The sequence below is a fragment of the Cryptomeria japonica genome, chromosome 10 (assembly GCF_030272615.1).
Source record: "Cryptomeria japonica chromosome 10, Sugi_1.0, whole genome shotgun sequence".
Lineage (NCBI taxonomy): Eukaryota > Viridiplantae > Streptophyta > Pinopsida > Cupressales > Cupressaceae > Cryptomeria > Cryptomeria japonica.
Window position 1 is genome coordinate 13,910,156 of NC_081414.1, and position 72,089 is coordinate 13,982,244.

General features: G+C 36.0%; 1 protein-coding gene across 1 annotated transcript; it reads right to left on the reverse strand.

Annotated features, from left to right (window-relative positions):
- Positions 1–24,882: 24,882 nt before the first annotated feature.
- LOC131076708 (CSC1-like protein At3g21620) lies at positions 24,883–53,677 on the reverse strand. Its single transcript, XM_058014010.2, has 11 exons — positions 53,078–53,677; positions 49,113–49,265; positions 46,144–46,279; positions 43,080–43,181; positions 42,696–42,815; positions 42,393–42,473; positions 36,471–36,811; positions 34,643–34,888; positions 30,147–30,471; positions 29,676–29,909; positions 24,883–25,419 (listed from the first exon to the last, which is right to left on the reverse strand). Exons 1-11 carry the CDS (start codon positions 53,392–53,394, stop codon positions 25,159–25,161), a joined length of 2,316 nt encoding a protein of 771 aa, XP_057869993.2. The 5' UTR covers positions 53,395–53,677; the 3' UTR covers positions 24,883–25,158.
- Between the last annotated feature and the right edge of the window lie 18,412 nt (positions 53,678–72,089).

The following is a 72,089-nucleotide window of genomic DNA, read 5'->3' on the forward strand; positions in this document are numbered from 1 at the left end:
TCAGAGTGGTCATAGGCGAGGGAGAACAGTTGCTCTACCAGGAACTCGTAACGACTCTGTTGCTCTGGAATTTGTAGTAATGAAGTGATGGTAGCCATTGCATTGGCTGCTTTGTTGTTCAATCTTGGTATTTGCTCGAAGGTGATGTGCACAAAATACTGTTTGAAGTCATCCACCATACGCTTATAGGGTAGTAGCTTGTCATCCTTTGTCTGATAGTTGTTGTTGATTTGATGGATGACCAGTTGTGAGTCTCCATAGATTTTTAACTCTGTGATTTTCCATTCTACGGCCATTTTGATACCTATAACCAATGCCTCATATTCAGCCACATTATTTGTGCATGAAAACATAAGCCTATATGATCTTGGTATAGTGTGTTCTTCAGGAGTGATAAACAGAATGCCAGCACCTGAACCATGTTGTGTATAGGATCCATTAAAGTATAGGGTCCATTGTTTGGTAGAAAGAGCAAGAACGTCCCTGTCTGGAAATTCAATCTCCATGGTTTGTTTTTCTGGTAGTGGTGCTTCAGCTAGCTGATCTACAATTGCTTGTCCTTTGATGGCTCGTCTTTCTGTGTATTGGATGTCGAATTTACTGAGAATCATGACCCATTTAGCCAATCGGCCTGTAAGAGCTGCCTTGCTAGGTAGATATTTGAGAGGATCAATTTTTGCGACTAGCTTAATGGTGTGTGCTAGCATATAATGTCAAAACTTCTGAGATGCGAAGACCACTGTTAGACAAGCCTTTTCAATGAATGTATAGTTGAGTTCATAGTCATTCAATGTCCTATTGATATAATATATGGCCTATTCCTTTCCTTGTTGATCTTCTTGTGCCAATAGTGCCCCTAGCGATATATCTATTGTTGAGATATATAGGATAAGTGGCTTTCCTGCGACTGGTGGTACTAGAACTGGTGGATTCATCAGGTACTATTTGATTTGGTAAAAAGATTCTGCACACTTGGTCTCCCATTTGAATGGTACATTTTTGTGTAGTAAATGGTTAAATGGTAGACTTTTATCTGCTAGCTGAGCGATGAATCGCTTGATTGACTAAAGTCGTCCTTGTAGAGATCTGAGTTGACTGATATTCTGTGGTGGTGGCATGTCCATAATGGCTTGTACCTTTGCTGGATCTACTTCGATACCTTTAGCTGAGACTATATAGCCTAGTAACTTGCCTGATGTAACCCCGAAGACACACTTCTTAGGGTTGAGCCGGACTTGGAATTTCTCCAATCGATCAAAGATCTTTGTTAGGATGTTGAGATGTTCTGCTCTAGTAAAGGATTTAGCTAGTAAATCATCCACATAGTCTTCCATAAATGTGTGCATCATGTCATGGAATATTGTTGTCATTTCTCTTTGATAAGTGGCTCTTGCATTCTTTAAGCCAAAAGGCATAACATTCCAACAGTACGTTCCCCAAGGACAGGTGAATGCAGTTTTATCTTGATCTTCTGGGGCTATTTTGATTTGATTATAGTCTAAGAAATAGTCCATTAGTGAGAGCATTGCATGTCTTGCTGTGAGATCTACAATTATGTCGATACTGGGCAGAGGAAAGTCGTCTTTTGGACAAGCTTTATTGGCGTCTCTGAAGTCAGTGCATATTCTGATACTACCATTTGGTTTTGATACTGGAACGATGTTGGAAATCCACTCTGCATGGTCAATGGGTCGGATGAATCTGACATCTAATAGTTTCTTTAGTTCAATTTTGACCATGAGTGCCACTTGTGGATTCATCTTCCGTAGCTTTTGCTTGACTGGTTTAACTCCTGAAGAGATGGACAAATGATGCATGATTAAGTGTGGATCCACCCCGGGCATATCAGCATATGACCAAGCAAAGTTAATTTGTTGTTATCTAAATAAAATGATGAATGTTGATCTTTCTTCCTCTGTCAGAGATTCTGCAAGGTGTAGGTTTCTGACTGCTTCTGTGGTACCAATGTTGATTGATTGAGTGGGCTCAATCAATATGGGTGATCGTTCCTGAAAGTACTCAGGAAGAGTGTCAAGTCTCTCATCGTTAGGTGCCTTAAAAAGGTTTTCACCCTCTGATGCGTCCTTTATTTTTACTTTTTTGTGATCTAGAACTGTCATTGACTAGTTTTCAACATTAGATCCTTTACTTGGTTCATTTTTGCGATTGAGAGACTTGACACTCCCTGGTTTGTAGACATAGTTACTTTGTTCATTGGTAGAGCCTGTTTCCGGATTTACGGTACATAGGTAATGGATAATAGATTCATCATCTGAAAAAATTGGTATATCATGGATTTCAGGTTCATCCCAGTCGATGAGGTCAGGAAAGACAAGCGGTAAGGAATCGTTAGGTGGATCAAGTTCAGCTACTGTAAGTGTTAGGACAGAGTGTTCATCGTGATTGTTCTTAGTTGTAAAGAAGTCCAGGATTTCATCGAGGTCTTCGATGGTATTATCTTCCGCATAGACTTGTTCATAATGTTTTTGTTCGCTTTCCTTGGCGTCATAGATATTCTGCGGTCCAAATTCAAGAGGTCTATCTTCTGCGTTATGTTCTTTTCGCGAAAAGGATATGGAATCCGTATCATCAGGGATATCTGTAGTAGCATTGGAGCAGGTACCCCATTCATATTCATTGGAATCAGTCTCAGAGGCATCATCCCAGATTCTATCAGTGTTGTAAGCTGGTATGTTGTATGGTGAAAACAAATATTTGATAATGGATACCATTTTGATAGTTTTTGTTGATTTTATGTCAGATTCGTCTTCTATTTTCTATATTTGTTCATAGACTGTGCTTCCTCGGGGAGGAATAATGGTTTCCGGAGATGGTATTATTTGTTCTTGAGATATTGGTGTTTGAATATGAGCTACTGCCGCAGATATGGCCCTTTTGTGCTGTAGAAGCTTTTCCGGATGTAACTTTTGATCTTGACGTTCCCGTGCCTTGCGGATTGTTTCTGCTGATTCAAAGAGTGCTTCCTGCCAGGATTCTTCTTTGTACTCCATCTTTACTTTCCATTGAGGTTTTGTAGTTAGGTGGGGTGGTCTTTTTAATAGGAAAGTGAGCTTACAACCCAACCCTGCTTTGTTTCCATTGGCCTGTGAAGGAAGATCTATAGGTTCAGTGACTCCTTCTTTGCGTTTCCCAATAGGTCCTTTACCGTCATATCCCATTTGCTGCATGATTAAGTATCCTTTTCCATATAGGTGTGTAGGTAGAACAATGTCTAGAGCAGCTGCTCTATTATCTTCTTTCTTATCTTTGTATAACCAGCTAAGAACATCCTTGTCTTCTGATTCATGTGCTAGAGTGCCCAATTGGATAAAGGTACCATCAAATTTGGTGATGGGCTGAGTGACCAGATGTGTTGATGTAGTAGGCAATCCATGAGATCTAGGTGATGTTGGCAATTTGGCCAAACATAAAGGCTCCAAAGAGTATTCTCCTATGCCTTGGTCTTTGATTTGCATTTTCTGTTTGAAGTCTCCAAATAAGGAGTTGGACTTTGCTGTTTGTAGATCTGATGTTGAAGATCGTTGTTTCTCTCTATTATGAGGAACCAAAGTGTCTTGGGTTGCTCCCATTGTGTTGCAATGTTGAAATGGATTGTGATCAGCAGATATGGAGACTTCTTGTCCGTCATAAGGAAATTTGACACACTGGTGATACGTAGAAGGTACTGCTTGCATTTCATGTATCCAGGGTCGCCCTAACAAAATATTGTAGGTGAGATCTATGTCTAAGACCTGACATATAGTGTCTTTTTGCATTGGTCCCACTTGAATAGGTAATATCACAGTTCCTTTAGAGGACATTTCCTCATCATCATATGCCTTTATGGTAATCTTCTTACAGGGATCAATAGACTCTTCTGAGAAGCCTAATGCATGGATAAGCTTTAAAGTACATATATTAAGTCTGGCTCCTCCATCTATTAAGACTCTTTTTACTCGGTGTTTGCAAACAATGACTTCGATATGGAGAGGAGTGTTATGCGGATGGTTTAAGGAAGCATCGTCATGTTCTGAGAAGGTGAGGTTATGAGGTCCAGTCATATGGGTGACCATGGCTTGAAATCTGTCTGTATCCAGATTTTGAGGTACATTAGTTTCCAATAGTGCTTGTTCCAAGATGTCTTTGTGCTTTGGTGATAGTTTCAGCAATTCCAGTATAGATATCTGAGCTGGAGTTTTGCGTAGTTGGCTAACCAAGTCATATTGGATTTTTGGTGTGGTAGTTGTAGGTGACGTATGTCCTTTCAAGACATATTTCTGAGTTCGGGTTGTTACATTGACAGATTCATGATCACGCTTATCTCGGATGGTGATGACATTTACTTGATGATCTTCAGCTGATATGTGATTTATGGTGTTGTTGTAGATATGGTTGACATGAGCTCCGCGTGTATTATCTGAGGTTGAAGCTCAATCTTTGTTGTAATTTGGAAGAGGGTTTTTAAAGGCTCCATGATCACCATTTGTTTTGAGACCATCTACTGTTAAGTCACCTCGATCAATTATATCTTGCACCACGTGTTTTAACCTCATGCAATCGTTCATCTGATGACCCTTGTTACGATGGTAATCACAATAGTGTGAATCATTCCACCAAGGTGGTTTGATTTGTGGTTCATAGTTGCTGACTGGAGGCAAAGAAAGAATCTTGTGTGCCAAAAGTTCTCTGAATGTTGATTCTAGTGATTGTCCCAGTGGTGTGAAGATACGCTTCTAGAAATTGTTTGTGTTGTTGCGTGAATTGTTGTTAGGTCCTAGATTCATGTTTTTGTTTTGAGTATCATTGGTTTTGTTTGTGTTGAGTTATCTTTGATCGGTGTTTGGTGTATATGTGTTAGCATTTGGATTAGCATTCTTAGGAATTATTGTGTTTTGAGGATTTCCGGATAATGCAAGCACTGGTTGCTTAGATTTGGGATCATGTGTTTCATTGTTGCCTTCGTTTTTATTTCGAGTCCAAAATCAAGATTTGTCGAGGCTGGTGTTGTTCTGGTTATTGTAGTTTGATAAGTTTGTTCCTTCCTTGTAGAATTTGAGTGTTCCCTTTTTGACACATGCTTCTTCTACTTGAATGCCATTTTCAATCAATTTAGCGAAAGATGGTATGCATTGAAGTTTTAGCCTGTAAATCATTTCACCATTCAAGTTATCGATGAAGATTTCCATTTTCTCCTTTTTAGGAATATCTCGAGGATATCTGGACACTATACGTCGCCAGCATTGAAAGAACATCATGAATGTTTCGTTGTTCTTTTGTTTGGTGTTGCAAACATCTAGCATGGTTATGGCATGTTGGATGTTGTAAGAATATTGGGTTATGAATTTGTTAACCAATTCATCAAATGATTTGACAGGTGGTGTAATTTTGGATAACCATTCCATTGTTTGCCCTCCCAAGCTTCTTGGGAATAACCTCATTAAATAGGTGTCATCATGAGCAAATTCAAGACTCATTGTGTAAAATTCTCGAACATGATCTCAGGGATCACTTTTCCCATCATATTTATCAAATTTGGGAACGTCTGAGTTTGGAGGAAAAGGCACCATGTTCAATCTTCTGTTAAATGGATAAGGACATATTTCGTTTAAAGAATACCGCACTATTGTCCCTTGTTGCATATCCTGTATTTGCCTTTGCAACATTTGCATTTGTTGCGTAAGGGCAGTTAAAGATATATTGTCTTGCCGAGGGAAAAGTTCTTCCTTTGTATTTGTTCTCAGCTGAAAAGGCGTGGTAAATGGTATATTTTGCTCTGGAGTTTCTAGTTCGGGTATACGCATTTCTGGTATGCGTTGTTCAGGAAAGTGTTGCTCAGGTATGTGTTGTTCAAAGTTACGAGTTTCTTCTTCTCTTTGTTGCTCTTGATAGGCATATTGTCGAGATCCGGTTTTAAAGATGTTTGTGCCTAAATCTTCGGGAAGTTTAACGCCTTTACTTGTGAGCATGAGCAGATATTTTTCTTTGTCATTTTCCATGAGCCTTTCGACAAGTTTTTGGAATGAGGGGTTTTCCTGACATTCCTGAAGAAGTGCTTCAGAAATTTTAGTTTCTTCTAAGTGTGGAACTTCAAAAGGATTTGACAATCTTCGATTCATACTAGACTCTGCGTGTGTCTCGCTTTGTTGGTTTCTTTGGGAGTGAGTAATAGGCATTTTAGTAGAAACTTTCAGTGATGAAAGGGACAAAAGCCTCGTTGATATGTTGCTCGGGGGTGGGTGGTTCTGGTTGAGATGTGTTATAAGTGATACACTCGTCGGGCAAGAATGCTGGATTGATTTTTCCTCCATGATTTATGATTTGATTAAAAACAGACTTTTGACAGTAGGCTCTTGTCTTCAAGGGTTCTTTGTCAAATTCGTTGGTTTTGTTTTGGATATAACGTTTGATGTGATGAAGGAATACCCGATAAGATTTGAAGAGTTGACGATTGATGTATAAAAACTTGTTTCTCTTGATGAATTTGGAAAAACTGGGTTGTTGTTTCTTCAACGTGATGTTACGATAAAGGTTCTTTCTTCTCAGAATATGGGGATTAGTAATGCATGAGTGATCAATGGTTTCCTTTGATTTGTTTGGATTCAGTTGATCTTGTTTGGAAAATTTCAAATCTTACTCTATCAAAATGAAGGTTTAGATGCCCCTTCACGACAAAGCATGTCAAATGATATGGATAAAAGCCTCCCGATATGGAGATTGGATTTGACAACTTGAAAAATTTAAACAAGTGTTTTTTTGAGATAAAATCCGTAAGATGGTAAAGGATTCTGTTGATACTGCTGATGAGCTTTCCCGATTATGATAAGATAGACATGTTTTATCGTGCGATCAGTTTAAGATTTTTACAACGTTTGTTTTGACACAAATTTAGCTCAAGAAATAGTTTTTAACAGTTTGTTTTTGTCACTATGTTTTGATGAAAATGATGTTGATGGAAAAAAAAAAGGCTTCTGAAAATGTGTTTGAAAATTTTAAAATTCCTCACTGTTTTGCCCCCTGGTTTTTATGTTTTCAATCATGCGCTAAAACAGAGACTATATGCGCTACAAAAATTACTCCAAGCACTAAAACAATGACCACACGCGCTAGGCTGCCCCAAGACACGCACTAAAGTTTTGACTGTTCAAAATTGTTTTCTATCTATTTTGAAAAATCTATGCGCTAGCCTGGGCCTGTAACGCGCTAACCTGTGAACCTGATGTGCTAATGTTTAGCCTCTACGCGCTAAGCTGATGCTTCCACGTGCTAGATTGTTTCTCTGATGCGCTAAATGATTTCACACTGTTTTGCTTTGAGATAAAACGCTACTGTTTGGAACCAACGCGCTAATTTGATGGTTGGATGTGCTAACAAAAATTCCTCACGCGCTAAGAAGTTGGTCTTATGCGCTAAACTGCCCTGATTTTTCCTTTGGTTGATTTTTTGCAAATTTTGAATTTTTGTCGTGAATTTTTCAAGTTTGATGGATGATTTTTTGAAGTAGTAAATGCAAGCACAGCACAAAAAGTACAACCATTTTGCCTAATCTAACAAAAAGTGTATGTTCTGCGAGGATATGTTAAAATCCCCAATGTTTTAACAGGTTTGGATACGAATAATACACTTAAGAAAAACTCTTTATTCAAAGGTCATAAATAACATCATAGCCCACTAGTCTCGATACTCCGTCAGCTCAAACAGCCGTGTCACCCCCTAGGGGGCGCCCGTTTTTTTGCCTTTTGCCAGAAATTAACTCAAAGTGAATCGCTTTACAATTGAGTAGTTATCTTGGGAGATATATGGTGAGTAATCTTGGGGGCAGATTCTTCCCCACCCTTGCACTATGATGTTATAAATGTCTGGTTACTGACTCGGTTCAAAGTTTCTAATTCTATGGTTCGTAATCAGGCTTCCCGTTCGGCCGTCAGTGATAAACTCCCTTAGGAGGCTTTCCAACCTTTAGAACAAAGGCTTTACGTATCTCAAGGATACTGGGGGAAGGCTAATCGCTGCGCACAACCGTTGAAAAGGACTTTCATCACTTTCCACGTTTGATTATAGTGGGTTGGAATTCTTGGCGTCAAAGTCGTTCTCCACTTAGGTCATTCCCTTCACACCGGCCATAAACGACTTTAAGATTTGATTCCAACTCCTCGGGAAGGCAAGCCTGCTAAAGAATTTATGTTTGAAATACAGAAAGCTTTAAGAGTGGTCTGAATTTTTGATCACCCAGTTAAGGGGAGAGCATATTCCTTTCACTTTTGAGACAAGGCAATAAAGTTGTTCTTTTTACCCTTCAATTCAGTGATTTGCTAATTTCTACTTGGAGATGTTGCTCCAAAAAGCATGGTGTTCTTTTTAACCTTTCATAGCAAAGTGTGTATTTCCGAAACTTTTGTAAAATAAGCTTAGTCAACAAAGTAAATCGTGATGTTGGGTCAACAAAATGAAAGTCGATAGGGGAAAACTTTCCTTCTTTGCCTTGCACAAAATGAAGATGAGGTTCTTTTACTTTGTTAAATGAAATGAATCCTTTTAAACACCAAAGGATGGTGAGATTTGTTTTAAGCTTTGCAGAAAGTAAATTTGTTTGTTCTTTTTAGAGCTTCCAAAATGAAGTGTGTTTCCTAACTTGCAGGAATGAAAGGTTTGCTTTGTTGTTCTTTTTACCATGTAATAAAGAAAGATGAATCTTCTTTTAAAACACCAAAAAGGAAGGCATGAAGTTTATTTTATGCATCCAAATGAAATGATGAGGTTTATTTTTAACTTATGCAAAGAAAAAAAAAGAAAGGTGAGTTCTTTTTACTAACTTTGAAAGAAAGCAAAGAAAACTAGACTAATTCCTTCTGTTCTTGCATAAAAATGTTAGAACCTGCACACAATCAGTTAGCAGAAAAGAATCAAATCATCATGGTGGGCTCCACAAGCCTAATTTTGAATTTTCAGTTACAGATTATTTTCTGTCTATGATGCGCTACAAAACAAACTGTACGCGCTACAATATAACCTCTATGCGCTAAAAGAAAGTTGTAACGCGCTACACTGTTTTCTGGATGCGCTACTCTGTGCACCGAAAGCGTTGTTCTGGTTTTCTCTCGCATCGAGACCTATAGGAAAAATAGTGATCAGATGCGCTAATATATGGACTTCACGTGCTAGATGATGGACTCCATGCGCTAAATAGTGAACTGGATGCGCTAGGCTGTTAACCGGATGCGCTAAACAGTCAACTTAACGCGCTAATTCATTTTTCCTGCGTGCCTGCAAAAGTGGTTAAATTTAAAAACCGATTTGATATATGGGGTCGGGCCCCACGGTGGGCACCAGAAATGTATGCGGGAAAAGCGGGTCGATAGAACTCAATATGTGAAAATATTCCAAAAGACTTGTCCACACACACACACAGGACTTCTTAGTGCAAGCTATGGAGTCATAAAGTATAACTCAACTTCCCAAGGTGGGTCCCATGGTTCTCTATCTTACAATGTCCCTCAAACCAATATTTTTGCTCTCAGATCACTGAGCAAAATGGTTTTGGGATGGCAAATGCAAGAACGAGGGATGCTTTGATAGATTTTAGAATGAAATGCATCCTAAGCTATGCATGATTCTAGAAATGCAATAAACTAGATGATAAGATGACAAGGTTAGTATGAGTACTATCCTAACATGATATATTAGTCTATGATTGAGCTAAATGATAAAGAAAATATTCTAAACATACATATTTAGACTAATTCCTGATTTAAAAGAGGCTAAAATGATGAGCATAAAAATGATATATGAAAGCTTGAATGTATTTGAGCATAAGTGTGATACTACAAATTTGGAGGATGATTTAAAATGGGGGAATGAGAGCTCTATTTATAGCAAAAACAGGGCAATGGATGGTCAGGATTAAAAGAGTTGATCAAGGGTTGAGTTTGAAAGTTGGGGATCCATGTTTGTAATTTGCAGCAATGAAATGGTGACAAGTGTCAACATAGGGTTGGGTTGAGAAAAGGGGTTGGAGGCATTAAATGCTTGAGAAGACCTCATGGTCATCTAGAGGGTAAGGGTTAAGTCTAAGTTAAGATTACTTATTGGATTAAGAGTTAATCCAAGGATAAACCCTTGTGCAAATGATTAAGAGATAATTATGGTCAAAGCAATAAATGCTTGATGAGACCTTTGGGTTAGATGGAGGTTGAGTTAAAAGAAATTCTTTAACCATGTAAGAGGGTTTGAGTTAACCATTAATGGTTATGAAGACTTTGGGGAATTAAATGGTTGAAGGCTTGAAGCCTTTAATGGTTATCAAAGACTTTGAGGATTTGAGAAGTGACTTCCCCTTGCTTAGGGATGTGACAAAGTTTAGAAGATGGGTTAGGCTAATTAGAAGCGATTAGAAGAGTCTAGAAGGGATTAGAAAGGGGTTTAGGAAGGCAAGTGGGAGATGTAGGATTTTGCAAGTGGATGGAGGGATAATAGTATTTAATTGAAATAAAGTTAATTTAATTCAATTTGTTTGCAATTTGGGGAAATTAAATAAATTAGATTTATTCAATTTAGAATAACTATTTAATTAAATTTGAATTTAATTAAAAGTGGATAGGGGGAATTTAATTGAATAAAATGATTTATTCATTAAATGGGTATAGTGAATTTAATTTAAATAAATTGAGTAATTTACTTAATGAAATAGAGGAATGTGGATAATTTAATTAAATTGGATTTAATTAAATAGAGGAATGTGGATAATTTAATTAAATTGGATTTAATTAAATAGAGAAATGAACATAAAATATTCATTTAGGAATATGGTCATTTTTATACGTCTACAGATGTCTCCTGTTCAAAAAATAGAGTTCAAAATTAAATATTAATTCATGACATGAGTCATGACAAATTAAACATAGATACTAGCTATAGGAGTGCCTAAAACCTACTAATCAGAAATAGAGAAATGCATAAATGTTAAAGCAAGGGAGAATTTGAGAATACAAATTTATTGGCTGAAGTTTTGCAGTGTGCATCATAGATACATAGGCTGGATTAGCAAAATAGCAATAGCGAGTGTTGTTTTTTTCCTATTCATAAATTAGATTCATAGGCTGGATTAGCAAAATAGAAAACAAGAAAAAAAAACCTTGAAATTAAGAATAAAAGAAGAAAATTGTGCAATACATACTATGATTCTTAAGAATTCTGTGTCAGTTTTTGTAGGGTGCTCCACTCTTCGTCTGATGGAAGGTCAATATTCTGTAAACTATGGAAAGTCAACTCCAACTTCGTCAACATTCCATATTTAGAAGATTTACTTGACATCACTGTTTCATCCAATAGCGAATTTAGAGTTGTAAATGGTTGGATGAATTCCAGAAAGCTTTTGGGAGTTGTGTCCTTTAGAAGCAAGTCTAAATCAGACTTCATTTTTTTCTCCATGATTTCTTTGTAAGCTTCTTCTCCAATGAATTTATTTTCTGTGTCAACAAGCTTAGGCAAACCAAGTTTAATCAAATTATTTTTCTTTTCTTGCAGCTTCATTATCTTTTTTCCACAACTATCCATAACTTCTGATGTTTCCTTTAGCTTCTGGCATTTTTGAATGATAGATGATGTCTTAACTGTGGCATCAATGCGACTCTTAATTCCCTTAGATGCCAAGTAGCTGTCACTGGAACTGTAGACTACTTTCAGAATCTTTTTTGCCATTTCCTCTTTTGAATAAACATGTGTGCTCTTCTCATAGTGTCGTTTGATTTTTATAAAAATTTGTCTCATACTTTCAGTCAATTGAAACCATTCACACAACTTCTCACTCCTTTGCATTATTTCCCGCAAATGTTTTCTTGTATATACTTCGTTGTATTTTTCATATTATCTTTGAATCTATCATCCAAAGTTTTTATTTTATCATTTGCATTGTGCAGGTCTTCTTTCATTTGTGCACATTTTTTTCTTTCTTCCTCTACTTCCTCTTGCAAATGTTTTTCTTTTTCCTTCCCATGATCCAATAGGTCTTGTAATTTTTTCATTTTAGTGGCAACAGACTCATAACTTCTGTATAATTTTTGAAAACTGGCTTTTTCCTCAACAATTTTTTTACTGCTTTTAGCCAGTTTTTCTGTCAAGTCCTTCAATTATGCATCCTTCTTGTTCTGCTCTGCAATTTCTACTGCAGAGCCCAAATTTTTTATCCTTTTCTGTAATTCATTGCACTTGTTGTCTGCTTCTTTCCTCCTTGATTTTTCATTTTCCAGGTCTGCCTGTAACTTTTCTATTTGTTTCTCCAGTTTATTTTTTTCTCTCTCCACCTTTAGCAGTGAAGTGTAGACCACTTCGTTAGTCCTTTTTGACACACTAATTTTGTCCACATTATGTACTTTGGAAAAATCCATTTGGAGGGTGCTAACTTGAAATTGAGAGGGATCTATCTGACTGTCTGGTGGATTTTTATCTTTAGATGTGTCCGGGGGCATAACAACCATGAACTCCATCATATCTTTCTGTGGGTCATATGTTGGAAATACCCTGTTCCTTGTAGGTTGTTCATTTACAACTTCAGACACGGAATTCCTATGAAATGCTTTCTTTTTTTCTTTATTTGTTTTTGTTGTGTGTTCATATTTTTCATAGTAATCACGAAATTGAAAATCTGGGCTTGCTGAAGCAATTGAATGTTTGAAAGGTGACATAGGAATACCATAGGCTCCAGTTCCACTTATTCCTGTGGCTTTAACTAATGCTTGACCAGGATTAGGATTACCAACAACAGTTCCTGATGTTGTCCCACTCCCACTAACACTTTCATGTGTAGTTTTCATAGTCTTTTGAGGTGTGTGATCTAAAGCTGCAAATGATTGATTTGTAGTGTCAGTGACACTTGATATAGGATTCTCAATAGTATGAGATTGAGTATCTACCTCTAGTGGCCTCTTGCGAGAGATATTTTGTTGTTGCCCTTGTCCAACACCAAGACAACTAGTATCAGTAGTAGCACCCATGCCAACATCACCAATCACAGTGGCACTTGACTGAACAATAATAGGAATACTATCCCCAGATTCCCCACCAGTGGCAGTGGCACTTGATTCACCACCAATGGGAATACCATGATGTGGTGGTGGTTGTGGATTTGAACCTGAAACAAATGTGGGTGGATTCTGAGGGTAATGAGTAGTACCTATCGGTGACGATTCTGAAAAATCAAGTCCAATGACTGGTTTATAAGGACCTTTTGATTTTGACCCACCAATCACAGCGGCACTTGACTGAACAATAATAGGAATACTATCCCCAGATTCCCCACCAGTGGCAGTGGCACTTAATTCACCACCAATGGGAATACCATGATGTGGTGGTGGTTGTGGATTTGAACCAGAAACAAATGTAGGTGGACCCTGAGGGTAATGAGTAGTACCTATCCCTGATGAATCTGAAGAATCAATTCCAATGACTGGTTTATAAGGACCTTTTGATTTTGACTGTGATGGAAGTTGTACCTGAAGTGGATACCAAATACCCTCTCCTCTGGGACCTAGACCACCACCTTCAAAACCCATTTTTTCCACAAGGTTTGCCCCTTTGCTATATTTGTCTTTCATGGACTCACTGACTCCACCTAATATTTTAGGCACTGTAGTAGTTGTTGGAGGGGGCTCAACGACAACCTCATGCTCATCATCATCACCTTTAGTCCCACCATGCTCCATATCCCACAATTTGCTAAACTCTGCATCCTCGTCGATGCTCTCAAATTCTGCACTTGTCTTTGGTTCACCGAGATTCCTCCTCATAGTCCAAAAATCATTTATTTTGGTTTGAGTCCAGCAATTCTCTTTACATTCGTGCAGAATTGATTTGGGAATAGTTTTCTTAGATGGATTAGCAGATTTTATGTAGAAATTGTAGGACCTATTTTGGATGCCCTCATTGCCCTGGCCCTCCATAATTTGTGATGAAATTTCTTCATTTGAAATGTTATTGTCAGCTGCAATTTTCTCCATCTCTTTTTTAACCTCATCCCAGGAGTCCTTGTTTCTAAGCTTTTCTAGCAATGGTTTACTTTCATGTTGACATAATGCTGAAGAGTTCCCATTTTTCTTAAGCCTTGCTTGAACTACACCGATTGGATCATACTGCCAGAGACCCTCATCACCAAAGTTAAAAATTGTCAAGAAATCATGTGCCACAATGAATGCTTTTCTCTCAAATGTGAACCTTCCACATGAGAAATGCAAGGAAGGAAATATGCTCTTCTTTTGCTGACCATGGAAGTGCCTATCTGTGCTCTCCAATTGCCGTACATACTCTAATGCAAATACCCTCTCTGTCACATGTATTGGAAGTCTGTATGGTTTTACTGTCGATCCGTAAAACCTTAACACAATGAATTCTTCCATGAAGAACCAGTCAGCCAATTCTATTTGACTTCTGAGTTGAATGCAATCTCTACAAGACATAGGCAACCTAGGCATTGGAGTGCTTGTAATTTCATTATACATTGGTGCCAAAAAGAAGTCTACAAAATGGTTGTAGTTCTTTCTTTTATCATGCATCCTTATCTTTGGGCTCCAATCATATATTGGACAGTCTGTTCTCTTCCCAGTCTTCTCATCAATCTTATAACTCACAATTTGAAGCTTGTTGGTCTCAAATATTGCACGATACTTGGATAGAAGGAGATAGCACAAGTAGGATGAGAACCTAAATGTCTTACAGGAACCTTTTTTGATCATAAGTAATTGTTTTTGCATGGATTTTACAATGTGATCAATAAAATTATATCTTACTGGCTGACTTGCACAATGGATATTATAAATCATTTCAAGAAGGCCTGCACCCACTTCCCTATCATTTTCCAATCCCAGGCAAAACGACAGCAAGGAAATGCTGTCCTCAACCCATGGAACAAAAATTTTAGAATCATAAGGAGGCTTATGATTCTGATCCAACACAATACCAGTACCACTTGGATCGAGACTCTCATAATTCCCTGCCAATTTTTCAAGGTCAATTTGGACGTTTGAATTTTGGGCTTCAAATTCTAGGTTCAACAAACGAGCAAATTCTCCCTCGTTTATGGATAGAATTTCCTCTTTTGTATTTTTATTGACAATTGCTTTTTTATCTTCATCATAATTTTCGACGTAGACCATGACAAAATCAGGGCAAGGGAATACTTCAGGTAACACCATGCTTCCCAATCCAACATCCCACGATGCGATTTTATTTGTTATTTTTTGTAACATTGGGTTGAAAACAGAAAAATTTTCCCTGGATGCATCTGTCGCCTTACTAGACAATGTATATCTAACATCTATGATACGCTTTTCACCATGGATAGCAGGGTCATAAATATCATGGTATTCATCAGTGAAACCTGGTGTTTTAACCAGTTCGGTTAGGTACATTTTGTTTTTCACTTGGCTTCTTGTTGAACTACTGCTTCTCATTTTCCCCATCACTATTATTGTTAATAATTCAAAATAATGCTAGGCAGCTAGATAAAAACCTGAAAATGCTAACCCTCAAATTGGACCACGAGATTACCAAAAGCAAAAAAGGTGGGATGTAGGTGTTCTAGATTTTACCCGGAAATTGGAATTTCTATTTCACTAGATTGGTGCAGACAGTCTCTGTTGCAACTTGCATTCCTCAATCTAGTAGTTGTTTCTGAATCTCCCTCGATTTACAGGTTTATCCAAGAAATGAAAGACGATTATGATTTACAAGTCTCTTATTTTGAAAACTCTAAAAAGTAGAAAAGTAAAACCTAAAGGGCAAAATATCAAGAATCATGTTGTAATTTTATTAATTACTATTAATAACTATTTGATGCCAAAAGACAAAACATTCATTACTTCAGTATAAATTCCAAGGACATTAAGAATCATGTTGTAATTTTATTAATTATTATTAATTATTCGATGCCGAAGGACAAAACATTCAATACTTCAGTATAAATTCTGAATTTCTGAGGACATTAAATGTAATATGTTCAATTCCGGGCGAAGTTCTCCCAAATGTGTTCACTTCCCACATTCGGGCCGAAATCCACCCTAAGCCGTTGATCTTTGCTCATCCAACGGACGAGGGACCAAGGTACCTGTTGTGACTTTACGGGTGAGTTTTTTAAGTCTGTTTAATAATTTTAAACTTCCGTCCGAAAAAGTGCTTTACAGACTTACTTAAATTTAATTAAATTTAAAACGTTTCAATTCCGGGCAACGTTCTCCCATATGTGTTCACTTCCCACATTCGGGCCGAAATCCACCCTAAGCCGTTGATCTTTGCTCATCCAACGGACGATGGTACCTGTTGTCAGTTGTCATGGGTCCCATCACTTCTGCCAGTTTTCAGGCACGTCACCATACTCGTGTCACTTTTCCGGTTTGATTTTTAGTCTATTTAATCATTTTAAACCTCCGCCCGAAAAAAAGCTTTATAGACTTAATTGTATTTAATTACATTTAAAATGTCCAATTCCGGGCGAAGTTCTCCCAAATGTGTTCACTTCCCACATTCGGGCTGAAATCCACCCTAGCCGTTGATCTTTGTTCATCCAACGGTCGCAGGTCGATCTTACCTGTTTTAAGATGTAGTGGGTCCCACGACTTCTGCCATTTTTCTGGCACGTCACCATACTCTCGTCACTTTTCCGGTTTGATTTTTAGTCTATTTAATCATTTTAAAATTCCGCCCGAAAAAGAGATTTTTAGAATTAATTATATTTAATTAAATTTAAAATGTCCAATTCCGGGCGAAGTTCTCAGAAAGGTGTTCGCTTCCCACATTCGGGCCAAAATCCACCCTAGCCGTTAATCTTTGTTCATCCAACGGTCGATGGTACCTATTTTTCGATGAAGTGGGTCTCATGACTTCTGCCATTTTTTCTGGCACGACACCATACTCGTTACTTTTCTAGTCTGTTTTTAAAGTCTACTAAATCATTTTAAAATTCCTCCCGAAAAAGAGATTTATAGTCTATAGAGTCATAGACTATAAGTATTAAGTATAGACTTTCACTTAATTCTATTTAATTAAATTTAAAATGTTCAATTCCGGGCATTGGACAATAGTTTGAGATAACTATTAAAAATAATGTTATTATTATTTATAAAAATTTTAAATTCAAAAATAGTATTAAACACGAAACGTAGTTTCTAGAATAAAACAAATAACTAAATAAAAATATAAATTTTGATCTGCAATTTGAAAGGTAAAAGTTTAATATTAAAAAGAAAACATTCAATATTAAATCTAAAATATTAATTTAACGTTTAACAAAATTCTTTGAAAATATGTTTACGATATATCATTTTCAAAAATAGTTTAAAAATATATATAAAATTTCAACATAAATTTAGTCTATTAATTTTTAAAAATGTGCAACTGCAGTCCTCAACCTGTTAAGGCAAGAAAATTTGGAAAGTACAAATGCTAAGGTGGCGATTAATTGTTGCACAAGGAGTTGTCTACGGCATGCCGCACGAAAGGAGGAAGGGGAGGATGGCAAGAAATCTTTTTCGTGATCTCATGGCATTAATGTCTTATTGTGCACATTCATTACCCGGCCTATAAGAGTTAAGACGGAGGCAGATTTTTTTACCTTTTCATCTGTGTACCACTTTTTGCTTTGAAGCAGCTGCAAGTGCAAAACAAATCTGTAGTTCGTAGTTTGTAGAATCATACCTTCTGTAAGACAATGGAGGCCAATTTCACACTTCGAACAGACAAGAAGTTGGTGCCCTTTTTGGGCAAAGTATTGATAAACGAATGCAAGGACTATTCAGGTTTAAGGAGGAGAAGTTGTGGGTGGCAGCTCGACTGATGCTTGCGGAGGAGGTGGCACATATCAGTCACCGGTATCGAACTAACATGGAGGTTTACTCTCTTATTATGGCATGGGCCTGTGAATTCGAACCGGAGCTGGAAAAGGTAAAACTCACATTGGTCAAATTGATTGATGGGGAGTTTTTGATTAACCTGGATTCAATCTTGGAGTGGGTGGTGTCGGGAGTTGGCATTCAAATTATGGAAGGGGACGACCAGGAGGAATTGCTTCCTTTTATTCGTGGCCCAGAGGATGAAATCAAATACCAGTGCCGTGAACGAGCCCGAGTGGGGTGGGAAGCGATGAAACTCTTTGTTAAATTAACGAGGGTGGATGAAGTCCTGAATGCTTTGCATGTGGTGGCAAGGATGGAGGTTGGTAGGGCATTGAGAGATAGGGCTGAAGAAGGAAGGGACATACAACTACTGGCAAGCTTGGAGGGCGACCCCGACTTTGGGTTCCTAAACTGCATTCCAAAAATGAAAGCTGAAGTGGCAAAAGGGAAAGCCAAAGCATCGACCTTTGAGGAGGGAAGGGACTGGGAGGACCAGGGGGATAGTGAGACTGAGTGAGCGGCCTATCGGCAATGAACTAGTTTTTTTGTCTACTTGCTATAAGCTGTGGACAAATTTTGTATCTTGAAACGTTTCAATTAATTGAATGAAAAAACCTTGACCGATAAACTTTTGTATCTTGCAACTTTTGAAATTTTGTATTTTGAATGACTATATAGTAATAGTATATATTTATAAAATTATAATCAACCATAATCAATGTACAAATAATTAATGGAACGAATTGAATTTTTTTTTTTTATAGCATTACATAAAAAGATCACAGTATTAAATTTATTTCCATTGGTTAACAAATAATTGAAATAACGTAGTCGGTAGCTCATATACAAAAAGCATTTGAAAGAAATTAATTAATAAAAATGAAATAGAATTATAGAAAGCGTTTTTATATCCATAAGAATGTAAGAGGCAAAGTGAAACAAACTGGAATTTGAAAAATTATCATTAAATTATTTATGCTTTTGAAATTTACAATTTTTTTGTCAGAGACTTGAGTACCCCAAAAACTTAAAAGCCAAAATGAGTGAGCCTCTGGCACTTAGCCTGTTAGGGTTCAAGGACATAGGAAAAAAAAACTATAGGTAGTGGAATTGTTTACAATTTTTCTCTATGAATTTGGCCCTCCTTCCATGTAGAATTCTTCAGACAGCATAAGCTGAGAGAATTCTTCAAGCCACATGTAGTTTGGAAAGTCATCCAGGAGGAACCGTTTCCGGAGGAAGTCCCTGCCAATCCGCGCCCATTTTCTGTGACGCGTCAGCTGCTCCACATTCAGGTTTAGGAGAAACGGTTGCCTGGCCACTGGCAGTGTTTGGTCAGGGAGGAGAAGCTTGGATAAATCACTCACCCAAGGGATCCCCACCCCTACTTCTACAAGAATGACAAGAGTAATGTCGTCTCCGAGGAAGTCTTCCTTAAAAACCTTCCTCAACAGCACCAGCATATCCACCTTGTCTCCTCCCAAGTCCAGAAGAGACGCTAAGAAGCTGGATGTAATGTCCGTGTTAACACGGCATCTATTTTCGTTTCGCAGAAATTCTCTGCCCAGCACCATCCGCACAGCTTCATTGGTGAACGACCCAACCTCCTTGCAGACTGATTGGAGGGTTGGGTCTCTAACAGAGCCTAGAAAGGCCCTTTGGTCCTCTGCAGAAATGCTTCTCAAGCGGATGGGAGTGTCCATCTTGAGAAAACAGATTAACAAATTAAACAACCTAAGCACTGAGCAGTGAGCCTATAAACCTAAAATACCGTGAGCTCTGACGATTTATCTACTAAATGGCAAAGGCTAATTGAAGATGAAAGAAGCAGAGATCGTATATAAATTGTTGAAGCTCTTGATTGTAATAATTACTTCTTTAACAGTATTAACTGCTATAAAAAAATTTAAATCTTTCGTATCTCTGCAAATTTTTCCCATAAATGCACGAGTGTGCGAAATTGGAAACAACTATGAACTAGTACCAAATTGGAAGTCGTGGGGACAGAGTGGATTGTCGTAAGTGAAAAGATACATATTAAATGAACGAAATTATGGATCGTGATTCGTGACATTTGATACGTGTCTATTGAATCCAATTCCATTCCGGGCACTTTCTGGTGAGCTATGTTCTCTTCAGAAAATTGGGCCGAAATAAAACTTCAGCCATTGATATACGATCATCGAACGGTTTAAAATCATTGATAGATTTTAGGTATGTGTCACCCTTTACGTGTCAAAGAGGCCGCGCTTATTGATACATCGTGCAGAGTCCAGACTCAATGTATTGTGTGATGTGATGTATTGATGTGATGTGATGTGCCTTGTCTATTAATGGCAATGAATTTATGAAATCGCCAATGAATTATATATTATACCATAAATAACAAAATATTCGCCAATACATTTAAATAATTTTCAAGCGGTGGATAAAAATCGCCAATACACTTAAATAATTTTTCCTTCGAAGTAAAAATTTTCGCTTATACAATTATATATTTGTTTTTAACAATAATTATTCGCCTCCCACAATAAATATTTTCCCCATAGAACAAGGTATTATTCGCCAGAAATTTATGGCATTTTCGCACACTAGAAAAAAAATTTGCCAATACAAAATAATTTTTTGTCATTTAAAAAAAAAATTCGCCATCGATATGAAAATTTCCCCCCGAAAATAATGTCTGATTCGCCAGGATTTTACACAGTTGCCCGAGGGGGGTTTCTTAAAGTTATCCCTGATGTACTCTGTCATACTATGTCATTTGATTGATTTGTGAAGCCAAATTTCGTCCACTCAGCTAAAACAAACATTCGCCTCAAATTATTTTTTTATTCACATAGTTTCTATAATGCAAAGAAGTGTGTTGCAAATCTTGTCACCCTTAGTCGAACTAGCTCCTTGCCTCCTACGAAAGAACGCATTATACACAAAATCCTCGAGTGATTATAAATAAAATTGGTAACCTTGTGAGCCTTCTATAGTGTCTCCTTAACCCATTCAATTTTTCCAATGTCCTCTAGGGTTAGATCAAGGCAATGTGTTGCACATGGTGTAAAAAACATAAAGGGGTATTTATCTGTCAGAAGTCTCCCAGCAGTAACACAAACAACAACATTGTCTATGATAAATTGAATCACATTTTGTGGCCCTACATCTATAAGTACCATGTCATACATGTCGAACAATGCAACTACAGATTTCATTATATTAGATGCATCCACAGATTTCAAAGAAATAGTGTCAATCTCACAAGAGTCGAGGAAGTTAATGAGGGTTTGGTTCCTTCTATATGTCCAACCATCTGACATAATGCTACAACCACTAATATCCCACTATAACTGATGCTCTTTAACAACATCTTCAACATCCCGCACTGCGTCTTTGAGCATACCGACCTTCAATGACTCATAAGATGGGGCTTGAAACCCAGGACCTACAACTACAATAGCATCTACCATAGCTTACCAATATGAAGATTTGGAAGCATGGAATAACAAGTTAGAGGAGTACCAAAAATTACCAATTGCCTTCTTTGCTTGCTCATGGACGGTTTTCCTGCGTCTTGTACTCTACAAAGTGATTTGTGATCCTGGTGTAGTACAAGGTTGGAAGAAATCATTAATGCTTCCTCCACCTATGTTTGGTCCACGTGTTGTAGAAGAAGGTGTTGACCCAAATTCCCTACAACCCTCATCTTCACCATCCTCCTCACCCAAATAGTTCCTCCCAGCATCTGCAAAATTATAACTTAGTTCAACCTCAGTTCTTGCCTTTTTGGCCTTATTCTCAGCAATCCCATCAAGAGATTGCTTTGTCTAATATGAGACATCTATAGGGCATAGTTTGCAAATCTCAATATTATTTCCTTATTTTTTTGACAAATGTCATTTGAAACAATAAATTCCACCATTGATATCATTTAGACGCCAATTGCATTTAACTTTCATGCTACCAACAATAGGTGTACAATGTATCCAAACAAAGTCTTTATGGTGTGGCATTGTGACCAAGAATCAAATCTGCAAAAGTATTTTAATTCAATCTTTCAACATTTTAATTATTTTTAAGATATGTATGATTGCTAATCGACATCAAACAACAGTTTTGTAACACATCCAAATAGTGTATCAATTTTCAAATTCTATGATTTTTTATTTCTTGTTGAAAAGTTTTTGTTTCACTTGCATAAACATAAATATTATCATTCTACTTGCAATTCTAGCATAAGATCTCTATGTTAATTACTCTAGCCACACGGGGTTGCAGGTTGAAAGCATCATTGTTTACTTTTGCTGCATTACTCTAGCCATTTTAATTATATTCACATTTAATTAAAAATATCAATTTATCCCCTTTCCCATTTTAATTAAATCTACATTTAATTAAAATCTCCTTTGCATTTAAATAAATCTAAATTTATTTAAAAATCCCCCCACTTGCAAAATCCTACAAATGCAAGTTGCATCCCCTATTTGGCTAAAATAAATCTTTAACTTACCAAAAATTGTCTATTTTCCCTCACCCACTTGCATTTTCTTACATCTCCCACTTGCCTCCTAAACTCCTTCTAGATTCTTCTAATCACTTCCAATTTAGCCTAATTCGTCTCCTAATTATTGTCACATTCCTAAGCAAAGGGAAGTCACTTCTCAAAGCCTCCAAAGTCTTTGAAATGCTTTAAAGACTTTATGTCTTCAACAAGTTAACCCTCAAAGTTTTCCTAACCATTAATGGTTAACTCAACCTTCTTGCATGGTTAGAGACTTTCTCTCTAACTTAACCCTCATCTAACCAAAGGGTCTCATCAAGCATTCATGACTTTAACCTTGGTTATTTCTTTAACCCTTGCACAAGAGTTTACCCCTTGGGTAAAAGCTTTATCCATTAGATAACCCTAACATAACCTTAACTGTTACCTCCTAAGGTAACCTCCATGTCTTCTCAAGCATTTAATGTTTATTTCATCTCCTCTCAAGCGACCTCTTATTGACAATTGTCACCATTTCATTGGTGAGAATTGTAAACATGGATTGATTAACTTTCAATCCTAACCTTTGTTGAGATTATTTAATCTCAACCATCCATTGCCCTATTTTCCCTATAAATAGAGCCCATTCCTTCTTCAAAAATAATCAGGTCTTTTGTGCATCAAACTTATAGTCATTTTGCAGGTTAAGGAGATCTCTTTGCTATCTTCCAACATCAAGCATTCATCTTATAGCATTTTAGTTTCATTTAGCTTAAATGCATATCCTTTTCTTAGCTTAATTAACTCATATAGCATCATCTTAGCTTTCAATTTGGAACTCATCTAAATCTTAATCATCTAGTTTTGCATATTATCTTTATCATCTCATCTTAGCTTTCACTAAGATCTTGGTTGCATTCCATTTAGATCTTAGAATCATTTAAATCTCGTTCTTTACGTTGTCATCTTAAAGAATCAAGTGCTCTTACAAGCTAAGAGCCCCCTTGAATCTTGAAGATCCTTGGAGATACAAGAACATGGAACGATTTTAAAAAGTTTAGATTAATTTAACTCGTTTTGATTGATTGCTAACTCTAATGAACTGTTTCATGTGTGTGTTTGAATTGTTTTCTCCTCTTGTAGGTTGATCCCACATTTCCGGCATACACCTACATCTAATGTTCGGAGGATTGTTGGAGATTACCTGGAGCAACAATCAATTGAAGATTCTTTCACACTAACTTAGATTTGGAAGAAGTTCACAATGATTACAAACACCTAGGGTTTCATGCCTTAGGTTGCAAGTCAGTTGGGTGATAAACATTGGTTAGTTAGGGCAAATCACATTTATTTCCTCTGAAATGTTGTGTTATAGAACTCTTGATTACTCGATGAATTGAGCAGCAAATACAAAGGGTGTAACTTTGTTGTGTTTCAATTGTTGAATGGAAACTCATTGATATTTATATTTTTACAATCTCTGTGCAATCTGATCTGCATAATATTGTTAAGGTTGATTGATTGGTGTTAGCTGATCAATCTCTTTGTAATTCTGATCTAAATTTTAGTTAAGGCAAATAATAATCACTAGGGTTATTACACCAGCACTCTTTGTGGCAAAGGTTTTTGGTAGGATCCTTATTACATTTTGAGTGTGGCTCATTTTCTTTAACACATACAAGTATAGCTTTCGCATGTAATTCAACTTAAGGGTACATGTTGATTGTTACAAGTATGGATCAAATCTTCACCCTCAATGTGGTGCTTCACATACTAGATATCTTATTATGGTGGAGAGGAAAAATGACTTTTTACATTTGATATTTCAACAGTTAAGAACTCTATGTGAGTTGAGTTTAATGTTCCAACCTAACCACCAAAATGATACCAATATTAATCTTTATCTCACAACTTCAAAGCACAGGATATAAATGTTGTTGTGTAGCTAGGTCGGATCCCTTCTAGGGCCGACCTAGTGCACAAAATGCCAAGTGGCCTGTCGGCCTTGGCATTTGGATATCTCAGTTGTATGAGCCCAATTTGAGGCAGGCCCTATTTGGGCGAACCACTTGCGTGTAACTTGAGATCAAGTTATATGTAACTTGCAACTAAGGGAGACTCATATGTAACTTGTAATATATAGGTCTGACCCTATCCTTGGCACTGCAAGTATATGGCCAACTTGAGGTCTATTAGGAGGTATTGATTCATATATATGCAAGGTCCTGATTGCATCAATAGCAATGAAATTAACATCATGAAGGTCATGTAGTGTGCTCGGGGGTGACAATAAGAGCTTATTGTCTATGGTTGGGAAGGCACCAGATCTGATGTTTGCCTGTGCTAAATGAGCACTACCATAAAATCAACAATAAAGTGCAGAATAAATTCCATACATTGCACATTTCTAGTCTTCAAAAGGGCCCAGCCTAGGCTAGGATACATACCTTCTGGTGTTTCAGCAACTTCCATGCAATTTAGAAAACTGTAAGTCCAAATACAGAAAACAAATCTAAAATTAACTGTTAAAGAAAAATGGAATCTAAATGATTGTGGTCTCTTTTCACTGCTTTCTAAGTAAAATTTTAATTATTTTACAATAAATATTTATGCTTTTGTCTGCCGATTCCCATCCCATACTATTCTAGATAAATTCAGTTAGAACACCACAGCATTGTACAATGGGATAACCAGAAAGCGTGGAGTCTTATATATTACAGTCTTTATAATAAAGACTAAAAATCACAGTATTCCCTCCCTCACATTGTTAGTATGGTAAGGTCTCTTTTGAAGCCTTTATGTATGAAAGAATAATCAAACATCATAGTGATAGTATTCTTCTGCTTCGTACACGGGTGAAGCATGGTAGCTGTGTTCACTAGTCACGGGGGTGTGTACTTGTGATTGTTGTCGCTTTGTTGGAACCACACTATCATCATCTCTCCATTCTCCCATTTCATTGTCGTCATCCTCTTCAGTCTTAAATATAGGGTGCAAATATGCATTTTTTAGATATCTTCTGATGTTTAAATTTGCTTCTGTAGCTCGCTCCAATGTATCCTTTGCCATTGCTTCCTAAAAAAACCAAAAAACATATGGGTCATGAAATAATTATGATCTGCATCTTGTGGCTTGTATAGCCAAACCAATGATAAATATTAAATAAAGCATGCCTCAAGTAATACAATAAGATATAAACAAGCAGAAGAGACAGCAGTTTTATCTGATATTTCCAATGGCTTTTCATACCCAATCAAATTGTCCATCAGAAACTCCAGATCAGTGAATATAATTCTGGATGTAAAATGTTTAAAAGCTCGACACGAAGCATGTTGGAATAAAGTTCGATTTCAGCAGAACCAAAGAAAAATCCAAGTTTTAGCTAAAAATGATTTTCAACTAGGTCCATACAAGATACAAACAAGGAGGTATTCCAGAACTATTCAAAGCCAATGTTTATGATAGATAACGTGGTATGCATTCTCATTGCTATCAAAGCATAATTTCCATCCAAAGATTGCAATCACTAAAAAGCAAAGGCTATCTCAAAGGCATTACTTTAAAGTTTGTCTCTATGATTTAATAATTAATTGCCTAGCTTTTTTCTGAAAATAGAAGAATTCCAACATAGAGATTTACACATCCAACCACGAACTCCCTTTTTTGCGGCCATGAAGCTTAAAAGCAAAGGAAACATACTACAAAATTGGAAAGCACTGATGAACTGCATACAAGGAGATTGGTTGCTAATTTTTAACAAGAGATAATTTTAGAAACAAGAAGGGAATCCAACATGCGATCATCAAGAGATAGAAAATTTAAACCCTGAAAGCACAAAAGAATGCAATATGTTACAAATTTGTCAAAAACAAAGGTGAATAGTGGTGTACCTACATCTTCACAATGTGTTTATGAAGTCTAGTTCAACATGAAAACATCAAGCTAGCACTTCAATATTAGGGCCTCAAATGAACCATCAATACTTGCACAGTAGCAATCTTCCACCAACACAAAAGCTACTTTTTGGCATCATGAGGGTAATGTTCTTTTATTTAAACATGTCCACAAAGAGAAAATAAATCTGCTTTAATATTCATTTTATATGAACAATTACTTGGTCTACACTGTTTTCCAAAGATGGAAAATGGTTGGTCAGCAAAACAAATAATGAAAACTTAAATGCTACTAAACAACATAAGTGAAGAAGAGGCAATGGTATCAAATGAGGAGATGCATATCCTCTTTAGCATGGAGAAATGCATGTATGAGACTATGATGCATTCATGTGTATGTCCACATGTGTGTATGTGGTGCATTCATGTATATGTGTGTTCATGTATGTGAGATATGTACCAGGTCAATTGATTTCTACAACATACAAAAGCTATGTATTCTTAATAAATCTGCAATATATTTTGCTTGTCTTCATTTAAGACTCCATGGTATAAGTTATGATTGCAAATGAATGTAGTCGTATTTCATCCTCAACTCCATTAAGTCACAAGTCTTCCAGTTTTTCAGTCCTAAGGTGTCTTTAGGTGATTCCACATAAGTGTTTTGTTGTGTAATTTGTGTGGGTTATTCTTTGTTTTACAATCATAATTTTCTTTTTTTAGCCTTCCTACCTCATATCGTTGATTATATTATTGTAGTACAAAAATTACCTATTGTCTTCAACTTTGTCATTGTTCCAATGGCTATGATTGATTCTAGTTTGGATAATTGATTTCAGTTGTTCCTATGTTTCATTATTATATCTTCACAGTGTCCTAATGCTTAAACAATTTAGTTATTTTCTACGAAACCCGGGGACGCATCCCCTACCTGAAAACCCCCGTCTCAGTCCCGGGGACGTTTCGGGGACTTCGGGACGGCCATTTGATTGAATAAATCTTATTTATTTGATTAAAATCCATTTTTCCCCCTTTTAATTTAATTCACATTTAATTGGAAATCCCCTTTGCAAATAAATAAATCATTATTTATTTGTGAATAGTGCCCCCACTTGTAAAATCCTACAAATGCAAGTTGCATTCCTTTTGGCTATATTAAATCATTTTAATTTGCTAAAATACCTATTTTCCTCACCCACTTGCGAAATCCTACATTTTCCATTAATCCCCTAATCATCCTTCTAGAAACCTCCTAATCCCATCCTAATCATGTCTAATCTCCTAATCATGTCCTTTCCCTAAATTTGGGGGAGTCACTTCTCCAAATTTGGAAGAAAGTCTTCAAAATGCATTTAAGACTTTATCTATTTCAACAAGTTAACTTGTTGAGTCTTCCAAACATGTAAGGCTCTTCAATTAACCACTACTGGTTTTCCTCTTTAGGCAAGTTAGTCTCCAAAATCTTCAAAAGGCATTTAATGCCTCTTACAAGCTCACACCCCTTAACCATGATGGTTGTCCCTTTAACCATTTTCCCATGTTGCACAAGAGTTTACCTCTTGGGTAATAGTGTGCCTCCTTGGTTAATGACATTATCCAATGATGTCACTCCTTGAGGTTATCCCTAATTGCTTGCTTAGCATCTAATGCTTGTTTAGCATCTTCTCAAGCCCTCTCAAGGTGACATTTGTCAACTTGGGATTGGATTGAATCTCTCCCATGGATTGATAACTTTCAATCCTAGCCCTTGTTGAGATTACTCAATCTCAAACATCCATTTCTCTATTTTGCCTATAAGTAGAGCTCATATCTTCAATTCAAGAATCCCAATCTTGTGCATCTAAATTATAGTCATTTTGCAGGGTATCAAGGAGCTCATTTGTCATCTTCAAGCATCTAAGTCTTCTAACATTAGCATCATAGCATTTAGCTTAATTGCATTATGTTTTAAATCATTTAGCCTAAATTGCAAATCAGTTACATACTTTTTCATCTTCATCTAGCTTAATTAGTTCCTCATAATCTTCAATTTGGAATTAACTTAGCCTCGTATCATCTCCACCATCTTGATCATAATTAGTTTTTCATCTTGCATCCTTAGCTTTCATTCCTATCATCATCTTAGCATTCACTAGGATCTTAGTTGCATTCATTTTGATCCTAGAATCATCATTTAAATCTCGTTCTCTAGGTTGACATCCAAAAGATCAAGTGCTCTTCCAAGTGAGGGCCACCTTGAATCTTAGGCATCTTTAGGGATAGAGGAGCATGGAACGATTTTGAGAGTTTTTGGTTCACTAACATGTTTTTGTGATTACTAACTTTAATGCAATGTTTTATGTGTGTGTTTGAAATGTTTTCTTCCATTTGCAGGACGATCCCACATTTCTAGCACACAATATCAAATCTATTTAGCAATTTTAAACTACTTTGACAATTTATTGTATATATTACTTATATAAAAAATAAATAACTTTCTATTAGGCGAATTTAATGTCGATTTTTTTTTTGAATTTTTACCCTTGCCAAATTTCATCCGAATTTTATGGTTGCCGAAGTCGAATTCGAATTTGAACCTTGTGACTTAGATTAGGACTATGCTTTATATATGTATGATTGGTGTTTCCTAATTAATAGATCTATTTGATGAATTATGATTATGTGTATTTCCTAACTTACTTGCAGGGTTTCAATCAAAGTGACAGGTATCTCTAACCCCTACCCCACTTCAATTAGGGCAAAATTTGGGTATTTATAATTTGGTGACATTACACAATTGTTGAGGAATGACAAGAGTCATATCATGTTCTTACTTGACTAGCTTAGGTTAGCATGTATTTCTTTTCATTTTAATGTTATCAATAAAGTGTTTCTGGAATCTGAATCAACTCATTTTTGTTCTATAATTCCTGATATGCTTTTGCTTCACACTTTGCAGTTATTGTCAGTGTCAGTATGACATTGTGTTTACTTTTTATTCCCAATTTCAATGCTTGGCATTCTTATGGTTGTCTTCTAAACCATAATAGGTCTTCCAACATGAACAAATTCTCTTTGAACACTAATTTTCAAATAAACTTAAAATTTTGATCACGTTCAAGATGTTTGTAGGAAAAAACAGGTTCTCGGGGGTGGTTATCAAAGAAAATTATTGTTTAAGACATTTTTCTAGATTTCAATATATCATTTTGTCCGTGTAACCTGAGTACATTTCATAAGTACCATACAGATTCATCCGATACCCTGTATAGAGTGGCAGATATTAAAAGAATGAGAAGTGTGCTTAGTTAAATGGAGAAGACATAATTTAGCAAAATAATAAAGCAGAATACTTGAATTCTTTTGCTACTTGTCAGTCATGATCCTGGCTATGATAACTATTTTAAATATGATTATGGGTCCCTGTCAAGCACAATATCCAAAAATTATGCAACTCACCTCCAGTGGATATCTTCGGAAGGCAGGTTCAAAACGAGTTTTGCAATACTTGTGAAACCAAATTGTCAGCACTGGAAGGGCAAGAAGTAGAGGCGTAGAGTTTGCTGCTTCTTTCGTGCTTAGTAGCCCAAGAAGCAGTAATTGAGAAATTACCATGGCAGCAATTATACGGCCATGAACATGAGGCCAAAATGCTGCCACACTCTCATACTCCTGGTTGTACACATTGATTACCTGCAAAAGGCATTTAATTTTTAAGTATCCATAAAATATAATTATAAAAAGCATGCAAAATTCATATCTCAATGAAAGGAAGATGCATTATCCACTATGCACAGTAGAATTTGCATCATATTTATGTAAAAGAAATTCCCCTGGATATGATCTAATTTTTCTCTTCCAAGCCTCACAAAAATTCAATTGAAACCTATATTGAATAGAGTCAATAGACAATATTTTAAAATTACTGACCTGATGTCGATACACAAGGTATGCAAAACCAAAGAAGATGATTACAAAAGGAAGAAGTATTGGTGTAATTATGGCATAGACAAGCCCAAGAAGAAAGTATAGTTGCAGTTGAGGCAGCGCTTCTGGGAAGCCCACACTACCAGGATCCATTGCCTTCGCCCTATCCTTTTCAGTTTTTACTAATAGCATGTTCTTCAGATGGTAAATGATCAATGGTTTTAATCGGAGAATTTCGCCAGCAATACCAGCCCATCCATCAACCATGATATATGTTATAAAAAAAGTTGCTTTCATTGGGATAGAAACTCCAATCGTCTTTGGAATTCTGCAAATAAAAGACTTAATCTTTAACTCATAATAACTTGCAAACAACCCTAAAAATGACTACAGTATCTTTGCCTATACATGCCACCCAATGAAAAGGAATTTGAACAAATTATACACAATTCATTGACTTCATTAGAGACTAGAAGCTTCCTTGAAAAGAATGTATGCATGTAAGTGCATAATCTACAAAAGGAACCCAACTCTCTAACTCTTTCAATTCACTTTCAAGATTAAAGCAACCAGATACTAAAACAGGAATCCTGCTAAAAAACCAAATTATGGAAATATAATCCTACCAAAAAATTTCAATGCAGAGAGCTAGAACACTTTCTAAGCCAGAAAATAGCTTTCTTACAAAATTCATTTTGTCCCTAAGAAAGATCAGTTAAAGCTTGTTCATAGTTTGAAATATGAAGTTTCCAAACGAAATTTCCTATGTTCCATGAGAACACATCCCCACCCTCGAGTTGTCATCACTGTTCTCTATATATGTTCCTGTGCTCCCATCCCTTTACACATGCTATTTTCCTAATCAAATTGCTTCTATAATTTTGGGGATATTTTTTACAAGTCCTCCTTTTGCGTTTCTGCATCCCCACTAAAAGGTAACTTTGTTGAATATATGTAATTTCTCTTCCCATAATAGCGGCTATATCTCAAGGTTATAGCACTGAAAGTGATTTATTGTAGAATAAGAGACATAAACAAGATATAACAACATTGTTCATCTCATACTGGTTCCTTTGAGGCATCTATGCTGTTTTGATCAGAATTTTGTGGGTACCTTGCTGGAGGTGTTTTCAGACTTGTTGTACACCCCATTTTGCCATTTTGGTGATGTTTCATTGAGCTGGAGGTACTCTTACCTGTTGGTTATCTTTGCTGGGTTATAGCAGAGCGTTTAAGAGTTGGAATAAGGCGTTTGGGTAGCTGTTGCAGACTCTGTGGAGTTTAATCAGACCTGTTCATTGTTGCTTTTCATCGTTCAGCCTTGAGATTTTTGACTTGGACACTCCATGAGGGTTGAAGGTGGTAGGTGTAGCTTGGACACATCTGAAGGAGTGACTTGTGATGGGAAACAAACCCAACAATGAATGCCATACTTGCAGCCTCCTGAAGTTTGTTGATTGCAGCGGTTAATGCACAGTATGTTAATTGATTACACTTTCAATAAACTGGTTATTATGCTGATAGATACCATTCTTGTTTGAAATGAAAGATGCCATCCAGTATGTACCATTTTCATATATTTTCATGAACAGTAGTGACTTAATAGCAGAAATTTATATCAGAACTTAGTGATATCAGATTTGTCTTATTGTATGTTCATTGTGCGTTCATTGATGTTCCATTTTTGAGAAGTAATGCAATGCAAACCATAACCGTCATTATATCATCAAATAAACTTCTTGTGCAAGAGTATGTTGTGCTTTGGCTCAAGTTATCAGATTCACATTAGTTCAAGTCTCATACTTCTGGCCCATTGTTCTCGAATCTTGTATGGCACAGTTACAGACTACAGTTCAGAATTAGCCTCAAAACACATTAGCAGCTTTCAAAACCATGCATCTTATTCCTTCCTAAATTCCACAAGCTGAGTGGGAATTCACACTCAACAGTCTAACAACTTGAGGTTTCTTTCTTCTTTCTGGAGGCACACATGGGGTATATCTTGCAGAGATTTCCAAACACTATCACTTCTAAGGGAGCAATCTGGTCCTATTTTTTCCTTAGTTGGGATAGAGTTTTGTATTACAGGTTTTTTCCTTTTCTACTTCTGGGGGGGTACACTCTCTTCGTACATTGGAATTCTTTCAAATTGTACATTGGTACCTAACATCTGTTGTCTTACCAGTACCATTTTCCCTATTTTACCTCAGTCGCACTTAAGGGAGGATGTTGGTGTAAGTAACGCACCTTTTATAAATTTACTTAGCTAATCAGTTTTATTACTTAAGAATATTTAGCAATAATGAACAGTTCACATCAAGTTGAGTTCACTTGACTACTTTGGGAAACTTGCATTTCCGACTTATTTTCCCAAAACCTATATTGTGTATGTAACTTAATTGTTGAAAAATTAAAATCAATTTCATTTTAATCTTTCCAAATTCTCAATATTGAATTTTGGTTGTTATTTGCATTTTGCACCACTTGTGTGTTTGCTTGCAGCTTTGCAATCTTCTACAGTCACCTAGCTATTGGCTTTTGTTCAACTTCCCATTGAATCCTACACAACTAGATCTAATGTTACTATGCCTCTACCACGTTTTCACCTAAATTCAAATTTGTCACTGTCAATATGAGGGACTATGACATCCAATGGAACCCCAACCAATCCTTCATGTGCCTCCTCTTCATCAATCTACAAGGCATATTCAAGATCAATATCCCACTATGCAACTGGAGTTTATCAAAATTAAGTCTATTGATCCTAAAGAAACAAGGCACCATAAATAACCACTAGCTTCTTCGCTTATCAAAAGCTAAGTTTGTTCCTCTTAACTAAATGAAGTTGCATGTGGACCAATTCCTCTCTACAAAAGAGGAACTAGCAACCTATGTAAGGAAGTGAGTGGAAAGCATCTCAACTCTACTTCAGCCTTGTCCACCATCCAATAAGGTCAGATTGAGCTGATGTAACTCTATTTATCCTTGTCTCTAGTTTGTTAAATGTTGGACCCAAAAGATTGACAAAGGCAATCCATAGCATTCAAAGTAAAGTTATGTCCTCAATGCTATACATCTTTTGAAGGGCCTTCATTAATCCTTCTTTCACCTCTTCATTGTCACAAGGAGACATACTCCCAACCTATGGTACATACTATTTGTAATTTAGAACATATAACATCATTCGAATTAAGTTGTTAATAGGATTCCACCACCATGTCATAAAGGGCCTGTTATACTTGTCAATGTTGTCATGTTATCCCAAACTAGGATCCCAACTAGGAATTGCTTGCTTTATCTACCGAAGCATTTTGTCAAATGTCTCATTAGTCTCTCCAAAATTAGGAGAGTCTATATTAACATATCTAATGATCTTCCATGTTGTAGCGATCTTTGTAATGTCTTGTGCTTGTGCAGTGTGATGTCATCCTGCATTGATCTTCTTGTAGAGTCCTTCACCTTAATCTTAGATTTTCAAGGGAAATCCAAGGTCATTGTTATACTCTTCCTTGTAAGGTCGATTCACCATTCATCTCCTTATATCAATCCTTATTATACTCTTCCTTGTAAGGTTGATTCGCCATTCATCTCCTTATATCAATCCTTAATTCTTCAAGACATGCAGCACTCCTCCTTCAGCTCCATCATCTTTCCTCTTGAAGTTGTTGATACTTTCATCTCATTCCAACCGCATCATAGCATTAATGCCTTGGTCTTCAACTCTTTCATGTTGTTGTAGAGATTTTTGTCCACTTTGATGTAGAGCACTCCATAAATAAGTGTTTGGTGCACAAGATTTTCTTAATGATAGTTGTTGATACAATTAAGTTGCTGAAATTATTGTTCAAGTTTATGCTGAATCTGTTTCTTGTGTTCTTTGTCACTTTGTTATAAATTTATCAATCGGTGTCAAGGTTTGTATTGGTGTTAATGTTCATCTAGGTTGTAGCTTGGGTTTTTTAATTAATGAAATCTATTGTTATCTGTGCTATAAAGTAGTTTATTTCTCAAATTTTCATCCATACTGATTTGCCAGTTTTTGCTTTAAGCCAATAGTATAAGTGACTGTTCTGTTTTAGCTTAGTAGTTAATTCATGCAATTTAGTGTCATAAATGTCTAAAATTCTGATTTCAGTCTTGTTCACACCTAAGAGTAAAATAATAGTGGGGATTTACTATGGTTTATTTCACTTTGCATCAAAACCCCCCGGGAATTATTGCACATAATGTGAGTACTTGTAGATTTTGTCTATAGTCTAGCATCTAGGGTTAGTTCTAGTTACAAGGGAGTCGCCCCTTCCAATTTGAAGAAAGGTTTACTTCACACACTATTATGTTTTGTAGTTCTCACAGAAAAAGGAGAATAAGGTTTGCTGTATCAATGATAGATGCAAATAAGAATGAAGCTGTCCAATGCTGTGCTCTGGCCTTCTAAGAAATATATTCACCAATATACTGTAACTCTACTTATGCAACAGAAAATGGGCAAGAAAGATTACTGTGTTGGAGATTGATGCAGAAAAGAATGAAGTTGTTGAAATGCTGTTCCAGCAATTATACTTCCAAGAAATACATTCACCAACATAAAGTAATAATACTTTGCAGCAGCCCTTCTCTCAAGTACAGATAATGCTTGATGACCTTCAATTCTGGACATGATCATCAAGATGGTAGGTAGCACAATAAGGAATATCTTCAAAGCCAAACCTGGTAGAAAACCTTGAAGGAATGACTTGATAACTTTCCTGCATGCCAACATTGAACAGTTTGACAAATGCATCAGATTGCAAGAATGTCAACAAAATGGAACAGATTTTCTTTGAACAACCAATGTTGAAGACAATTAAATGCTTTGTGTAACACTTGCATGGCACCATCAAGACAATGTTGACAACTTTAGCCATTTTTTTCTTCAATCTATTAATAATCCCCCCTAATAAATATTCACTAGAAAGCCAGAGCGCCCTGACTTTCTATCTACAAGAAAGAAGTATCAAGACAGTTAAGAATTAAGAGTTGTATGCTTGTCAAGAATAACAAAAGTCAACTGATAGCAAATGCATGCAATGGTAATAATCAAGTGAGACACTCAAGAACCGTAATCATCTATTGAATGGAAAATCATTCAGATAAGGTAGCCTCACTTGAGGAAACGTTTCAATTATTGTCATTATTAATATGCTGTAGCATAGGGAAAAACCATAATAAAGCAGTGGGAAATACAAATAACAGTATCATGATTGTAGAGACACAAAATATAAAGAATAATTCCCGAAAAGATAAAATTCCAATGATGTAATTCCCATGAAATGTCCCACGTATCCGAAAACATTTATCTGACAGGAAACAGTGAATGCCAAATAGCTCCTACCCCATCTAACTTACAGCTATATACTTACTTGTAAAGTAAGGACAAGCAAGATGCAATAACTCTCCTCATCATTCAATTAAATATATTTTCAGAAGAACATGATTAAATTGACTATACTTTCATTTTGGACAGCAGTTTTATCTTGGATGCAACTGTTGCAGTTCTCAGAACCAAACACTTTTGAATTCGAGTCCACAATGAAAAGACCAAACCACAGCTCAAGGAGTTCCCTGAGTGGCTATAGTTCAAACCTGGGCAAATGTAATGAGCACTGCAAGCATCTAAGCCCTGAGCATAACCAGCTCAAGATCAAAAGATAGTTTGACAGAAGAATCATTACCAGTTCTTCCAGAATGCAAAATGATATATTCAATGCAAATTGACCCAAAAGAAAAATAAGTTCAAGTGCAGAGAAACACAACCTCTGACATTGCAGCCTTGGGAATGTGAGTTGTTGAAAAGGTGTGAAAGCATGATAATACAAATTACATACATGAGATAGCCAGTGGAATAATTAGGATCAGTGTGGATTACAAAAACAGAGTGGCATAATAGCATTCACATGAATGTGGATTACAGTACAAGAGAGCAAAAATTCCAATTAAACTGAGATTCAAGCTCAAAATTTTCCAAGTAAAAGCAGTTGACAGTTAAAATAACAATTAAGAGGGGCGACTATGTTCTTGGACGCTCTCCACTTATATTCTACATAAAAACCATATGGTTTAATACCCCAGACGATCACCTCAATTTCACCAATTATAACAGCCTTTGGGAAAAGTCTTTCAGCTCTTCCTCCCCAACTCTTAAGTTCAAATTCATTCACTCTTCTTTTTGAAAACAAGAAAGTAGAAGCCAAGGACTATTCAACATATAATCTTCCCATATTGTGTTTGACAAAATCACATAAAAATAAAGCTCAACTAAAAAATGCCCACAAGATACTGTATACTTACACTTCTATTACAGGCCTCAAGAAAGGAGCAACTTTCTCAATCCCCTCAAGATTGGCCAATGATTGAACAAATGCAATTGGGATCATGAAGAAAAATACAAGAAAAAAAAGTGCAACGGCCATCATCAGTCTCCTGATTGCAAGTGCAACGAATGGAATAGATAAATTGCGCCAATATACATCACAAGGCTCAGGAGCCCATTCTGTTAACCAGATTGTTGGGTTTTTGCTTTGTTGTGTTTGTGCACATACAGCAGCTCCCCAACGTGTATTAAATGAAACAAATGCAACAGGCATAATTGACTTTGGGTCCTTCAGCACCCGTGCACGCTCTGCTGTTATCTGCAAGTACATGCAAAGCAGAAAAATTAGTACCCGATTTCAATTCAACTAATTTACATTTGCACTGTATTGTTAAGACTATTCACTGAATATCCTCCAAAAAATTTATTATCTTTGTTATGTTCTCTTGATGCCACATAAACTGCAGAACTTTTTGCTTGTCAAACCACTGAAGCATCAACCAAAAGCATATTCACTCATTTTGCTATTTTAGTATTTTACACATTTATTATATATAATATAATATTTAGTCTAATGTGTGGGCATAAGTATTGATTGCTTAAGATGATGTAATAACACAGGCTGATTATGTCTAACAGTGTAACTTATACAATGTAAATTCCAACCATCAATGTATCTTCCCATCTATTTATAAATACAGTGTACAAACATTGAAAAGTGTGACACATTTTCTCTCAATCTTTGTGCATCATTCTTCTAACATATGGTATCAAAGCAAGTATTGAAGGAGTGTGGTATGCAAACCAATTAGTGAAGGCAAATAAAATCAAGGGGAATAACTATAAAGGAAATTGCAGGGAGAGCTGACTATGATAGAGATTAATGAGGGCTGACCATAAGGAGGCCTGACTGTATACCCTAGTTATGCAGCCAGAGTACCAACTTCTACATGTAAATCACAACCACCAATGTATCTTCCTGTAGTTCACACATCGGAATGTGTTACACATTTTCTCTCTCAATCTTTGTGCATTCAATCTTCTAAAATTTGATATCAATACATACATTGAAAGAGTGAGAAAGTTTATCAATAGTACACTGACCAATTCATAAAGGCAAAGAAAATCATGAGTGACTGAGAAAAATTGCAGGGAGAACTGACTATGATAGAAAAAATTACTGAGGGCCAACCATAAACGGGCCCAACTGCATACCCTAATCGCAGACAGATTATCAACTATATTCCCTAGCTGCAAGCAAAATAAGGATTCACGGGGCCAGATAGAAAAAAGAATGCTGCCAAAAACTACATAAACTCTAGCCAAAAGAAAGAAAGAACCCCAGGTGTTGATAAAACAGTTGTGAATAAAGCAACGGTGGATAGGTCACAAATCATAGAAACCCAAGCTATGAGTGGGAAACCGTAAATGAATAATCAATTTTTTTTCTCTCTATACCGCATATTTTTCCATTCCTTGTAAAATTTGCAACTGTTTTGTTTTGCTAGTAAGTCTGAAATCTGATTTTTTTTACAGCAAGCTCCAAATATTTTGTCAATATATGAATATAGTGTGTTAAAAAAATTTCTTTATTCAGCACATTCTCCAAAAAAATCTACAAATTGTATGGAAATCCTGGGTTAAAACTGTAGTTAGTCATAGACTCGTACCCTAAACCCTGGTACTCATCTCCCATATCAGACATTTGTTCCAATTTCAGAGACACATATGGATACATCTCCAAATGTCAGGAGACTTCAGATTAAGTTTCTTTGCATCTCAATACATCTCGTGGAAATTTCCCTTGAAAATTGGAAATCAGTCTATAAAAGTTTCTTAAATATATCATATAAATTATATTGGTTATTTTTTCCAAGTGCTAATAATTGGATGACAAAAGTTTATATAGTTAGAAAATACAAGAGGACTTGTAATTTTCTATTTTCTATGCAGAATTTTTTTAGTATTAAGACCCAAAAAGGCATTAGTAAGAAGAAGAATTATAAAAAGGATAAAGACGCCTACATGCACTAAAGTATTATCAATTGATTGAAAATATTTTAATATATCTTCTCTGAGTAACTCCTGTACTGTGTTTTTAAATAATAGCATTGTCATCCTTGTCCCTGCTGCTGCCTCTAGGTGATCTTGGTTTAATTTATGACTGTTATGTCATAATTATGGTTATCAGATATCAATATAATTCATCTTTGTTTTCATTAATATTTATTTATGTACTTCTGAATGTTAGTTTTATAATTTTAAGCATTTTATATTTGCTGAAGTTATATAGCCTTCGGGTTTTTAATAAATTTAAATATTTAAATTGTTATTTACATTTGTTGTCTCTAAGCACTCAGTAATTATCCTCGTCTTCCATACCAATAACTGTCCTCATCTCTTATACCCATACCATATCTCACCTCTTTTATCTATGGTCAAAATCCTATTTAAGGCTGATATTCAAAAAGTTAAAAACTTGTTAAACTGGACCCCAAAAGTTAACCAATTGAAATTTCAATGTATAGAGTTGCAAAATACTCACCATTGTTGAATATAGAAATTATAGTAGTAGGTCTTGCATCACCCAAAAATAGTAGTAGGTTGTGTTTTCAGCTTTCTTTAGTTTAAGTTGTGGTTGGATGTAAGGTTTTGATAAACATGCATACTCAGAAGGCTGCTACAAAAAGGCTTCAGGTGTTCTGTTAGGCTATAGTATTAACTATAAATTTGCTACGGGTTAGCTATAGGGTGCTGCACACATGTCAGGCTGCTACAGGTTAGCTATAGGTTGCTACACGCATGTATCAGGCTGCTACAGGTGCAGAACAACTTGGTATAGCAGTTGCTATTTAGACCACTATAGGCAACTTGATAGCATGCTACAGATCTTTGGTGATAAGTCATTAGTTGGGTGAATTTGTTCATTTGATTACATAGCTTTCTACAATAGAGTCAATGTCCAAATGAATATACAGCAGTTCCTAATGATCTTTAGGGATCGTTGTTTGCCCTAGCAACCAATCAACTTCTTAAAGAGGTCAAGTCTTTATCTTTTCTAGCATGTGTGGTGATAGGTCAGCATGTTGTTATCTTCTTTGCTACACCGTGAAATTTCTTTTTGTCATCATTTGGACACTAGTAAGGGTATTGCCTTCTTCACTGAGGTGGTGGACTATTATGCTTTGTTGGCCACTGATTATTTGCACCATAATGTTATATTTTCTTTTCTTGGCCATTGTTTCCTATTTCTCTCTCTACATAGCAGGCCATTTATCCTAGTCATTTTGGGTGCTAAATTGCTTGCATCAGCTATGTTAAGACATCTTTGGTTAGCAATCAATATCTCTGTCAATGGTCAATTACTTTGGGCAACCATTCAATTGCCAAATGGTAAGGTCCTTACCTTTGAGAGAACCATCAATCTTCAAAGCAAAGTGTTTCCTTTAAAGGAAAATTAGAAAGAGAAAGAATCTCCAAGGTGAGAGGGAACAAAGGACAAAGATAGGTCCTCCAAGCAAAGAGAGAGGCAGGATCTCATTGGTTGGCAATGCTATTCCTCTAATAGGAAATGTAAAGGGGAATAGAAGAGGTGAGTCAAGCTAAGTGGCCAACTATGTATGAGAAACGAGGCAGGGGAAAGAAACAGAATTGTGATTCATTGTTAGATTGTGTAATGTGAAGGTTCATGAGTGTGTTTGTAAGCCTGATACAGGTAGATGAATAATTTAATTCATGTATGTTTTTGTTTTGCTTCCATTGTTGTTTTTGATAATTATCACAAGAAGCCCTTTTGCTGTTAAAATATCTCTGGTCACTTGATCCCCAAAGTCCAAAATGTCACTTTTGTTGGTGATCTTTGCTAAGACTAAAAAACAAGTATCAAACCTCTAGAAAAGGTAGAGCCTTGTATATAAAATATCTATTGGTTTCCACAAATTAAGTGAAGGCAAGTTCCTTATATTAACATTATAATCTTTATCCAATGAATATTACATTGTAGAATGGCTTATTATATAAGCCAAGGAATTAAACAAAATAGCTTATGATTTAGGAACAAACTCCCAACAATACTATAATGCTAAAATCACCATTATAAAGCATATTTTAATCAAATACCCCATATCCCTCTCCTTAATGAATAAATCGGATACAATTCTAAGCTTACCTCTAAACGTGACAAATTTATCTTAACCAAATGATTTAGTTATTATGTCTACAATATACTCCTCTATAGGACAGTAATAAAAACGAACATATTCATTATCAACCAACTAGCAAATGTAATGATGATGAACATCAATATGCTCAGTCTGAGAATGATAGATTGGCTGTCACAAAAAAGTGAGATCAGTCGAGTTTGATCCAATGGAATGTCTGCCTTACAACCTGTACTGCCTGTTGCCTTATATTTTGCTTCCATGGAGGATAAAGCAAATGTGTTTTGAAGATTGATCTACTAAGAAATCACTCCTAAACTAAGAGTAATAAGTTAATAGCATAACCTATTGTAGAGTTCCTATTGTCAATTTAACCAGCCCAATCAGAGTGACTATATCTAGTTAGCATGAAGTCAACAAAATGTTATGGGATGCCAAAGTCAAGGGGACCTTTAACCATCAAAGAACTCATTTTGCAGCTTGCCAATGTTGCTCTTGAGGCTTAGACCTGAATTGAAAAAGGCATCTGATTGCAAACCAAAGATCCAATCTAGTGGTAGTAAGATAAATCAAGTTACCGACCAATTGTTGATACATTGTTTCATTGACAAAGGATGTAACAATTTTGGTTGAATTCTTATACCTAACTTCCATAAGCGTAGATGTAGGATTACATTTAGTCATTTGAATTTTTTGCAAAATAAATTCAGCATACTCAATTTGTGATACAAAAAATTTATGATCATTTTGCCAAAATTCTACACCTAAACAATTGAAGCAAGCTTAGATATGACATATCAAGAACAGAACATATATCATGTTTCACCTGTTCAATTAGAATAGATCTACTTCCAATGTTGGAAAGATCATCAACATAAACAAACAAGATTACTATGTTTCACCACGTCACAAGGATGGTCTACATCTCATCACTCCCTATCAGCACTTCCCTTTGACAAAACATTAATGTCTTCTTTTTATATAAAATCTTTGAAAAGCTTTGTGTCTTTGTATCAAATTTAAGACATATACCCAACTCTATGTGAGGCATACACAAATTTCATCATGCTATGGTTGCAAGCATCTCTCTCTCTCTCTCTCTCTCACACTCTGCCTCTCTGCATGTGTGCGTCTCTCTCTCTCTCTCTCTCTCTCTCTCTCTCTCTCTCTGCCTCTGCGTGTGTGCGTGTGTGTCTGCACAGCAGCACAAATATACATTTTTATATATATGCATGCATGTGCATACTACTGTAAGAATCCAAAAAAGGTAAATTGAAGTTGTAAACAAGACCACTTACATAAGTGTAGATGTGTGTTTAGATCCATTTACAATCAGTTTTTGCTCATCTGGCATAAACTCGCTTTAGCTAAATATGCATATACTGATTTCTTAGTTTGATACATAATCACGATTTTATAATTTCACCAAATCAAAATATATTAAATTGGTTTAACTCAATAAACTTCACGTCTGATAATTAATTATTACCTGAATTCAATTAGCTAATTATTATAATAAGAAAGAGACATATTACACAAAGACTAATTGTTGTAACTTGTTACAAATGAATTTAATTCATTATTGTGGTTCTCAAAACTGTATAGTTAGAAACACTACATAAAGGATAGATTGCAAGATTATAAGTATAGACATTCCATATTTTAAATTTTATTTGAACATTCAGAACCAGAACATCTTGTATATTTAACAAGAGAGAGTTCTTAGAAGGAGGTACGTACTTGCTTTGCCAAGGCATCAATTCGTGCAACATAAAATTCAATGGCATCCACCCTCTGACCCCAAAGGCCAAGAAAACCTTTCTAAAATATGACAATACAATCAGAGATGTCAATGATATTTGCACAGCATCAAGAAGGCAGTACAGAATCAAAACATATTCATACTGCTACAGAAGATGGTATTCATTGAAACAAACATACAAATTACTCACCTTTTTCCTATTCCCAAAGCAAAAATAGCATAAGATATTAGAATCTATGAGGGGCATGACACAATTTTATAGATTTATGGAAGAAATCAACCTTTCTAGTTGGCCTCTTATCAGGATGTCTTATATGCTTGTTCTGATAATAATCCAGCCAGTTCTTCAGACCTTCCTTATGCTTCACAAACTTGGCAAGTTTATTTGCATCATAGACAACCTGGATTGGATAGACACGAAAAACACTTTTATCCTTATATTTGGATGTGGATCTCAAATGCAAGTAATGGCAAACATGGAACTTGCAACAAATAACTAGCATCAACATTTTTTGCAAATTTGCATTCTTTCTGTAAGTATACAATCACATTTTCAACCCCAGCTCCAGTTTATCTAGATTCTATTCAGAATATCCCTCCTAAACCTCACATAAATCCATAAACATTACATGAGTTACACAGTCATTCTCTCTGCAAATTCTTACCTGATGAGACAAATAGTGATCAGGATGGTTAACTCGAAAAAAGTGTTCAATATGCTCGGTAGTGGACTCATGAGAATCAGGAGGCACATTTCTAACCAAGACCTGTGAGAATCGCTTTGCTGTCAGTTTTCAGTGCTCACTGTTGTGATTCTAGTTAAATCTTCACAAACGATGAAATGAAGTATAGGGAATATCTTACTAATATCCTGTCAGTCTTCATATTCATTGTTGTGTTTCTAATTAAACATTCAGAAGCAAAGAATGAAGCATAAAGAATATGTTAACATTGATATATGAAAAAGGCTAAAGACTGATCACAGCTTTCAATAAAAGCAAAAACTTTCTGCTTAGAAAACTCCCCTTAATTTTGTCACATTATAACCATGGAAATTCCCTGTTCTTCTGCTAGTGTTTATTTCTCGAGTATAAAACAGAAACCTGGATTGTTTAGTTAAAGTCAAGCTCAAAGAAGGATTAACAACATTATACAATATCTTTCTTCAAATTATCAAACAGACTCAACTTTCAACTACTTTTAAAAAGAATGATTTTTCCAAGAGTCATTGGAACATGCATCTTACCTACAAAACTATATATCTGTGTTAAAACACTACTTTTGACCAGTTAACAGTGTGGTTCAACAAGTCACAGTTTGTTTATTTCAACAGAAATTATTGCATAATTAGAGGGATGTATCTGTACCATAATAATTGCAGCAAGTGCCCAAATGATTATAAGAGCTTATACAATTGGGTGTAAACCACTTTGTGTGTGATTCCTGACCAAGGAATTAGAAATTGTAGTGGGACAATAAAACATGCGCTGGTAAAGGCACAAATTCTTGCATGTATCAAAGAGCAAGAGGGACCAGACAAAGCAGCCAAAGAAAATCAATAAAAGTCTCATCCTTTGCCCAAAAAAGGGTCCTGATTGAACAAGCTGCTATAGGACAATGTAATGTCCCCTGTTAGGAGGACATTAAATCTTGCCCAATATACGTGTAGAATTATTGCAGGTTATGTATTTTCAGTCTGCTGTGGTAATTTGGACAGATTCAATTCAATGTTGTTTCCCTCTTTAAATGCACAGGTCTGCTGTTTATGTCAATCTGATCTGCTGCCTATACTCAGATATACATATGTGTGTATGAGAATCCTTTCTATTCCATCAGGTCTGATTCTATGGTTATTGATTTAATGTTTCCTCTTCTTTTCCTTCAATGCCTGCTTTATTATTGTTTGCAGATTTGTATTTGTGTTCTGATCTCTTTGATAAATGTTCATATCATTCTTCCAGATTTTCTTAAAATTCTGATTTAGGTCTGCTCCTAAATCTGCTTCAGATATTTTGCTCTATTCCATGGATCCTTCCTTCTCAAATGAAAACTTCTCCACTTTATATTCTCCAATGTGAGGGAGAGTCACACCTCTTCTTAATGGTCACAATCTTTCACAACTACCACCCTTCAAAAGGGTCACAACCTTTCATTATTGCTGCTCCTTTGAAAGAGTCACTTCCTTATCTTCTTCCCATTAATGCTTCCTTAATTCCTTTGCTCCCTTCTTTCATCCTTTTTTCCTTTTTTTCCCCAATGAAGTTCTCTTCTCTCCCTTTTATATCTCATATTTGAGGGAGTCACAACTTTTCATTTCATGCCTTTTGACCATTCATTAAACTTAACTAAATTTTAATTATATTAATTTTTATTTTTATTCTTTTATATTTTAATTTATTGTTATTATTTATTAATAAATCCTATTTCAAAAAGGGGACATTACAGACAATCCTGTACTCCAACAGTCGCTGCTATACATCTATTTTTAGATACAGTGTCTTCAAAAGAAGACAATAGTATCTCTCTTGCCCTCAAAGAAAAAAAGATACAAATCCATTTACAACGGCATTGTAGAATGAGGTGAGCGATAATACCGATGAGCTTAATAAATGTTGTACATAGGCTTTCTTTCAGCCTTACAAAATTATCATAGAGTAGGGAAATGGTAACTGGGGATCAATGAGGCCAATAAAATGTACACAGGTCCTAGCTATGAAGAGGTACACACCACCCTATTGACCAAGAAAAAATCATGTAGATACTTCATTGCAGTTGATTAGGGACTCATGAATGAAAAAATGGATGCATCACTTTTGATTGATGGGAAGATTGTATAGACAAACTCTAATTAATGGTATTGTAGTGTTCATACAAGGGAAATATTTTTTAGGGCAGTTGATTGATCAGATAGGTGAAGGGTGCAGAATTCGTTACTGACATCTTTGTAGAGTCTACTAAGAGTCAAGACAATGTAGCCTCAAAACATTGTCCAAGTCAAAATAGACAATGCTAAAAATTGCAAAGATGAGGTGTTGTTGGTTAAGGTAAGATATAGGCACATAGTTTGGACACTATGTGCTGTTCACGCATTCAACATGATGATAGAGAGATTAATAACCTAGATAAAGTTGATAAAACAACTTTAAACTAAGGTCAACGAGATCTAAATGTTTGTGACTAATCATTATATGTTACAAGTCATATTCAAATGCCTCACAAAGTTGGAACTATTTAAGGTAACCTTCTAAAATAGTATTTTATTTTTTATTTACTTATATTTTAAATTTTAAATTTGTATTTTTTATTTTACATCATCTAGTTTTTTTATAAATATAAAATTTAAAATATAAAATCGATTTTTTAGATTGAGTTTTACTTCTTTGACACCATATTAGGTTGTTGAGACTTAACTCACCTCATATAACCATCTTGAGACAACTCATTAATTTGCAGAAGGCATTGTGAGGCATTCAAGAAACGAAGAAACTTAACGGATAAAAAAGTCTCTTCAAAGAAGCCAAAAATATTGCAATTTCAAAAGGAAGACAATTTAAATTTCAATGGTGATTATTCTAACACAAATGATGTACAATTTAATCTCCCTGCTCAAATATATCACACTGTGCAAGAGCATAGAAATATTCTAAAAGTGAAATAAATCAATTGTAAGGCTTTTATCAACGTATAACTAATAAAAAACTTGTTTGTGCCATTCAAAATCAAACTTACAGTGAATTGATCTGCACGACGCTGTTGTGAAGCCAAGAACCGTATTCTCATGGATGCTACTTTATCATATTCTGTGTAAAGAACAAAGCATGTCCATGTTGCAAATACATATGCCATTGCTAGATGAGCCCAAAACCTATCTCACCAATAGGCAACATCAGATCAAAAGGATTACGATGCAAACTCTACCATAAGTAACATGGCTATAATCAACTTGAATAGCGAACTTAAAAATATGCAGCAAAGTATTCTTTAACTACAGTCTCAGCTTTTAGAGTTTTCTATTTAGTATATTTTGAAATTAACTTCAAAAAGGGATATGAACTACAGCATCCAAAATACAGAAATAGAAACTGATCATTTTCATTTAGGAAACAGTAAGTTACAATTGTATTTCCCTCTTGGAGGATTCAATATGCATTCATGTCTTTGCATCTGCTTCATTTCTTCTTTTACAAAATTTATTTGCAATGAAGATGTTAATGAATCACAATCTCGTAAGGAGAGTTGGGCAAGGTAGGACTCCCCAATTGATCTTTTTCTTGACATTAGAAACAACCATCGACTATCCTCCAGGTCTTTTATTATCTTTGGTCCTAGAAAATTTATAATAGTCTGATCCAGAACTCTGAAGATCCATTAATACATAATAAATTTGAATTATCAACAAAATGCATAACACGAGATGTATTATAGGCCAATATGCCCTAATCTTCAATATACTCATAATATAATACCTTCAGCATAGTGTTGCACCAGTCTAGTGAGCAACACTAAAAGGGTGAAGGCAGAGCATTACTGCAATGGCTACCTGAGTTCAAATCTTATCACACAACTGTTGGGCTTGCTCCCTTTCTTGACCTTAGACCTAACTATCAACTAATCTCCAGATCCTTATTATTTATCCTAGATATTTTCTAATAGTCTGCACTCTGAACCTTAACCATGAAGATCCAAATATCCAAACATAAATAATAATGTTGAAATAGCAACAAAATGGACAATACAAGATATATGGTAGGCCAATGTGCGTTGATCTTCAACATGCTGATGATAGAATACATTTAACAGAAGGTTAGGCAGAACAATACCGTTCTTGAACTGCCCAGATTTCAAAACCTGTTCAATAGGATTTCTTAAAATTTTCAGACCCATTTTTCCGCAGACCTCAAGATTAAAAAATTTGTCTGATTACTCTTCTGAAACACGTCTAAATGTGAATTTGATTTTAAATTCAGAGTATAAATTCCATCGGATCCAGATTTGTCTATTTCACTGATGACTTCTCCAAAATTAAATCTCAGTTGCAAAATTCTTTTCAGCTTCGATATATCGAGTCCAAAGAGGACCTGGTAAAGTTAGAGCATTGCCACAATGATGAAATGAGTTCAAATTTCAACCAAAGAACCATCAGGCTTGCTTCAACATTGTTGTGTTAAAGCAGCGAAAAATGCATATATAGTAAAAAACCTGAGAACAAGGCCCCTATTTGTGTGCCAATGTTCAAAGGATTTGATGTAAACCCTCATTTCTCCACCAAAAATGAACATAGGGTTATACCAAAAAATACTCCTTAAGAAATGAACCACTCCAAGAAATCTCATGCTATGATAGCCAAACCTGCTACACTACTCTATTTTTACTCAATTGAACTAATTCATATTCAATAATTATTACAATAATAGCTGCATTCATGAATAGTCTCGCATCCAAAAAAATAAAAAGTAACATTAGCCTTTTATTATGTTGCTACTGATGTCAAAAAATGGTGGGAAGCATAATGTCTACAAAGCAGCCTGGAGGAAGATGAAGACCAGGATGAGTTAATCCCTTCATAATTTGTGTTTGTGGCATCCACTTCTTAATCAAGCAAACCCTTCAAGCATCTGACACCTTTAAGGTACAAGTGAATTTCATTATCCCTCTTCTTATAAGGAAAAATCAATGCAGATGAAGTAGAAAAATGGCTTGAACTATTGGAATAAATTTCTTTATAAGTATTTTTTATGACAATAAAAAAGATATCTGTACTTCATTAAGTTTCTTCTTATGCCAAAAAAATGGTGTGAAATTACCATACTGTCTTCGCCACAGCCTTGAGGAAGATCAAGATCAGGATGAATTAACACTTGAAGAAATGAATGAATGAATGTTTTTAATAACATCCACGAGGCCAAACAGCCTATGGCACCAGTCCAAAATGTTACAGCGGGCCAAACAAATGTTGCAAAAGCAAAAGCGTACCAGTGCATTTCATGGCTTGTTGGCAAAAGGTCATACCATGATAATTAGAAACACATAGTTCTCAAACATAGCAGCATCTTTAGTTATAAACCAAACAATAAATAGAATTCTTGAAGATTTGGGACATCAGGAAAAGCCTATCAGTATATGATCAAGACCAAATAAGATTTTTTACATATATGCAGGAAAGAAACTACTCCCAATAATAATGACATTAAATTTGACTAGGACAAACATATTCAGTCAAAACCTCCTTTGACACAAGTATACTCTAATAAGATTCCACTTGACATGAGAAAGTGGTATGACGTCCACAAGCACAAGCTCCAAGTTCCAAAAGTGTTTCATATGAATCATAAGTAAACCAAAGGGTATTATTTATAATTTTATAATTTTTAAAACAAAACATCAAAACATTTGGCAAACCTCAATAATAAAACTGAAAACAGAATAAATTTTAATTATATGTTAGGTAAATTAAAAGATTATCAACATATTTTTATTTGCATCTTAGACAACTAACACATTTTCCAAATACCAGACTCCCCCAAGTCCATGTCCAGGTTCAAAAGTAATGTATGTTTCATAGAGTAGAAATAAATGGCAAAAAGAAAATAAAAATATATGTCCTTAACAAAGCACATGTGTAATCTTCTTTCTGGATCTCATTTCTCAGACCATTGTGCATCGCAAAATGCAATTAAATTTTAACTACCCAAACTAACCTTTGAGAACCAGTCTTCACATTTGATATTGAGAGTTTGTCAATATCACTAAATACGAGATCTTTCTTCAAGTTTACTAAAGTTCCATCCGTTACATTTACAGGCACAAGGACAGCAAAAGCAAGGATCGCCAATGGAACGAAGATTTTCAGACTGCACCACAGAAAATAAAAGCATTAGCATAGAATACTTTCAAGGCCCAGCTGAAATGGACATGCCTGAACAGTAAGCAAGTGCACAGCGCATGCAGATTAGAAAAGCCAAGCAAAAGATTGTGCTTCTTGAGATATTCAACATTGCAAGAAATGAAACTAGAAAAGTAAGACATCATTGTTTATCAAGTTCCAAAAGCATTTTGAAGTCCAGATATATGATAATATTATATGTAATATAAATATGGGAAATTCTTATAGTTTTCCGGTGAACATAGCCCCATCTACATAATGATAATATTAATTCCTTATACCAACACAAACTCCCATTTGTATGTACTGACTCCTGAACGATCCCATTAACTGACTATTTGAAAACAAGGAATAAAAATAGAAACAGAATTAATGTCCACTAGACTATTTGAAAACAAGGAATAAAAAATAGAAACAGAATTAATGTCCACTCGCATCTAAGTGATTGATAGAATTATAGAAAAATATTTGTAGTAAATAACATGGAAATGTGCAAACTACAACTTAAAAAACCTATATTTGCCTCGAGCCCAAGGCAGAAAAATGGTTGAAGTTATATCTTACCTCCCCATAACATCAAGATAGCAAGCAAGTAGCAAGTAGCAGATAAAGTGCTAAGCAATAGACTCAGGGACCTTTTTTGTGAAGTTAAGCAAGGTAATTACTTCCAAGTAGAATCATATGAGAAGCCGGAATCAAGATAGATATAAATATTATTATAGATTTTGCTCTTTATGAAGGATGTTCGTGATGAGCATGTTAATATGATTTTGAGCATTTCCGTTGCTAAGATGCTCATCTTGTGCCAAGTCATCTCATGGCTCAAGAGAGCTAAGACTGTTCTGTCTGCAACACAGAACAAGGCCGAAAGAGAATCCTCTGAAACTCTAGGCATGCAGTAGTCACAGCCACAAATCTGATAGTTGACAGATCAAAAAAAATTAAGTGGTACTGTACCTATGGTTCCAAGCAAAAAAGTTGACAGATCAATCATATCTGGAACAAACTGCATCTATCCTCAGCTGATGCAAGAAAACTTGAATCTGACATAAAAGTAAACTCAGATTGTAGGCTAAGTTAATATACATTAAATTGATAGCAATTCCATCATCGATCTGGAGATGACTATTGTAATAAGAATAAGATTGATGTGAGAGGATTAGGTGGTGGAGCAAGATAATTATGTTATATTTAAAAGCGTTTTGTTTGCAGTGAATCAAACTGCAAAGTTCTTCTGTGATCAACCATGTAGTGTTGCAAGGTAATTCTCAATAAGGCTTTGCTGATTGCCTCCTGACTACTGCATTTGATATAAAATTTTGGGAGGTTTAAAACGCAACTGGAAAATAGAAGGCAGGTGGTGATTTACGTAAAGATCTAAATTACAAAGGGTGAAACTTCACACACCCAACGTTGGGAAATCCCCGACTGACAAGCTTCTTGGAGGACTGTCGTAAAACAAATGGGTATCTGACCTGTCCAGATATGTATCTGCCCATGTAACAGAATTCTTGTAGTTAACTTCCAACCTCATTTGACCTCTCTCTAACTGCAGCTTTGACACTGAAGATAAAAAAATTTACCTTAAAAAAAGGAGAAAACATAACTTACAAAATAGTGTTCTGAAAAAAGTAATCATACGCATGTTATCCGGAAATGCTTTGGAAAAAGTCATCATCGCAGCCATCCTTGTATGTAGTAGCTAATATCAATAGAGAAGATAGGTGCTTCCATTTTACTAATGACTCTAACTATTATCGAAGTGAACATCACATGGCACCACAACCATCATCTTCAACACTACAGCACGCCTATATTAAGTATGGTATAGTTGTGACTTTAGGCAAAACAAATTACCAAGGCAAACGTAACATTACTTTTCAACATTGAACTTTCTGGAAGTAAGTTTCATTTCACAGTAAGAAATACCACAACCACACTTCTCAGTGAAGGGTAATTTAAATTTGAACTAGATAGGAATCATAGCTATTGCCAACACTAGAGTAAATGTATTTAGTTAAAAAAAAAAAACGGCAATCCCCTTGTTAAATTCCTCTGGAATGCCAACTGCCTGGTACTTCCGATGCTTTATGTATCCTTGGTTCTGGTCTTTGTTTGGCCCATAACAATAGCCCCTTTCTTGAATCACAGCCCGATGACAAGTTAAAGGTTGAGATCCATGGAGGGCACTCTGCCCCGATTATTTTAGCCTCAGTAATCCCATGGAATGGACAAATTTTAAAATGCGAAAAGCACAACCTTTCTGACAAAAACTTGGAATGGCTACTGTTTAGGAGGGATATTTTCGGCTGCTACTGGAGAGTAGAGCTAAAATTTACCGTGCTTCCTTCTAATATTTTGAATTGGAAGTGTATGTGATCGTAATTTTTAAATAAAGTTTCTTCAAAATATATACTGATAACTTCGCAAAGAAAAACCCAAAAAGATGTAGCAGAGCTGAAATTTTCATATCTTCCTAGATCATTTTATTGAAGAACGAATCTAAATTGACTCAATAATAATACCTGTTTCTACTTTCAATTGAACCACGAGGTAAGTCTGGAATAATTGTGGGGAGAAGGCTGAAAAAATCCAGAGAGCAATGTTACCATTAGCTTCAAAAAATGGATTCTACTGAAACTAAGTTGAATTCCATTGACGAAATTCCTGTAATAATATTTATCATCTGAAAGCAGTTCAGAGTGAACTTAAAGGGAATTCCTAGGGTATTGGATTACACGAAATAGCAAAGCATTGCTCTATCATTCTGTTGCCCCTTATTATTTTTTAAAATGTTAGTCGAAGGAAACCATGAAATTTAGACCCATGCTAAAACTCTGCTAGATTTAATCCTCTTGTTTATACAGCCAGTATGTCATATTAAACCAGTAATCTCGACCGTTTGTAAGGAGAGATTCAAGTCTCGCGTGAGTTTTATAAGAGTCTCTACTTGTTGCATGTGGCTTTGGTCAATTTAAGAACACCTCAAAATGTGCAGATAAGAAGAAAATGTTTCTGTATAAATACAGAACATCTAAGTTCTGGATCAAACCTATAGATTATTCATCTTAATGATAGATCACAAAGTGCGACAGAAAATGGTCAATCTTCTCAAAGTTAGTTACCTATATAGGTGTGTGTTCAGATGGGTAACAGGTATGTATTCAGGTACAGGTGCCGTGTTCGCCATTTTATTTGGACCCTGTTACTGATATCAACTCCTCTAGGCCAGTACATGGTAAGATAGCTCTCAAACATTGCCGTGTGGTTTTCAAACTGAAACATATTTGTTTAACAATTTGATGAACTGCGGAAGCTTGTCCCCTCTAATTCGTGGACTAAACTGGTTCCACCACAAAGGGTTTCACCCCCTGCATATTTAATTGTTAGAATTATATGGCTGAGACAATTTGAATGCATTACTTCCTGGAACAGCTGAGCAAAGAATTTTGCGAAAAAACTGTCTTTAAGTCGAATACAAACATAAATCATTTTGTCCAGACTCCAAGGCGGTTTGAAGATTACAAGCACACTCGAAACCACAAAAAAAGGAAAAGAAGTTCAGCCGTGAAGCACTCCAGTGGCAAGTGAAAGATCTGAGATTAAGTCCTAACCGCTCCATAGAAAATCTACCCAAAGCAAACATGTATATAATATTTATGTGAAGGAAGGTGTATTTTCTTGCCCGAGGAGATAAGTACTAAAGTTAAACAACATAATCCATAGAAAATTCACAAACATCAGTATAAACAGATACATAAAGGACGTTGTAATGGTTACCCGAGGAGATAAATGCGAAGGTAAACAACCGAATCAAGGCCGGCATGATCAATGAGCTCGTCCTCCGGCATTTTGAGCGCCTGAGGCATCCAACTGAGGAATCGAACATACTCCCTGTAGTCTAAATTCACAAACTTACTCACAATACCTCTGCCCCTGTTCCCAGAACTCTGCCTCTCCCCTTTCAGATACCATTTCGGGAAATACACTCGATCGTTTACGGGCTGCAGTCTCAAAAATGCAAACGCCACAAGAAATGCAAACGATGCGAGAAGATTTATCACTGCGGACACCGTAATGTCTCCCAATGTCGCCATTAATGCCGCTCTTTTACACTTGCTGTTTTATCTTCCTACTGCTACTACTGCAACTACTAACTGGTCGTGGCCCTCCGCGAATATTTCTAGATTATGATAGATACATGTTGAGTATATGTCAATGTCGGCCTATTATGTCAATTGCTGTTGGAAAGCGATGCGTGATGCTTTTCCAATGAATTCATTTTGACTGTTTCGCGTGGAGACGACATCGCTACAGTCATGACAATCACAGCGGGATTCGAAACCGTAACTTCGGAACGTTGAAAGTCCCGTATTACACTAAAGTTTCTCCTTCGAAGACGGAACCTCCAGCCTGGCAAATTGTACACAACAATGGCTCTGATTATCGCTACAGTCTGCGCTGACGCGTGGCTTGACAGACATTAATTTTATCTATCTTTTGCGGCGCGCAGTGGCACGGTATATCATAATAAAAACGTTAACTTACAGTTTAAATTTGACGGCCACCTGTCTTCATAAAACAGTTCGTTAATCACGCCAATTTTTTACTTCTAACCATTCGCATAAAGATTTTTACCCTGATTCATGTTTATAAGCTAGAGATTATATTTTAATAATGGTTCAAAGTAAACGATGAGACACCAATACAATTTAATGTGAGATTTACTTTTAGAATTTAAAGGGTGCTGTTTTTCGTTGAAGTTATCTGATTCATGAAGATTTTAAATTTGTTTTTAAAACATATTAATTTATGCTATACAATTAAGAAAATAAATACACCTTATATTTAAAAATAATAATTACATAGGGTTATATATAAATAATTTTAGAATTAAAGAGTTTGGATTGATTATGGTTTCTAATTAAAAAATTTAAAAATATACTTAATTTTCTATTTAGTGTAAATTTAATTATGTAAGATATTTTTTATTAAATAATTTTGTAAGATTTGTAAGATACTTTTTAATTAAAAAAAGGGTTTATTAGAAGACTTCATATAAAATAATAATATTTTTGCTTTAGTTTTCAATTTTTCTTTCTTTTTATGAAATTGGTCTATATGATTGCAATTGCAATGGATATGATCTTTTGTACAAATGTGAATTGTAACTACATATATAGACATTACTAAATTTCATGCTTTTAACTATATAGACATTACTAAATTTCATGCTTTTAACAAGCTCGTCTTGATATTTCTAACCTATATAAAAATGGTAAGGATTGTTCTCACTTGGCCAAACCCTTGACATTGTACAATAATTGAAGATGATAGATTATCATGTAGTGTGTACTAGATTATAACAACAATGTCAATATGTAGTGAACTCTTCATACCTTTGAACATTAATAAAAAATTATTTTGGTAAAACTCTATGAGCATAGCATGTTATTAATTATCACTCTTTATGGCTTCCTTTTATATTTGATGTAAAACTTCGCACCCCCACCATATTGGGAGTTTAGGGCAAGTTATCTTTGTGAAGGGTTTCACTAGAGGGCGAATGATTTTTCTTTACTATTTTATCATTTTTCACATTTTTTACTTTTTTTTATTTCACACAAGGCGCCTGTTTGCCAGGTTTTCACCAAGGTGGTGATTTTTTTGCTTTTTCAATTTATTTATTTTTGTATTTTTTAATTTTTTCTTCTTTCTTTTTGTATTTTTTAGGATCATATAGAAGAACAGCAATATTCATGTATAGTATTTTCGAAGGTGCATGTTGTTGACATGATCTGATAATGGTTCTCCTTTCGGTGTTGCCAATTGATATGCGCCCGAGCCATATGTTGCAGTAACAATGAAAGAACCTATCCAATTAGGCTCGTTTTTTCCTTTAATGATTTCTACAGTCTAAGAGTTCTTAGGGTTTTCTTTTAAGACCAAGTCTCCAACTTCAAAATGTCACCCTTTGACTTTCTTATTGTAGCTATGACGAAGACAATGTTGATAAGCTTGTAAATGGGTCAAAGTTGCCTAATGCCTTTCATCAAACATTTTAAGTTGATGGAGTCTGGATACTCTATATGCTTCATCGTCAATCAGATGCTGCAAAGAAACTCGCAATGACAGAATTTGTAACAACTCAAAATTTTGGGGAAAATCTTGAGAGGTTTAATTTTAAAAGTAAATAGCTACATCAAATACACTCATGATTTTTTGTGAAGGAATTATTTATGTACTAAATTTTTGTTAGGCAGTTTAAATGACCGGAAGACAACTGAGAGGGGGGGGTGAATCAGTTGTCACCAGATTACCGGAACCTTAAGCAATTAAAACTTTAATACCGAAACCCAAAAGATCAATACCGAAATGCCTAAACCAATTAAGCATAAGCAATTATCAGAGAATAAATACCATCCACATGACACCAAGATTTATACGTGGAAAACTCGATAAAGAGAAAAACCACGGTGGAAAGCCTACCCACAGTTAGATAATACTTATGTAGTAGGTATGTGAATTACAATTGAGGGGCCTACACTTGCAAGAAGGCCAACAACCTAGAGCGCACTACTCATCACAAAAAGGAGTCTGACTAACTACATAGAAATCTAGACTACAATCCAGAGAAATGAATGAACTGTAAAGGTAGCATCTCTTGTGCCTGAATATAGTTCTGGTTAAGCTCAATACAAGAGGACTAAATCCTCTTACATAAACCCAACTCGATCACCAATGATGGACCAAATCCTCTGCCTGAATGATTATTACATTATTCTCTCCTTACATACCCATTTCCCATACCATATGATCTACAATGAGATCTTACATCATATATATACAAACTCTTGACCATAAACAATAAGGTCGGCCACGAGACAATAAAACAATTACATAATTACAAAACATGTCGGCCAAATACCAAACAAATAATATCCAACCCATAAGATATCCAGGAAACACATCGAGAGGTCCAATCCACATGTTACATTAAGTCGGTCCATAACCTAGACAATATCGGGACCCAATATAGGTCCATACACGCTAAAGAAATGATCCCAATCAACTAAGTTCTGAACATGATCACCATCAGCATCCTAAATCTTCATTAGAAGTCGTACCAACACCACTTATGTGTATCATCAAAGATCTTCATCAAAGCTCTCCCGGTGAAACCCTCGCCAGAACAGCAAACCAAGCTTGCTAGCAAATAGGATAGCATCTGATCACTAGAACAAAACCAACTGACTGAACATGAGCATGAATAAGCCGATTCCATAACCCAAACATACCAGAGCATACTGGATCATGTCGGATCTAATCTAACTAGAAACCAAACAACCTACTGGGACCAGAAGGATACCTATAAACAGCCAAAACAACTACTGTTGACATCAATGACAAAACATCAATCAACACATAATCAATTCCTCCAAATGGCCAACAATCTCCCCCTTTGGCATTGATGCAACACTAGATGTGAAAAACATCCAAGTGCCAAGAAATGCCAAACAAGTCTCCCCCAATGGAAGACAACCAACAATCTCCCACACAAAGATATAGCAATTAAGATCTTAAATAAAGACCAAACTCCCCCTATGAACGATGTCTCTATAAAGCTCTATTTTTCACATATATCTCTCCCCCTTTGACATCAATGCTAGAAATCTGACAAAAATATCAAAGCAAAAACAAAACCATTGATACACAAGGTTAACTACTCCCCCTAAGCAGTAGCATCCCCACATCAATCCAGAATGAATAATATATATGATAATGCATATCGGACTGATGCCAAATAACATCAATCAGTTCTCTGTCAAAGGGGCAAAAACCCCTAATCTATCTCTTAGGTACTCAAATGATTCTTTAGGCAAAGGTTTGGTGAAAATGTTTGCAATCTGCTCTTTAGTGTTCACATAAACCAGTCTAACTTCATTTTCTTCCACCTTCTCCTTCAAAGAGTTATACTTGATAAATATGTGCTTTGTCTTAGAGTGAAATACCGGATTCTTTGATATGTCAATAGTAGCAGAGTCATCCCAGTGAATAACTATCGGTCCAATGCAATGCACTTTAATATCCTTCAACATTTGCTTCATCCATAGAACCTGTGTATAGTTAGTAGCAACAACAACATACTCAGCTTCAGCAATAGATAAAGAAGTACATGATTGTTTCTTGTTGATCCATGAAACCTTCTTTCCAAGAAAGAAAGCTCCACCGAAAGTACTTTTCCGGTCATCAACATCACCAGCCCAATCTGCATCTATATAGGCACATAAAGTAAAATCATCATCCTTAGGGTACCATAAACCATATTCAGATGTACCTTGCAAGTATTTAAAAGTTCTTTTCACCGCACTCTCATTATTTTGTCTAGGATCACTCTGAAATCTAGATGCAATACAAACAATATTCATTATGTCAAGCTTAGTCTGAGTCAAATATAACAAACCTCCAATCATAGATTTGTATCTTGTAGGATTTACTGGTGCAGAAACATCTTTCCGTGATAATTTCTCACTTGTAACCATAGGAGTAATTACCGGTTTATAATCTACCATACCAAATTTCTTCAACAATTCCCTAGCATACTTAGTTTGACAGATGAAAATACCTTTGTCAGTCTAAGTAATATGCACACCTAAGAAAAATTTCATTTCCCCAATCATAGACATTTCAAATTCTTTCTCCATATTCTTAGAAAGTTCCATGCACAACTTATCTTCACCTCCGAAAATGATGTCATCAACAAAAACTTCAATAATCAATATATCATCATCAGTGACTTTATAATATAGATTACTGTCAGCATTACTTTATATTTATCTAACCTTGCATACCAAGCTCTAGGTGCCTGTTTCAATCCATATAAAGCTTTCCTTAACCTGCAAACCATGTTTTTATTATCTAAAAGTGAAAAACCATCAGGTTGCTCAATATAAACTTCCTCATCAAGATCCCCATTCAAAAATGCACACTTAACATCCATCTGATAAACCTTGCAGTTTTTATGTGCAGCATAGGCAAGAAATAATCTTACAGCTTCAATCCTAGCTATAGGTGGAAGAGTTTCACCATAATCAATTCCTTCCTTCTAAGACTAGCTTTATTCCTTACAACTTGTCCGTCTTCATTCAATTTATTCCTAAAAACCCATTTAGTTCCAATAACATTCTTATTTTTAGGCCGGGGAACTAAAGTCCATGTGTTATTTTTCTCAATCTGATCTAATTCTTCTTCCATAGCTTTCAACCAACATTCATCTTTACATGCTTCAATTACTAATACCGGTTCAACTTGAGAAATTAAACATACCTCATTAGATGCCAATCTCCTTCTTATCATCAATCCATTATTCTTATCCCTGATGATCTGATCTTCTGAATGATTCAATCTCACATACCTAGGAGTCGTCTGACTCATTGTTCCTCTTCTCGGTTCTTCAGTTACTGTTGAATTATCTGATACTATCGGAGTAACTGGCTCAACATTTTGTTCCGGTAAAGGAGCATCGGTTTAGTTATGATCATTTCCACTATTGGTTCCTGCTCATAAACTCCGATTTGACTTCTATTCAGCTCATCCACTTTGACATTAGCGCTCTCCACAATTCTCAGCAATCTCTTGTTATAACATCTATATGCCTTTCTTTTATTAGAATAACCAAGAAAATTTCCTTCATCACATCTAGGATCAAATTTGCCAATGATATCATCTATCCTGATATAACATTTACTACAAAAGATTCAGAAATACTTAACTATAGGTGATTGCCAAACCATAATTAATAAGGTGTCTTACTGGTTTCTCCTTTGATATGTACTTTGTTGAATGTATAAACCGCTATGCTCGCTGCTTCTCTCCAGTAGATATGAGGTAGACTATGTTGGATATTGTTGGCATATGATGAACCAGCATGATGATATGATGATAATGTATGTTGTCATTGATGTCAATAAGTAAAAGTGAACCAGTATGCAGATTGGAAGAAGACGGTGAACCAGTATGAAGATATGTAGTGAACCAGTGTCGGGGTTTCACTAAGTGTGACTACCGGTTGGTAGTCTCATATATAGGGTTTCCGATTTGGCAATCCAGCTTGTGCGATGCAACCGAAGACATTTTGTGATGAGTTAGCTAAGAGATGTGAATGAGATCAAGGTGCCACGTCAATTTTGTGTGCGTGAAGGATTTCCTTAAGGATCTTACATGTGAAGATCGATTGCATTAAAAGTCTACCTCGAGAATGATCATTCTTCTTGGCGATATGAGAAGAGAGCGTGATGGGTTACTGATTCCCATATGCGGTCAAGAATGAATGATGCAGATTGTCTTGTGATCTATTTAAGATTGTATTGATCTATGCAAAGTGTTTGGATGGTCAGGATTGGATCGCTTGTATTGTAAACCTAAATGCTTAGGGTTTAGGGTTTATGCTACCGACCTTATTGTTGTCTATATGGTTGATGATGTTTGTTATTGTTTGTTGTTGGCAAATGTTGTGTGTGTATCCGAGTGATGAGATACTTGCCAGACCAGTGAGAGGAAAAGTACAGAGTGTGATTGCAGAAGAGAGGAACTGAAAAGGATCTGCCTTGGCATGTAGTGTTGTTATCAGATCAAAGTTTTACCTGTTGTCTTCTAACCATTTCAACAGTTGGAAAATCCCTTTACCGGGTAGCTTTAACAGGCTTATTGTAAATCCTTTAACTGGGTGACTCAAGATCATTGAGTTCTTCAAATCCTCTAGCGAGGTAACCTTTAACAGGGTATATAGCCATCCCTTAACCGGGTGATCTTTAACAAGATCGGTTCCTAACAAAACCTTATTGTAAAGTCTTTAATCAGACTAGGCTTCTAACAGAGAAAGCTTCAAAAGAGTTCAAAACAAGCTTGTGGGTATTCATCCCCACCATGGTTTTTCCCATTTGGGTTTCCACATGAAAAATTTGTGTGTCATGAGTTGTGCATTTTTCATGTGATGATTAAGTATTACGTGTTTTAGTGATTATGCATGCAGAGCTAATAGATTATGGTATTACTAGTATACCAGATGCATATGTTTATGGGTGAAGTTGTTATCAAGTATTAAATGTATTTGAAGTGATCAGACTTATCAGTTTATGTTGTCTGAAGTCTTACTATGTTTAACCGGTATTGCCATGGTTAAGTTCAGTGATGAAGACAACTAGCTGGTATTGTTTTAACTTGATAAGTTGTTGAGAAAGTTTTTGTCTGTACTGATTCACCCCCCCCTCTTAGGGTATTTGTTGTTCATCATTATTCATCAATTGGTATCAGAGTGACTCCAGGTCCTTGGTGATATAAGCTTAACTGCTTGAGGTAAAAGATCCTATTGTAATGATGAAGAGGGAAGGTCATAAGTTCAATAGAGATAACTTCAAGATATGGAAGGACAAAATGAATGTTTACATCAAGAGTATGGGTGCTCAACACTAGAGCTATGTTGAGAATGCCTATGTGATTCCCACTGGCACTCTGACCGATGATTAGAAGAGAGAGATTCAGGAAAATGGGCAAGTCATGGAAGCCCTTATCAGCAGCCTGTCAGATATTGAGTTTATTGATGTACAAGACAAGGACACTCCTAAGGATGTATGGGATGCACTGGAAACCATTTGTGGTGGTGATGAGCATGTAAAGCAAGCTAAGGAAGAGAGCCTTAGAGGAAAAATTGAAGACATGAGGATGGTTGAAGGAGAGACCATTCAAAAATATGGCATTAGGATTAAGACTGTGGTTGGAGATATCAAAAGCGCTAGTGGAACAATTGAGGATGCCACCATTGTTAGTAAAGTCTTGAGATCATTGTTACTGATCTATGCAATCAGAGTTGCTGCTATCCAGAAACTAAGGTCTATTGATAAAATCAAGGTATCCTTAGACTCTCTCATTGCAAAGTTGACTGCATATGAGTTGAATAGCTATGATGGCAGTGCTCAAAAGACCGAGTCAGTCTTTAGAGCATCTACTGCACCATCCAGAAAAGGAAAAGAAACTAGTACCCGTTATGAATTTAGACAATGCAGAGATATGGATGATGAAGAGATCCTGATGGAGTTTGAAGCTCTTCTTGCTAAAATACTTCCGAAAGGAACTGGTAAATATAGAGGTAAGATTCCTTTGAAATGTTTCTCCTGCAACAAGATAGGACATATAGTTGTTAATTGTCCTAAAAATGATAATAAGGATAAACCGGAGAGGTTTAGAAAGTATAAAGGAGGAAATAGAAGAAATTGTCTTGTTGTTGTGGATGAAGGTGTTACTGATGAAGAATCGAAGGATGAAGAGAGTGAAGATATAGTGTTTGTAGCTATGAAGGAAGAAGTGTCTGACAAGAAAGCACTTGTCTCTCACATTGACAATTCTAATGAGTGGATAATTGATAGTGGTTGTTCTCACCACATGACTGGTGTTAGGAGAAATTTTATGTCTCTGGAAGAATATGATGGAGGTGTTGTCAGATTTGGCAACGATGCACCATGCTTGGTAAAAGGCAAAGGATCCATCGCATTGAATGGAAAAAGCAGTGCAAATGATGTCTACTGGGTAGAAGATCTGAAGCATGTTGCTTAGCTGAATGACAAAGGACTCACTCTGAAGTTCAAAGGTGGAATCTGCAGTATAATTGGAAAGAGTGGTGAACTTATTGCCATCGGTAAGCAGACCAGAGGTAACGTATTTAAGTTGAATGCCAAGATTAGTCAATGTCTGATGGCTAAGCTTGATGATAATTGGATATGGCATAGGAGACTCTGTCATATGAACTTTGACAATATTGTTAAAGTTGATAAGATCAAGGCGGTAAGAGGATTGCCTTTGCTGAACAAACCTAAGAATTTCTTGTGCAGAGAATGTCAACTTGGGAAGATGTCTTCCTCAACTTTTAAAGGTAAGTCTTTTTCAGCAGAGAATTTACTTGATCTTGTGCATATTGATTTGTGTGGTCCTATGAAAACTAGAAGTATTCAAGGAGATATGTACCTTATGATTTTACTGATGATTGCTCAAGAATGATGTGGGTCACATTCTTGAAAGACAAGTCTGAAGCATTTGGAAAATTCAAAGCCTTCAGAGCATTAGTAGAAAAGGAAAGTGGCCAAAGGATAAAGTGCCTAAGAACTAATCAAGGAGGAGAATTCACTTCTGATGAATTCAACAACTACTGTGAAGAGAACGGCATCAAGAGGCAACTGTCTACCCCTAGGACACCACAACAAAATGACATAGCAGAAAGGAATAACAGGACTATAGTTGAAGCGGTGAGAACAATGCTGATCCAAGGAAAGGTTGCTCACACTTTTTGGAGAGAAGCGGTGAGCATTGTAGTCTATACAATGAACCGGGTACTTATCAAGAAAGGTAAAGATAAAACCCCTTATGAGTACTGGACCGGGAAGACTCCCACTGTGAGTTACTTTAAGGTATTTGGGAGTAAGTGCTACATCAAGAGGTGAGCATTTGAGCAAATTTGATGCTAAATGTGATGAAGGAATATTTCTAGGATATTCCACTAAGAGCAAATCCCTCAAGTGCTATAACAACAGAACTCAGAAGATTGTTGAGGGCATCAATGTCAAGGTTGATGAATCTCCTGAGAAATATGAGAGAACCAACAGTGAGCAAGTGGAAGGTGAATCGGTAATAGCTTTCTGGGAACCGGTTACAAGAGAAACAAGCAAATATCTCAATGTTCCTGTACCGGTAGAAGCTGCGATAGGAGAAGAAGAAGATGGAGAAGAAGGAGAAGAGGAAAAGCAAGAAGAACCAGCTAGAGTCATTCCTAGATATGTGAAATTACATCATGATCCAAAGCAGATCATAGGAGATAAAGATGCAGGGATACTCACGAGAAGAAAGGTGAAGGAGAACTCTTGCATGATCTCAGAATTGGAGCCTAAGATTATTAAAGAGGCGCTTACAAATGAAGATTGGACTAAGGAAATGGAAGAGGAGCTAGATTAGATTGAAAAGAATGCAACATGGTCTTTGGTACCCAGACCTGAACACAAGAATGTCATTGGTACCAAATGGGTCTTCAGAAATAAACTGAGTGAAGAAGGTACAATTATAAGGAATGAGGCTAGACTTGTATGCAAGGGATGCGCTCAAGAAGAGGGAAAAGACTATGGAGAAACCTTTGCTCCTATGGCTAGAATAGAAGGTGTACGAATGCTACTTGCATTTGTAGCATTTAAGGGATTTAAGTTCTATCAGATGGATGTGAATTTTGCGTTTTTGAATGGAATCCTTGAAGAGGAAGTATATATAAAGCAACCAGATGGGTTTGCCCTATCAGAAGATAGTGACATGATGTGTAGATTACACAAGGCCCTGTATGGATTAAAACAAGCACCAAGGTCATGGTATGAACAATTACACTCTCATCTTGTGAAGATTGTTTTTGAGAGAACAAGTGAAGATAGCAACATCTACTTGAAATCAGAAGGTGATCAGATTCTGATCTGTGAAGTATTTGCAGATGACATAATCTTTGGAGGAGATGATGAAATGAGCCATGCATTTGCAGATGTAATGAAGAAAGAGTTTGAGATGTCTCTGATTGGGGAGATAAAATTCTTCATTGGTCTACAGATTCAATAAATGAAAGAGGGTATCTTTATTACCCAATCCAAGTATGTCAAAGAGGTATTGAAGACCTTTGGCATGGAGGAGAGCAAATCGGTTGGTACACCAATGGTGTCCGGTTGTAAATTGACTAAGGAAGATGATTCAATATTGGCGAATGAGAAAGAGTAGCGGTCAATGATCGGTAAGCTGCACTATGTGGTGCACAAAAAACTAGATATTTCTCATGCAGTGGGCATAGTAGCTAGTTTTCAAAAATGTCCTAGAGAATCCCACTTGGTAGCAGTCAAGAGGATTCTTAGATATCTGAAAGGAACAATTAACTATGGATTGTGGTATCCATATAATGGTGACTTCAATCTCAAAGTGCATACTGATGCCGATTGGGCAGGTAATGTGGATGACCGAAAGAGCACAACCGATGGAGCATTCTTTCTCGATGGAAGATTAGTATCATGGACCAGTAAGAAGCAGAGCTGTATTTCCCAGTCTATAGCTGAAGCAGAATATGTGGCAACATTTATGAACTGCACTCAACAATCTGGATGAAACATGTATTGAAAGGTTTCAAAGTACTTGTATCTGAACTGGTGAATATATTTTGTGACAACACAAGTGCAATAAATATTTCCAAGAATCTGGTATTGCATGCTAGAACTAAGCACATTAAGCTTAAGTATCACTTCTTGAGAGAGAAAGTTCAGAATAAGGAGGTTGTACTACAACATGTTTCCAGTAAGGAGCAGCTAGAAGACATATTCACAAAGCTCTTACTGAAGACTATATTTACCTATTTGAGAGGTGAATTAGGGGTTCTGCCCCTTCATGAAGTCAACTAAAGTTGTGTGCTCCACATCAGTCATGAAATACAGTGTCAAATCTTTCAGGATTGATGTGTTGAAGGATGCTACTCCATAGGGGGAGCAACATAATAGAGAATGGAAGCTTGTGCCTCCACTTTGGCATTGTTGTCAAAGGGGGAGAAGATATCTGATGAGTTATGGGGAGAAGATATCTGATGTATGGGGAGAAGATATCTATTAATGTAGATACACTAGTCTATGATGTCTACAGTTGCAATGCTACACTGAGTATTGCCATCAATGCCAAAGGGCGAGATTGTTGGATATTGTTGGCATATGATGAACCGACATGATGATATGATGATAATGTATGTTGTCATTGATGTCAATAAGTGAAAGTGAATTGGTATGCAGATTGGAAGAAAACGGTGAACCGGTATGAATATATCACTAATGCATTTGGCCTAAAATTCTGACGGAGAAGGTATATTGTGATCAAATTTGATTTATTTTTGAAAAAATGCCCGATTTCATCGGAATTCTGACAAAAATGCAAAATTTGATTTCGACGGAGAAGGAATTGGCAATGACATTTGGGTTTTTTTAGAAAAAGTGCTCGCGTCGTCGAAATTCCAACGACCACGTGCATTACTTAAAAAAAAAAAAGACCAAGTCATTTCATAAATCCTGCTTCTTTACAAAATCACGCCTCTTCGTCCTACCTCTGCAGCGAACCTGTGAATTTAATTGTGGCAAGGAAGATCATTGGTGTGAAACCAGCCGGTTCTGCAACTCAGGCTGGAAGTGGAGGGAGTACAATTCAGTTCTCTGCTTTCCCAACGAATGGGAATTATTGACCTAAAGAAGCAAGCAAAGCCACACTGGAAACAACCCGAATTCCTGGACACTCACTATCGAATCTCCATCCATCTTCGTTGGCTTCAACCACAACTATTCGCATAAGCGTCCCTTCCCAGTCGAGCGAATGAGTGCCTACCTAAAGGCCCTCTCAAGGTATCTTAGTTCGCGCTATCTCAAGGCATATTAGGGGATCACAATGGGGATCATAATAGGGAACATGCAGTTAGGGGCCATCCCCCAATGAACACAAAGGAGGGAGGTGGACATAGTTCCCTGTGGGTTTAATCGTTGCAGGATGTAGGAATGGTTTAATCGCTACGGGAAAAAGGTAGGGTATAATCAGCAAATTCATTGTTATACATATTCAAATATTTAGATTCAAAGTTTACTATATATTTATCAGATTAATTGCCAATAGCATAGATGGTGAGAGGTTTCTGTAATATGATATGATCGATTTAAAAGAAGAATTTCTTACAAGACCTAAATCGTTGAACAATCCTACAATCATGTATTAATTAAACACTGCATTTTAAATAATGAACAATATAGCTAGCCTGAAACATATTAACACTACTTTCCATATTTAAAATATATCCTAATTAAGGAGAGAGATGACCTAAACTTGCGTGATCAAGTGCCATTATGTAAAATATATCCTAATTATGGATGCTGGTATATATGGTAGTGACAAAAAATCCCTACTACAGAACCGTGAGAGCAATGTGTAGTGATCGAGTGCTATTTTTTGTTGGTGTTTTGGAGGGGAGCATAAGTGTACCATTAGGAAGGTGGTATAAAATGGAAGCTGAGAGGTATAAGGTTATGAGGTGTGGGTTAGGATAAGATAGGGAGGTAAGTGAAGAAGGATGTAAGGGTGAAATAGTAAGTTAGGATATGTTAGGGGTTTGGAAGGTAGGAAAGTGAATGGGGAGAGATAAAAGGATGTGAAGGATGGAATGGGGCTAGGTAGGTGAAGTAAAAGTAAGTGTGTATGAGGTTAAGGTGTAGGATAGGATGTAGGAAAGTGGAGGAGGTTAAGATAGGGGATATGAAAGGTAGATGGAAGGTAATAATGTTAGGAAGTGAGGTAAAGGTTATGAGGTGTGGGTTAGAAAATAGGGTGTAGGAAATGGAAGGAAGGGTCATATCACTTTGAGAGTTTTCACCAAGATGAGTAGCCTGAGTATGGACCTCAAATATTACAAGCCATGAGGATCCACTTGTAGTAAAGGAGCATATACTTGCATCTTGGGAGCTTATTAGTAGTTCACCTTGAATTTGGGAAATACACATAGAGGAGATAGAATATTGATAAATACACATTACCTAGCCTCATCATGCATAAATACAAGAGGTATAGACTATAGCAAGCACATATCATGAGCCAATGGAACATATTTGAGAGTTGCTTCATCTCCAATCCTCTACATTTTTAAGATCCACAAATGGGGTTGAGGATAAGTCTTGGTTACTTAGCTTGGACTTATGCTTTGGGTTGCATCTATATGTGAGCAACCTAAAGGCATAATTTTCAATGCAATTTTTGAGAGGACTTGCTTCCACCTTGTGATACTGGGAGGATAAAATGCACCAACTCACATTGGAAATCCTCTCCAAATACCATTTTGGAGTGCTTCTAAGTGTGTTCTATTTCAAAATATTTTTGACAGAGATGCATAGATGAGTTTCACAATTTACATAATAAGGTTTCATAGTGGCTCAACATGAGAGTTAGTTTTTGGAGTTCTTGTAGTTTGTAGATTACATTCAAGACAAGTTACTTGTCAATTATTTCATTAGGGGTGGAAAGCCCAAAATTTTAGTTTTCCTACACATGGCCAATCCAAATGACTTTAGGGTTGCTATGGCAAAGTCTCTTCTGGAAAAGGAGGTACATGGGAGGACACAAGAGGCATGAGAGACGTTTGTAACCTTGATGAAGGGACTAAAGTATCCATAGGCCTCCCCATCCTTCAAAGGATAATTTAGACTTACTATATGATTTACAAAGAAAAACCCAATAGTATCAATATTAGGGACAAAGGTCTACTAGAGCATAGTAGGGGCCATAGGGTAGTCACATTTGACCATCATCGACAAAAGGATATTTTAGGTATGAGATACTATAGGGGTATCAAGCTAGGCCTTCTATGATTCAACAACCTTTTAGGGGAGAATCTAGTGTTTTTAGTAATTAGGTTCTTCTTATTATGGTGGGGCCTAGCCAACATAGGGTTATATGAGAGGCACATGTTATGTATATGTTAATATCAGACAGAGAGTTCCCACAAGGTTTTAGAGTAGGTGGACACCATCCTAGGATGTCAAAGTAGATAGTTGATATGTGAGTCTTTACCCTCCCAACCACTCAACATATACCACCATGGGTCTTTACCCTCCCAAACACACAAAGGTCAAAGGAAGATTCACTGCTGCAACACTCACTTTTTGTGACAGTCTCAAGCACTTAGAATAGTCACTCCTTTCATGGCCATTCTTCTTCACACAACACTCTCTAACATTAATTATGATGATAGTGTACCTCCTTAAACCTTCCACCAACACCTAAATCAATACCAAACTCTTTCCCAATCATGCTAATTGACTAAATAACTCAACTCACTATGAAATTGTGACGGTCAATGCAAGGTTTAGGACAATAGTAATTAGGATCTTCTAATTATTGTGGGGCCTAGCCAACATAGGGTTATATGAGACAGGGGTAAGTTCATTAGTGATGTGTATTAGATTGTCATCAAAGTTTCATATTAGTGTTACTTTGTATCACCATTAACCACTTATTGTCATGGGAATCAACTAATAGACAACATAGATATTTATCATCAACCCCCTTTTTTTTCACCAAAGGGATAAAAATTTATTAAACACAACAAGAATTACAGAGAAAGAAAGTAGATACATAACCTAATCTAATCTCCATTTACATAACCTAAGAAGGTAGACACAACTAAATAATCTTGAAAGAATTGCATATGAAGGGCACTATTAGAAAAGAACTTATGTGCCATGCTAGTCTATGTGTAGCTACTACTAATTATTGCATAGAAATAGATACATGTGTTAGAATGTGTTGAAATAGTAGCTAGCTCGAATAGGACAGACCCTATAAATGTAACTTGTAATTTGAATATACCTTGAAGTGTGCAATATGGAAGGTTTGTATTCTTAATCTCCTGCCCATTTCTTAATTTAAAAGATGATATCTTTATTAAATATCTCCTCTATTAAATATCTTTATTAACTTGATTTCTCCTTTAATTCTTGATGAATGCTTGATTGCCTGTTCACTTGGAATTAAATTGATTTTATAATCAAGAGATCACTTGAATTGTAGGTAAACCCCTTCAAATGACAGGGTAGGCTTCCTTTTATACCTAATATATGTCTTGAAATAATTTTATCCTAATGACTTTAAATTAAAGTACTTTATCTTCTATCTAGTATTGGTGGAGCAGAGGTTGCATTGCATCGTCCTAGGATACATATTTCCACAGATACAACACAAGTTAAATGTATCCCAGGTCGATGCAAAGCAACCTCTGCTCTAGAGATCACCAGAAAATAGAGAAAGAACTTTAATTTAATGCCATCAGGATAAAAGGCTTTCAAGACAAATAAAATTTGAGTTTGATTATCATCATTTACTTTGCCAAATTCTTCACACGTAACTCCTGAATCAATTTCCTAATCACAAGAATTTTATTATATCTCAAATATAGGGAAACATAAGGCTTCAAATACAAAACTTGTACATGCAACTAAATCCATTGACTAATCAGAAGAACAAAATTAAGAAACAGTTTGATCATCTGAGAGATGTTGTAGACTTGCAACTCACCAACTACTTAGTTTTTGCGAGTAAGAATTTTTTTTGTTTTGGTTATGGTTGTGGTGTTTGTAGGGAGACATTTACAAATTTATATCTATTTTCACTATTTAATGGTTTATGGGTTTGTAATGGTAATTTAATGTTCTTTCATATTTTTGTATATATTCTTTATAATAGCCTATTATATTGATTTGTTCTATTATGGATAATGGTGTGGGTCAGACGGCTTTGTCATCGGTGCATGAAAGCATTGACGAGTTCTACTTTTAAAAATTACATGAAACATTTTTAATTTATTTGATTCAGTGTTATTTGCAAAAAATGATTATCAATTATGTTTCCTTTCTCCAAGGATTGTTTAGGATCTTTCCGTCAGATAATATGTAACATCGAATGACTAAATCTTTTGATTACAAATGTTTTTTTTATTTAATTATTATCTGAGCATGAATTAAAATTTATATTTGTACGAAAGCAGAACATACAAGTTGAAGAGTCATGTGCAAGCAAATTTTGTAAAAAAAAGCAAGCATGCATTATCTTGAATGACATGGAAACAAACTCACCAGCTGCCTAGAAGAGAGCAATTCAAGAAAAGAAGAGGAAAGTGTTTAAGGGTGATAAATAGATAGAGAGTATGCAATACAAATAAACAATGTCTGGAGTGTGTGATGTGACATCTCTAATTTATGTCCGGAGGGACTATCTAGTTTTGGAGTTCCTGCGAAACCTATTGGGCCACGCTTGGAGGAAATAAATGTGTTCATGCAAGGAGCACCTTTTTTCTATTATGAGAATGATGCTTTTGCACCGAAGGATATTTGGAAGTCAATATTCAAAAATTTCTATAGTGTGGAACCAGAGTTGGTGGACTCAAAGTAATTTTTAGCTTTCAAAAGACCAAGAGGTTATGTACACAATCTCCCAATAGAAGGGTGATTTCAAGCATTACCTCTCCCCCCCATGACTATTCAAGAAGCACTTCCACAGACAAAGGACTATTAGCCTCCATGGGATCAAAGAAAAAAATTGAAGCATAGACTCTAGACGATGTGGTGGTGTCCTTCGTGAAGAACTCTGCACTATAATTGAAAATTCGCGAGGGAAACTGCAAGATAGTTAAGAGAAATACAATCTTGAAAAGTGGGAAGAATTGATCTTGGTTTGGGTGGGGCCAAGTCAGGTGGCTCCTCTAGAGGTTGACGAGATAGAAATCATATTAGGATTTGAGAAAGATCACACTCGTGGAACTTCATGTGCGAGTGATCGATTACGGTGTTTGGGTAATGCATTCCAAATAGATACAGTTGCATACCATTTATCTGTCTTGATTAAAGACTTTTATCCTGATGGCATTAAATTAAAGTACTTTCTCTTCTATTTGGTATTGGTGGAGAAGAATTTGCTTTGCATCAACCTGACCTACCACCTATTGGTAGGTCAGGTCGATGCAAAGCAACCTCTTCTCCACCAATACTAGATAGAAGAGAAAGAACTTTAATTTAATGTCATCAAGATAAAATTCTTTAATCAAGACAGATAAATGGTATGCAACTGTATCTATTTGGAATACATTACCCAAACACCACAATCGATCACTCGCACAAGTTCCACGAGTGTGATCTTTTTCAAATCCTAACTTGGCCCCACCCAAACCAAGATCAATTCTTCCCACTTTTCAAGATTGTATTTCTCTTCACTATATTGCAGTTTCCCTCGTGAATTTTCAATTATAGTGCAGAGTTCTTCACGAAGGACACCACCACATCGTCTAGAGTCTATGCTTCAATTTTTTTCTTTGATCCCATGGAGGCCAATAGTCCTTTTTCTAAGGAAGTGCTTCCTGAATAGCCGTGGGGGGGAGAGGTAATGCTTGAAATTGCCCTTCTATTGGGAGATTGTGTACATAACCTGTTGGTCTTCTGAAAGCTAAAAATTACTTTGAGTCCGCCAACTCTGGTTCCACACTATAGAAATTTTTGGATATTGACTTCCAAATATCCTTCGGTGCAAAAGCATCATTCTCATAATAGAAAAAAGGTGCTCCTTGCATGAACACATTGATTTCCTCCAAAGCGTGGCCCAATAGGTTTCACAGGAACTCCAAAACCAATTAGTCCCTTCGGACATAAAATAGAGACGTCACATCAGACACTCCAGACATTATTTTTTTGTATTGCATACTCTCTATCTATTTATCACCCTTTAACACTTTCCTCTGCTTTTCTCCAATTGCTCTCTTCTAGGCAGCTGATGAGCTTGTTTCCATGTCATTCAAGATAATGTTTGCTTGCTTTCTTTTACGAAATTTTCTTGCACATGACTCTTTAGCTTGTATGTTCTGCTTCCGTACAGATATAAATTTCAATTCACGCTCAGATAATAATTAAATAAAATAAGAATTTGTGAAGAAAAGATTTAGTCATTCGATGTTACATATTATCTGATGGAAAGATCCTAGACAATTCTTGGAGAAAGGAAACATCATTGATAATCATTTTTTGCAAATAACACTAAATCAAATAAATAATAAATGTTTAATGCAATTTTTAAAAATAGAACTCATTCAATGCTTTTATTCACCGACGACAAAGCCGTTTGACCCACATCATCTCTCGCAGTCGGAATTCTGACGACAACTAGTGAAACATCT

Coding starts and splice junctions, on each gene's coding strand:
- LOC131076708 (XM_058014010.2), bottom strand. CDS start 53,394: ATGGCGACATTGGGAGACATTACGGTGTCCGCAGTGATAAATCTTCTC. Junction 43,182..46,143: donor GTCGTGCAGATCAATTCACT/GTAAGTTTGATT, acceptor CGATTCTCACAG/GTCTTGGTTAGAAATGTGCC. Junction 36,812..42,392: donor TTGATGCCTTGGCAAAGCAA/GTACGTACCTCC, acceptor ATGTACTTGCAG/ATAACAGCAGAGCGTGCACG.